This window comes from Ammospiza caudacuta, chromosome 4 (assembly GCF_027887145.1).
Source record: "Ammospiza caudacuta isolate bAmmCau1 chromosome 4, bAmmCau1.pri, whole genome shotgun sequence".
In the NCBI taxonomy this organism is placed as follows: Eukaryota; Metazoa; Chordata; class Aves; order Passeriformes; family Passerellidae; genus Ammospiza; species Ammospiza caudacuta.
The window spans coordinates 61,930,972-61,991,919 of record NC_080596.1 but is presented as its reverse complement, the minus strand read 5'-3'; the positions used below and the strand labels follow the sequence as shown (position 1 = coordinate 61,991,919).

General features: G+C 40.9%; 1 protein-coding gene across 1 annotated transcript; it reads left to right on the top strand.

The window, feature by feature from the left end:
* The first annotated feature begins 20,684 nt into the window (after window positions 1-20,684).
* WDR1 (WD repeat domain 1) lies at window positions 20,685-39,562 on the top strand. The gene is made up of 15 exons (XM_058803122.1): window positions 20,685-20,871; window positions 21,124-21,245; window positions 25,091-25,181; window positions 27,985-28,132; window positions 29,525-29,705; window positions 31,543-31,620; window positions 32,323-32,403; window positions 32,522-32,755; window positions 33,576-33,665; window positions 34,539-34,693; window positions 35,312-35,399; window positions 36,395-36,505; window positions 36,999-37,172; window positions 38,267-38,411; window positions 38,697-39,562. The coding sequence occupies exons 1-15, from the start codon at window positions 20,856-20,858 to the stop codon at window positions 38,804-38,806; spliced, it is 1,824 nt and encodes a 607-aa protein (XP_058659105.1). The 5' UTR covers window positions 20,685-20,855; the 3' UTR covers window positions 38,807-39,562.
* The last annotated feature ends 21,386 nt before the right edge of the window (window positions 39,563-60,948 follow it).

Below are 60,948 nucleotides of genomic sequence, written 5' to 3'. Positions count from 1 at the left end.
TGGCCCATATCCTCCCATTTCCCACTCCAGGCAAGATTTTTCCTGCTTTGTTTTACTCCTGAGTCAGGAGTGTCTCTAACCCCTCTCGAAATTTCAGCTTTCATTTTATACACACTCCAGACAGTATAGAAAAGGCTTAATAAATTAAATGCCAGAAAGGTGGTTTCTTTCAAACTCAGGGGAAATTCAGTATTTTCTAATAGAGATGTCAACAGTTTGGAGGAGAAGAAGGAAGACACAGGCTGAAAAACCCCTTCCCCTTCTTCTCCCCAAACAAACTGAGTACACAGCCATAACAACAGTCCATACATTCCTGACCGACACATCATCACACATAAGACCAGTACAATGACTATTCTGGTTAGTGCCCCCCGCTTACAAAAGCTACTTATTAGGGACAACACCAGAGCTATTTTTGAGTAAGGGAAAAACCCCAGGGACCATAAGGGTAGCAAAACTTCAAAAACCCCTAGAGACCAGAAATAACGGCAAACTTCCACTCCAAATGACATTATGAATCACCAATATGCCCACAAAATAACCAAAACCAAAATATTATTGTTATAGGGTTTTTTTTCCACTGTTTTTTTTTTTTTTTTGCCTCGTTTCCCGGCCAATGCACCAAAAATATATTGTCCTGGTTTAGGACAAATTAGGGGAAATCTCCAAAAGGGAGCCCCCCAAAACAAAACAAACCTCCAACCACCCCTCCCCCAATACCAGGTTCGGGAAGGAATTTCTCGGAGGAGCAAAGTGGAAAACAAAACCTATTTATTTACAAGTAACAAAAGAACACTCCCCAACACAAGAAAAGAAAAGAAAACAAAAAACAGACTGTGTTGTGAGGGCGTCAAGCTTCTGTTGCAAGCTCCAGGTGTCCTGGACGTCTCAGGTCTGGTCCGGAGCCGGTCCAGTATCTTCAGGGAAGGGTAAGAAAGAGGGAGCAAAAGAAAAGGAAAAAAACAGCGCAAAAAGCAGAAAGCAAGCAAGCAAAGCGGCTAGCCAAGCCAAGCAGCCAAAAAGCCCAAAAGCAAAAAGACCTGGTCAAACACTCCCCCCTCTCTTCACCACCCCGCCGCAGCAAGACGGCCGGGGAGGGGGGAAGAGAGAAAAGGCACAGCTGCCAGACACAACACATGATATTGGGATAAAGGCTGTCAACCCACGACAATGTGGTCAACCTTGACACTCTAAATGATGGGAAACATGAGTCTTATCTCCCTAGCTTGTGACAGATTAAATAGATAAAAACAACAATAAAATAGGTGGCAGAGAACAGCAAGATTGTCAGCAGGTCATAATTTCTATAACCAAGTAAAAGAGAGAATATGTCATCAACAAGATGATTACTGAACAAGCATGACTCTTCTTTGTAATTTCAGCTGGGGATGTGCTGCATGTCCCACCTCTGTCCCAGGCACTCCCAGGCAGGTGATTAATGAACAGAGCTGAAGGATAAGTTAAGAGCTTTGCCATGGACTATGGAGGCTGCAACCGCAAATCCAACATCCAATAGAAAATGATAGAAAAAATATCCCATAGAAAAATCTTTCAAAAGGATTATGACAAGGAGTAGAGGGAGGGTGATACCATTTAGAGAACAAGACTAAATACAATAAACGGTCTTCGTGCAGAAAGCCGAGTGGAGCAGCTCCTGCTCTGGAGGCTCTATCCGGGCTCCTGACACTAGGTGTCATTGGCACTGCACCTCCTGGGCACTGGGGCCAGCTCCGCGGCACGGCTGCCCTGCTGCCTTGCTGGCAGCGGCCTCTCACCCGCGATGCTTGGGAACAGAAACCTTCCATTCTTGTTGCTGGAAATAGGTTTGCTCTTTTCTTCAGCCTGTTTTTAGTATTATTGTTCCAGACGCAGACTGATGCATAAAGAGAGAGGGTCATGGAGGGAGGCTCAGTTCCTTGAGCCAGAAGGGATAACATGCTGCAATGCTGCCCTTACATTATTTTGAGATATATATATACATATACATATACATATACATATACATATACAGCTATAGCTATACATATACATATACATGCCCTTGCATTATGTTGAGATATATATGTGATGGTTTTCACAGGGGTCCCAGGACAAGGGAAGAGATGAGAATCCTGACTCCATGTTTCAGAAGGCTGATTTATTATTTTTTTATTTATATTATATTAAAACTATACTAAAAGAATAGAAGAAAGGATTTCATCAGAAGGCTAGCAAGGAATAGAAAGGAATGGAATGATGATAAAATCTTATGACTGACCAGAGAGTCCTAGACAGCAGGACTGTGACTGGCCATTAATTGAAAACAACCACATGAGACCAATCAAAGATGCACCTGTTGCATTCCACAACAGCAGATAATTATCGTTTACATTTTGTTTCTGAGGCCTCTCAGCTTCTCAGGAGAAAAATTCTAGCAAAAGGATTTTTTGTAAAATAAAATATGAAATATGTCTGTGACATATATACATTCATATACATATGCATATGCACCTTGTATACATATATGTATATGTATATATATATATATATATGTATGTATGTATGTATATATGTACACACATACACAAGGTGCATGTGGGCAGGTATCTCTGCCTGTTCACATCACAGGCAGGAAGGCTGGAAGGGCCTCCCGTTGCTCCAGTTCCACTTGTGCTGCTGTTGGTGCTGCTGGAGAAGCACAGGGCAGCATCCCCTCACACTCAGCATGCTTTGCATTTTTCTCTGAGAGTGATGAAAGACTTCCTTCAGTCACAGCAGCATTTTGGTCATAGGCAGGGTTACACCTTTATCTTCCTCCAGCAAGGTGCAAAGGAAATTCTCCTGTCTTCTCTCATACTGTCCCAGATGTAGCCAGAGGGGTTGGAAATAGTGTATTAAGGTTACATCATCAAAAGCACTGGTGAATTAAAAATAAAAAACAGTCCTACACAGCTGGAAGGTGGATGAATTTTAAAGAGAGGAAAAAAATTAAATTAATGAGTATCCAATTTACCTGGTATCTTCTCAATAATGTGTTTTCCAAGAAGGTAGAAAAAAGTGATGTGTAGATGAATAGAGGACTACTATCTCCAGGAAATATTTGCATTGAATCCTCAAGGACAAGAGGTTGTCATCTACTCCAATATGGAGAATTTATATATTTAGAAAATCTGGTGTTACAAACCATAGAAGGGGAGGGGGATGTTGAGAGCAGCTTTCAATTCACAAGCTGCTCTGAGATCCAGCTCCATGCTCGTGTTTTTGCCTTAGTTTTGAATAGCCTGGCACACACTTCTGCCAGCACAAGAATAGAGTGCCACAAGTCCTTAGTTCCCCTGTGCCTTTATCCCTCTGTGTGAATCAGGTAGAACACAGCTCCCTTTTCACCTTTGTCTCTGTCTCCATCTGTCTGAGCCGCTCACTGTCGGTGTGTGGTGTCCAGAGCTGCTGATCAGGGTTTCTCCTCACAGCGATGACACACATAGATAGTCAAAATCATTAGAGTGCTCAGTTAAATCTCCATGAGTGGTTTCAGAGGTTCAGGACTGCCACCTGCAGTTTTTAGCTGCAGTTTTGGCTATTTTCAAGGATTAGGTTTTTCATAAATCAGATGTCACCAGAAGCTATTGTTCTCAGGGACCACTGAACCACTTGTAAGAAAAATTCCAAGTTGTCTATCATCTGTATAATGGGCATAACCTGCCACATATCTCCATTTTCAAATAAGTTGTATTGAGACATAAAGAAGACATTCTTCAGCTGTAACAGTGGATTTTTCCATTTTGCCTCTGGATAGTTTTCCCTAAAATTGTGACAATCTCATTCTGCTCTTGCTGATTTTTCAGAAGGACTCATTCTTTTACTAATTTATTAATGTTCCTTGATCTACAAGCAGAACGGCAGAACAGTATTTTGGCAGCATCTCAAACTATATCTTTAGTTTCATCATGTTTATTTTTATTCTCAAAATAATCCTTATGCCATAGTGTACCTTTTTGTGTAACATTAAATATTTCCTAAAAAGGATTTTTTTTCCTTTTGGTTCAATGATGCAAACCCATGATGCTGACCCATATAAGGATGGACTATATTAACTGTGCCAGATCTGAAGTGCTGGCAGTCTTCTTCACTCATTTATGTAGCTAAGTGAAGGGATCTAGTAAACTTCTCCTCTCCAGCCTCACTACCTATTCCCAGAAAGGTACAAGAGCACTCATCTTGGGGACTTCTTTCTTCACAGGAATGAATCAGCTTAACCAACAGGGTTTGTTTTCATGTACTCTATCTGATTTGCTGTAGAGGCTCTGGTTTGCTAGAACAAAATGTCATGGTAACACAGTTGAACAAACACTCATATTTCCCCCAGCCCTAAATAAGAACCTTTGTGAGATTTCTTCTACTTCCTTCAGAGAGGCCAAATAATTCACCTTCCATGCAAGGCAACAGGCTGCATTTCCTGCATTTCCTGCATTTCCTGCACTTCAGGTGTGGTTCCTGAGAGTGGAACACTCAGCCCCTGCAGTGCTGCAGGGAACGTGACTGACCTGACCTGAACACCAGGAAGAAATCTCGTGTTTCCGTCCTGCTGTGCTTTGCTGCCAGGAGTACAAGATAGCTACATGCCTACTCAGGAGTGCCTACAGAAGCTATGGCTCCTGCAGAAAATCCCTAGCCCAGAACACTGAGGGAAAACCTGTTCCCTCAAATTTACACTGACCTCGTGGCAGAATTGCTGCTTCCCAAACTGCTCACTCAGTTCTGTGCTCTGGGCACTTGCCTGCTTCAGACACACTTCATGTTCTTGAATCATCTGCATCTCTCAGCACCCTTGCTCACAGGCAGACAGTTCTGCTGGGCTGAAGTTAATATTGCATGACTCCTTTCTGAAGGGAAAAAAAAAAAGAGAGAGAGAGAAAAAACCCTCCTTTCTCCATTTATTTTTAGACTATTGGCACAGTTTCAGATGATCCTGGACTCATTTCTCCATCAACTGACACTTGCCATTAATCTCACAGATCTGTGAGGGAAACAGTTCTTAAAAATTAAAAGAATTTTGTATCTCTGGTAGAAATGCCCTGGAAGTAAGATGAAACCAAACTCAGAAGCAAGAGCTGCTTCTCCCTGGTGCCTGCTTGCCTGTCAGCATCGCCTCTGCCCACTCCTGCAGAAAAGTCAGGATTTCTGATATGTGGGAGGTTTCTCAGATGGTGTCTGTCTAAATGAAAGACCAAATAATGCTGTTACAGAGCATGTGAGGTATTTTGTTTTGATCCTTTTCCAATAATTCTGCCTTCACAGTCAGAATATACCTTAAATAAATGCTCCTTTAACAATGACTCATCTTTATTTGAAAATATAAAACCTGCTGTTTGCCTTCACTTAGGAAACTAAACATGCATGCCATCAAGTACAGGGAGAGTCACCAAAGGTTGCTTTATTAGTCCCCATTGAAATCAAAAGATCCCTTTCAGAAAAGGGAAACGGAATCTTGCGAACCCAAAGAGAAAACCTTACAAACACATTGGAAAGAAGATAGGGTCAAATGAAATGATATTGAAAATAACTCAGAAACTCGGGAGATTTACTGCCTTCAGAAAAAGGTCTGTGAGGAAATGAACTGCAATGCAAAGGACCAAAACAGGCCAAAACTAAGCTGAGAGATGTTGCAAAAGCTGGGGAAGAAGTCAAGGAGGAAGACACAACTTGGAGGGGAAGATATGAGGGACATGGCATGGATACTTAAAAAAAAAAGAAAAAAATTTTCCCCAAAGTCAAAGTCAAAAGGCATGGCATGCCATCAAGGGCAGGGACATGCACCAAAGATTCCCCTATTGGTCCCCATTGAAACCGCAGGATTCCGTTTCCCTTCTCGAAAGGAAACGAAAATGACATTGAAATTTCAATTGATATTGAAAATTAAATTTCCTTTCAGGAAGGCAAACGGAATCTTGTGAACCCGAAAAGAAAGGCTTACAAACACATTGGAAAGGAGATAGGATCAAATGAAATGCAATTGAAAAAAACCCAAAAAACCCCAGAAAATTGGGAGAATTACTGCCTTCAAAAAGAGGTCTGTGAGGAAATGAGCTGCAGTGCAAAGGACCAAAACATGCCAAACATGCAGGGGAAAATGTCAAGGAGGAAGACACAACTTGGAGGGGAAGATATGAGGGACATGGCATGGATACTTCAAAAAAAATGAAAAAAATTTTCCTCAAAGTCAAAGCCATCAAAAGGCAGGCCATATGCCATGAAGTGTGGGCACACACACCAAAGCTGGCTGAAATTGGTCCCCTTGAAGGCCAAAACACAAAAGAAGGACTTACAAACATTCTGGAAGGGAGATACCATCAAAGGAATTGCAACTGTCGGAGAAAAAAAATATTTGGGAAATTTAGTGACTGCAAGAAAATGGACCAGAATTATATCAGGTGCAGTGCAAAGGAACAAACCATGCCAAAACTAAGCTGACAGATGCTGCAAAAGCAGGGGGAAACTCAAGGAAGACGCAACTTGGAGGGGAAGATATGAGGGACATGGCATGGATACTTAAAAAAAAAATTCCCAAAGTCAAAGCCATCAAATAAAGTCCTTTATGCTTAGAATGTTTTCAAGGTGCTGATGCAATGCTCCAACATACCCAGTTTTCAGTGTATTTCACCAGGTTCAGCTCTCTCGTTTGGAAGCACTACCATCAGTAGTGTAAGGATCACTGTTAGAGGGCAGTATTCCATGATGGATCTAACAGCCCAGGAGGGGAGGCTGCACATCTGTGTCTCCTGCCCAACCAGGAGTGAGGCTGAGATGTGTTCCCAGTATGTGCAGGGCACACATCTATGATATATTTCCTTATATTCATGCCCAGATGCACAGATGGCAAATACACAGAGCACTCACATGAGCACTGAGAGCCCACAGGAAATCTGTTTCTTCCCCCTTTCTTTTCAAGACTCTCTCTTCTTCTCTCAAGGCTTTCTCCTCTGGCAAACCGCAGCACTGGCAACTGTCACAACTACACAGTGTCCATGCACAATTTGAAAAGCAACCAAAATGAGTGTCCCTCAAGGAAAGCTCCCAGGATAAACTCAACAGCCTTCTGTTGGCCTTCCAAAACCAAACAGCATCAACACAGCTCCATACTGCAGGCTGCTTTCTTAGGCACTGTGAAGGAGAATTGGTGCGAAAGTGATGGTTAGCTATTAAGTGAGGGTTACTGGAGGAATTACAGGTGCAAAGAGTGTTACAGAGGGCAGGAATGCTGACAAAATGTAGTGAGAAGAGTATAGAAAGAGTACACCAGGCTTTAGCACTCAGGTGTTATTAGTTCCATCATTAGAGTAATAAACTTTTTCTGCCGACTTTAGTGTAGAAAGTATGTCTTCTTTTCCCTAAAGAGACTAGGACCTCAATCTTGCCATTTAAGGAAACTTCTAGTGTCAGAATTTCCACTTCAGTATTAAAAAGGGATCTGTACTTGTGTTGTCTGAGCTGAAATGCCTCAGGTAAAAAGCAGATAAAAAGAGCATGATGGATGGACAAGCTTGTCTAAAGTGAGCCTTGCTTTGTTGCTTGTAATATTCAAATACTGAACTCTGTACTGAAGTTACTAATGGGCACAGGAGTGTTGCTGTAGAACTTCTGGCAAACAATTGCAAATCCAAATTTCAAAGGTCCTTTGGTACATATAAAGAAAAAGGATACTTTAATATGCGTTTATCTAAAGTATTTCTTATGTGTGCACATAAAGCATTCTGTACTAAGATCAAAGTTTTGTGCTGTGTCATGATTACAAGTTCTTGTTTCTGCACTGCTGCGAAAGAGCAGCAGCAATCCTGTACACAGAGTTTTGCTGGGAACAGTTAGGATGTTTTTTGAAATTGCTAAGATGCCAGTTATGAAACTACATTTATGGAAAAAAAAAAAAATAAACAAATAGAAGGCTTGCAAATCTCAGGAAGATGTGCTTATTAGTCAGTGCTTATTCATGCACTGACTAATGTGAAATGTCACTTGTACAGAAATCAGTGTGTCTCCACAGCCTGCAGCAGAGGCCCACAGGTGGTCTCCAGACAGTTACAGACTTCCCTGAGATCAGAAACATTCTGTTTATCTATCTTGATATTTTTTACAAAGCACAGTTCAAAATTATAGCTCAGCCTTCCCTAGGGTGTTGTGTCACTTTCCTGAACTCTTTGGGAATTTGCTGTCTGTGCTCCTTGCTTTCTTCCTTGTCCCATTTCTTGCCAGCATGAGGGAGCAGAGGAGACAACAGGTACAAACCAGACAATTGTGTCCTTGGGCTCCTATAGCACTGACTGGTGTTTAAGCTGGAATCTCATGGTTTGGAGGCAAGAGGACCCAGATGTGCAAAATAACAAGATACCTCAGACTGGTAATGAAACTTTGAAAAAGGCAAAGATGATTCTTGGAAGTTTTAACTGCAGTATTACAAGCAGAAACAGGAAAATATCAATGTTCTGTTGTGAAGCATTTCTTCTCTGGGGTAACGCATCTCATTCCAATCACTCACACTTGAGACATAAACTGAAAAATGGCCAGGATGACCCTGAATTGGGAGACTCCATCGTACATGGGTGGCTTGACTTATTTAATCCATCCAAGCAGAACTGAGAAATTTATATGATCATTGATTACAAATACATAATTGCATTGTTATGAAAAGAAAATTCTGCCAAAGTGAGAGAATAATTTGTCACTGATTATAGGCACATAATAAACAGCTTTAGGGTAGAAAATTAGAGGGAATTAAAAGCTCTTAATAAGAGTACACTGAGCTTGTGAAACAGTCTTCCAGATGCAATAGAGGATACAAAAATGATGTGAGGGCACAGTGAGGCCAGGTGAGAGATCCCCAGGGGGTTCATCAGGGCTCCCTGAGCAGCTGGGGACACCAGGCCAGCCTCAGCCCTGGGCATCTGTCGCCTCCCTGGGGATGGGAACAGCCCAAGACCAGGCCAAGCCTTCAGCCCATGGTGGGGCCTCACTCAGGGGTCCTGTGCCTGGGCAAAGAACACTGGACCCAGCATCACTGGGGCTGGGATGGGCATTCCTAAATAAGGGCTGAAAGGGCACCCTGGGCAGTGTGGGACGGTCCCCAAGGGGCTGAGAAGGGACTGTCAGGCCTCTTGTTTTCCCCCTCTCAGGGCTCCTGTGAAAAGAAAAGCCACAATGTAGCTGTTATTAAAGTGGAGTACTCATTGTACCATGTCTGTAACAGTAAAGGACCATAACTGATACAGGATCACTTCCAGTCCTATAGTCCCATATTGTAGGGCAGAAAAAAGGACTCCCATAATCAATTCTTCCCAAAATCAATAGAATGAACTCACTGGATCAGACACCTAAAAAAAGGCAGTCTAAAAGATGGTGCCCAAATGGCATCATTCTGTTTTCTGCTTTCAGAATGAGTCACTCAGATGAAAAAGGCAGACTGTAAGCCTTTGTTGGTGCTGGGTACGGTTCTAGACTACACCTCCAAGACACAGAGCACAGTCAGAGATGAGGTGTAACATCTGCAGCCTCTCCCTAGAGCTTTCAAATTCTGCTGATCTCCTTGATGCAGCAGAGCAGTCATCTTCTCTTGACTCAACTCTAAACCTGCCTCTGGACATTAAGGTATTAGCGCTCAGTCAATAAATTTCTCAAGAGCACAAATGATGCTTCATCAGTTTTAGCACAGCCCCTGTCTGGAAGATATCCAGACATCCATTATCACCAGAAAGCCTTCCTTGGCAGAGTTCACTCACCCACTGGAACAGGAGGGCCCTTGCTACTCCTGATGTGCTTGTTTTTGACCATATTCTTCAGGTAAATAATAGGTATCAGAAAGGGGGCAGGAAATCTACAGGCTAGTGAAATCCTGTGAAAATATTAATGAAAAATTAATGAGCTGAGCATCCTGAAGAGGCCACATGGTGGCTCAAAGAACTGTTTGCTCAATATTACATATATTCTACAGCTCTACTCTTTGCAAATTTTAACAAGAGACTCAAAAATATTGGTCATTGTGACTCTAAAGGTTCACAAAACATGTGAAAGCTGTGGCTAGCAAACCCCCCTCTGTTAAGCACGCTTTTACTCTCTTGTGACAGTATCTGGTTCTTTAAAGACACAGTACAGCAGCACATTTGGCTGTGGCAGGGTTGTCACTGTCTCCCTGATCTGAGGGCTGCAAAGCTTGATGTGCTAAATAATGGCTTTTATGCACTGGAGGTCATGGCTGTTCTTATATTAAGAGAATCAGAATCTGAATGATTTAACAATTTCATCTGCCAGAAATGTTTTTAGACCATAAAACCTCAACATTCCTGAAATAGCAACAGAAAAACAGACAAACAAACAAACACCACAAACCCAAAGCTTTTAGCACATAACTTGCTGTGGTATCTTGGGGCTCATAAAGTGAGTGATTTTAAAAGCTTTTTAAATGAGGACTGGTTGCCCTAGATTAAGAGTGTTACATTAAATTTGGATGTGCTGCCAGAGTAATTTGGATTGAAGAAGAGGGGGAATAATGCACTTTTAACTTTATATGTCTATAATGCACTTTCCTTTATGTGTGTAAAAGCTGAGTAGCACATAAGGATGCAAGAACACAGGTTTCCAGAAAAAAACCACAGTGATGCAAAACAAGGTGAAAATTCATCCTCTGAACAATTTAGTCTTGCTATTAAAGCAACAAGAGTGAATTTACTCTAAATTCCTGAAATGTTTTTTGTGTGATCCTGTATCACAAGTCTCTGAGTTAAGTGCCCTCTGGACATCCTCCATTAAAAGCAAGTTCACTGAAACTAGGCTTTGACAGTTCAAAACTGGGTGCAATATTACATAGGTATTAATAAACATTTATTTATAACTCAGATGTGGTGATCAGCCTTTCAAGAACATCTGGTGTTATTTACAATACCTTTTTGAATAAAATAGCCTGAATGAATAAGGTATGTACCTCTGCATGTTTTTGTCTCTGCATGCAATTAATGCATGGTTTGCTGAAGAGTAAATAGTGTTCTGGTAGAATCTGGGATCTGTTTGGATTAACTAGAGTTCTACTCTCTGGGCCTGTACTGCCCAGGGAGGATGGGACCAGACCATCTCCAAAGGTCACTCAATCATGTTTTTATCCAACATGCAAACCTTTTTATTATCAAATAGCTATTGTAAGTCAGAGAAGGATACAGATCAGGCCCTCAGTCAGCACCATGGAAGTTTTTGATGCAGTTGTGTATTTGGGGCAATGGCAGCCCACTGCTGACACTCTCTGCCAGCCCAGCAATGGTCACTCCATGTTCACAAAGGCCTCTGAATGACATGTGACATGAAGCCTTCTTTCACGGGTCGCTTGTGATCTCTACAGCATGACAATATTTCTTGACAGCTTACTTTATAATATAATTCTCTGCGCTTAGGAAAAGCCTTTCATCAGTGGATCTCACAGAGCTGTACAAGCAATAGAATTTTTTTATAGTCTGCTTATATAAAAACAGGTTTCATGTTCTGACTCCCCTATTTTACTTGGTAGTCAAAGCTATTCCTTTTTTAATAAGTGTGTCTCATTTAACTGCCTCTCATCAGCAGGATTTTAAATGGAGTGAATGTGTGAATTTCTGTCTGCTTTTTCTCTAGAGGAAGTTGTCAGGAGCAGAGTAAATGATGTTCATATGGGCCAAGAAACAACACAGGATCACTCACCACCCAGATTTTCTAAGCAGGGATCAGGCAAGAACCAAAGGGTAAAACCCAAAACTTTTTTTCTCTGAAGAACAATTAATTAAATCTGTTGGGATAAAAAGAAACCAACTCCCTACAAAGGAACTACAGTTCAATCTACTGTAGGTTTTAGAGGATACTGAAGCATAAACATGTGAGAAGGCATTATTGGCAGTTCTATGTCCTTTGTTAATATATTTAATTCCATTGAGCTAACTCTTGAAATCAGCAGACCAATTATTTATTAATTCTGGCTTAAAACAATTGTTATCATTATTATAGAGCATTTCTCTCAGCAACAAGTGATTCTGCATGGTTCTTTTATGACAGAAGTGAAGAATTGACTGAGAACAGGAAGAGCTCTATGTCACAAATTCAAGTATTTTTAGAATTTTGCCTTTTTAATAAGGACTGTCACTTAATTGTTATCTATCAAACATGCCCCCAGGACAATCTAATGTCCCCACCAGTAAATGCTGTTAAGGCTCCTTTCTAAGGACAGGCCTGACAACCTGTTAACATTAACAATCATGCCAAAATCATCAGCAAAATCAGGAAGTTCTCTTACTAAAAACTAAAAATTATTTTTTGTATGCCAACATGAGTAATACAAAAAATGTGTACACCTACAGTAATTCAAAGATATGTTACCTCACAAGTAAACAGTTTCAAAAGTTATTTTCCTCCACTTAAAATTATTATGTAGCCCAAAGAAGTCCACAGATTGTACAACAGTCAATAGATGACTTGATAAAACAGTCCAATATCTCCTTATGGTGTTTCCATTATATAGACAGATATTGCAGATGATGACATTGGTGCAACACCACAGAGATTTAGGTTTTAAGTTCTATTTAAAGGCCTGATTCTCTGTTATTTCAGTGGAAAGAAGGCAATTTAAAGAGGATTTAGACATTTAATTCCCTTAAGGATGGAAGCCTTTGTTTTCTATAGTAAGATAGATCACCATTGTTTTCCTGACTGTTCAGTGCTGATGATTTTAGCTTTTGGTTCTTTAGGCTCTGTAAAAGCTAGTCATTATATATGATGCAGAAATTGTAGGATAAATTTGGATCATTATCAGCTATATTTAGCAATCCACTTCCAAAGCATAAATAACTTCACAATTGGAAAAACAATTCCATCATAATGTCTGCAGACAGACAAAATAGAGCTAAGAAGGCCATATGAAATTTCCTGTCAGGATTTTATTTTTCTTCTGCCACTTTGTATTGCATTTTTTACATGGGCATTAAAGCATTCTGAAATAGGGAAAAAAGAAGTGTTCTTTTTGTCCTGCCTGGAAACTATTAAATTGGTAGATCTTTGAACTTCATGGACCTAAAGTTGTGGAAAATGGGCTTTAGAACCATTGAAATTAGAAGGATATCCTATTCAATGGGAAGAATTTCTTGACACTTAACACATTGAATAGCCCGACTGTAGTAATTTAATAAATTGGTTACAAATGGAGTTAATCTAATCTCACTTAAGGAGCTTCTCTGCTCCTTAAGAAGCTCTGATTCCCCTTTCAGTGGGGTCATTTTGGCAGACTCTACTTAAAATCAAGCTCAGAGAAGCATGGAGAACAAAGGTCTCTGAAGGCTACTTAAATAGTTTGGAATCAGATTTTCACTATGTGGAAAATGATACTAACCTGTCTACAGCTCAATTCAAGTCTGTCCTCATAAATGTTGCACAACTGAGAGCTCCCTTTGCTAGACTGAGCAATCTCCCATGTAAATGAACATTGTGGTGGTTTACACAGTGGAGATGAGACAGTGCCTCTTCCAGAGTAAAGCTTTGGGATTACAACTTTTTGTGGACACGGTCGCATCTTCTGATGCAATCCTTCTTCACCATTTCAGAAGTTCCCTGGAGTTTGATGAATTATTCTCTGACACTACTGCTTTTTTGAAGTCTTTTGCCTCTTTTTTGTTCCTCTTGCCTACCAGGCTTCTTTTTAATTTGCATATGTTAGTCTTTGTCTGCCTCATTTGCTTAATTAAGAGTATGGTTCTGCTCTACCAATGAGAACAAAATCTAACTTCTAAAGAGCTTGTTAATGTAGAATGGAGAAACTGTGTTATGATTTTATTCTTGAAAAGTAATATATTCTCCAGCACAGGATTAATATTAATGTTAGAAGGAAGAAACTTCTCACGCCCCAAGACATAAGAAATATTCCCTGTGCTCTTAACTATGTTATAGGAACCTTAACTGTACATAAGCTGCCATTAGAAGGCAGAAGATCAACACTTTCACATATGGATGCCTCGAGGTAATTACTCTAAGCTGTTTCTTTTGTAGGTCTGATTTTTATGGTGGAGCCACATGCACATCATACCCTCCCTTAATGGGGGTGAGGAAATGTGAGTGTGTTCACAGCAGCTGAAAATGAGGCAGCCTTGTTTTGAGGCCTAAATGGCATTCCTTAACATGCTCAGCTTTGACAAGTTTAGTTTGGATTCAAGCTGTTAGAAACCAGAGCACAGCGAATCCAAGCAAGTCCGGGAATGGCATGGGAAAGCCACTGCATCCCGAGAGCTGTGTCCTCCCGTGGGCAGTCACATGCAGACAGAATTATTCTGCCTCTTGCCAGTGGCATCAGTGGTATGCTACAGGGGGCAGAGGCTGGGGCACCAGCAAAACGTGACAGCTATAAATGGAGTGGCTGAATATCAGCTGCACAAACAGCATGTAGGAAAGAGCACCAGGACCCAAAATAAAATGCTGATGTGAAAAATCAGCATCTCCCATATAAGGCATCAAGAGCTTCATTAAATGAAGGATAATGTCTAACCCTTAGGGTATCCCAGGTACATAAGTGAGAGCTGGAAGTCACTGAAGTTTTTAAAAGTTTGTTTGCTCATAATGCTGTTAATTTTATTTTTTTTAGTAGCTAAAATCTTTGTATGATGAAACTTCGTTTTTATCTGTCTCCAGTATACTCTCACATTTCTCTTCGTGTTGATAACAGCACTGTAACCAAATAGTACAGCCTTTTTTGACAGATCAAATCAACGATAAGTATTTAGAAAAGAATAGGTTTTGTTTGTAGCTGTGTCTCACTAAAAGGCAGTCTATAATCTGCCTCTGGGAAGAACAAAAGCTTTCCTGGTTTAGAAGCTTTGTGTTCCTTTTGTTGTTTGGAGCGACACAGGTGTGGATTCTGTGCACGGCAGCAGACGTGGGAACACTGCTGACAGCAGAGTCTCTACAGCACAGCAGTCCTTGTGACAAATGTGGGTGTTCCTTACCTGACAACGGTTGTTTTGTAATCCCAAATAGGGAAAAGATCCTTTTAGAAGCCCCCTAAGCTTTAACTGGTCGACACTTTTGGCAATTGCAAATTGCCTCGTTTAATTTGGTTTAGGCTGTTGTGAAATAGGGAGGTATAAGTATATATGGCTTCCCAAGGCTCCATTACACCTGTTTCAGGCAGGATCATTTTCAATAGAGTAAAACAGAGTAATCCACAACCCAGATAACGCTGCAGACAGCAGTGAAAGCTTTGTGCTCAAAGACACACCACGTTCAGGTAATGTTTCTCATGGGGAAGTTTGCATGTCCTCCCAGGTGGTGAGTACCTTATGTCTTTAACCAGGAAAACAATTGCTTTTCTTCTTACTTAAGGCAATTATACAGAGTATTCTAATGTAATAACATCTTAAGTGTTATCATTGTAAGTGACTGAATTCAGCAAAGGAATTCGACTGGAAGTTAGCCTGAGGCAAAGAATTCCATGGGTTAATTATGCAACATTCCTTCTATCTCTTCTGAATCAATTGCCTCTTGATTTCAATGTCTGCCCCCTTAAGAGGGTGAGAAGGATCTAATTACCTTCCTCTGGACCACTTGTTACTGCCTATCCCTGTGAAATTCACTTTTATGAGGCTGTGCTGTATTTGCAATTTAACTGGATCAAAACTGCATCCTTCCCCCACTTGTTAATTATTTTGTCATCGCCTCAGATTATTTCTTATACGTTTCCTGACAAGATGTCCTAAACAGAATGCTGTATTACTGGCAAAAGTGCAGAATGGGCTGATATAACAGGGCTTTGTGTTTGTGGGTTCCCCCCACCCCCACAAATTTACATATAATTTTCCTTTCGTCCTTGATGTTACTAGAAAAACGATTTTTTTCAATGGTACTGACAAGAACTACCTTTGCCAAAGCAGGATTTATTTTAAGAACATCATATCCTTGTATTACTAGTTCCAGCTAAAGATGAATTGATTCAAACATAAAAAAGGATGTAGTTTCTGGAGAAGAGGGACTAACAACAGCATTTTGACATCTGTTAAACGCAGTGTTTCAGCCCATCTGAGAATAACATTATACATCTTGGAGAGGAGCACAGAAATTAAAGGTCCGTAGATGCTCCTCAGCCTAAAGTGCCAACAGCCTTTACTTGGTATTGGCTTTTGAGGGCTCCCACAGCTCTTTCCAAAACACAGAGGTCACAGAGAGGGTGTTTCTTCTGCAACCATTCCTTATTGCTGGGGCATGTGAAGTGCACGTGTGGTTACTATTCCAATTGTCTTATATCCAAGCTTTGCCTCAGATTTTCCCTTGTCTCTGACAAAGCTAAGAACCTGTAAAAATGAGAATTAACCAAGGTTTACCTCTGTAACAGCTGAAGCTGATCTAAAACTGTATTGCTGATTTTGCAATATTCTTGCACTCATTTAACAGTCCTGTGAAGCAGGCCAATACTCATTTAATTGAAAACCACCCTGGCAACTCTTCCATTTGGTTTGGCCCAGTTCGGGTCTCAGATCTAGGAACGGGAACACAGGAATGCCAGTATCTGGGCAAGGGACCGTGGAATAAGGGGTAGCCTGGGGAAATGAGTGCAGGATTGCAGCAGCCCAGAATTACATTATTTTAAATGAGAGGGAATTTGATCTTCACCATCTGGAACAAATTCTGATCCTACAAATGTCAGTGGAAACAGAATATTGTACCAAATCTTAGTATGTTTGCATTTTTGTGTATTGAATTATCATGTTGTCATAATATTTTTATAAAGAGAGTAACTCAAGCTATTGTATTTTTTAGCTTTCAGTGTATTTCAGTACACCAGGTTCAGAAAATATTTATCACAGTTTGTCTTTTTCATTGAATTGATGATCAGCATCCTGACTGCACACAAAACTGGTTAGAATTAAAAATAAGCATTAGGTTTTAAAAAAAGAGTATTTATATTCTTGATATTTGCAATAAATAGTAATAAATATTCATTAAATATATTTAATTCCTAAATAACCTTCATATTCACAATTGGTGCATTATCAAATGCCATAATAGCAGCATCTATGGATGTGGAAGATTAATTCTCATTTCAAACTCTTTACCATTTCTGTTTGATATCTGGGGGCAGATTTCACCATTTAGACTTTAAAAAAGGGAGAAACAAAAGCTGCAGCCTTGGAGAAAAAAAAATTTAAAAAACCAAAAAAAACAAACAAAAAACAAGAAACCACAGCATAAAAGAGTATTTTACCTAAATTCCTTTTAGAAAAGCTGATGGCTACTCGGCATCAGACAAAACTTGTATATAAATGCAATGCTATGCTAAGTGATGTGGAAATATCAAAAGACTGTGAAATACTTTCTAAGGAGCTGTTAACACGTGCCTCAGGCTATACTGCTGAGTTGCAAATTTAAGGGGCGTGTTTTCATCAGTATTCAAGTCACCTCTTAGTCAGCAAAGAAGAATGGTAAAAGCTAAAAAAAATATGAAAAGTTGCTAAGAATTTTAGAAATTCGACGTGCGGAGCAGTGCAACAGCATAAACTTTGATTTTTCATCACTTTCTTAGCTACTGCTCTGAAATACAGCTGTAAATACATACACATCCATCGCAGACATTTCCATTTTTTCTGGCCCAGAGTCTTAGGAATAGCATTGGTATTCAGCTCTCAATATGTGAACATCTTTGATATCACTGCCTAATGGTCAATACCTACAGGCCTGGAGAACGGAGCCTTCAGGAATAGAAATCAATCATTACACGCTTCAAAAGCCATGCATGTATCTGCTATCCACTAGGTAAATAATAAATAAACAATAACATTTGAGCATTCTCTGAAGCAACCTCTGTATGATGTCCAGGACATCACTATGTAATTACAGCTATGAAGATGAAGCACTCTTGAAAAAGATGCAGAGAAACCAGGTTTTCCAAATAACAGATAAATGCCTTCATTCATGCCCAGTGCCAGGCCAAGAATTGCAGGTTTTTTACATCTCCTCAGGTACACCAATGCCAAGTGGCACAGCAGAGATATCCCAACTCAGTCCCTCAAGAGAAGAGCTGTAGGACATCTGGGACCAGAAAATTCTTCGAGTATTACTAATAATTATGCATCCAAGTACGAGCTGGCTGTGGTTCCCCAGGAGGGTGAGCACTTGAACTTGAGCTTGCTGAAGATCTCTGTTCCAAAAACCTCAAGACCTAAAGTACAAGGACAACTGTGGAAACAAGAAAAAACTGCTAAGACTTGCTAAGCAAGTAATTAAAAACTAAATCAAATATTTACAAAGGGCAAAGTAACAATTCATTGATTCAATTCCCTTCTATGGTCTGAAGAGTGGACACTTCAAGAGTACCACCAGTTTTGTTGGGAAGATCCAGATTTGGATTTCTCATCTCTTAAATACTTGAGGCACCTATAAAAAAGGAAAAAAAAAATCCTCTGAAACTGACTTTGGATTTTTTACAGGAGTTTCTACAGGCACACTTGCTACTTCCAAGCCACAGCCATTATTTGGCTATTTATGAGAACCTAGTGAATATGATATTTATAATGCATCAGCTACATAATTTCAAGTAAATATCAAATCTATATTGAAAATCTTAAGATGTGAGCAGAGGTCAGTGCTTTAAAAAACTACAAAGGCAACCCTTACAAGGAGGGAAAGTATCTTCAATGAACTAATGTAGTTGCAAAAATGCAAACATGATTCTGGGTATGTAAGAAGATGTAATACAGCTTTGGGGCACAAAAAACCCCAAACTTATGGGCAGTGTCGACTGCTTTGTCTTTAGCATGAAATATTGACATAATAAATACATAAAGATTCATGTGTTTCTAAAAAGATCCTAGGAGGTGAAGAAAAAAAAAACAAGCCTGGTTTCATATGGATGACTTGATTTTTATTTGGCATATGGTAATTATTCAAGGAAAATACTCTTGAACACCAAATAAGGGAAAATCTAAATACATTTAGCACAGAAATGAAAAATACAGAAATCTCTTGCAACAATCCCACTGTAGTTAAGTGCAGCCTTCACTGCCCGTTGAGTAGAATGGCTGCATAAACCAACTCAGGACAGGCTCTTGAGAAATTTCAGCATCCTTACACCTTGAAATGCTTACCCCTCTCTGCATGAAAGGCTTTACACCCCTGCACTGCAATACTGATTCTTCCTGCATTTGAGAACCCAAAGCTTTTCCACCCCAACCTGCTCTCCCAGCCCCCAAAGGAGAATCCCACAGGGCTGACCTGTTTTACAGGTCAGTGGGCCAAGAGCACACCAAAAACTTTGCTCTTTTTATATTCTGTATTCACATGCTGGGCAAGGCAGTCCTGTCATACCAGCTATCCTGATGCTTTTGTCCTGTCCTATAGGAAAGATTCGCTCACTTACAAATGAGTTGATTGTACACGTGATTAATATTAATAGATATATTGGAGGGATAGAAGAATTCAATTTATCCAAAGTTATATAGGAAATATGAATGGCTGTACGTGGTTCAGCTTAATTTAAACAGTCATCCAACCTGGCCTCAGGGGACGACTCAGGTGACAAATTAGCAGTTTGTGAAGCACCTCAGCAGCATCTGGACTAGAATGGCATAAAACTATAGGATATTATAATCGTAAATATAAAAGCGATGAAGATAAGACTGATCTTAAAGGAAATACTGACTGTGGACAAGAATTGCCTTCCCAAGAGCTCTGTAAGAGGAGGAACTCGGGGACCCACATAGCCTCTCCCGCAGGAGGTGAGTTTGGCGAGCCAGTCTGCTGACAAGGACGATGGTTCCCCTCCAAAAACAAAGCCCTGCTGTCGCGATAGCTCAAGGCACACTCCCGGTATCCCGACAGCGACGGCTGCGCCAGAGCCCGCACTGAGGCACCCCAAGGGACGCCGCGGGGCTGCCACGGTTCGGGGCGAAGAGCGGCGCCGGGAGAGTGCCGGCAGCGGGGGCGGAGGGCTCGCCCCGGGCTGTTCCTCCGGAGACCGCGGAGCCCCCGAGCCTGCCCCTGCCGCCGGGCTCCCGCGGATATGCCCCGTGCGCGCCGGTGGTTTCCCTGATCCCGGCGGATGTGCCCCTTGCCCGCCGCTGGTTCTCGTGATCCTCGCGGATATTCCCCCGTGCCCGGCGGTGTCCCCCCGATCCCCGCGGACGTTCCCCCGTTCCCGCCGGTGTCCCCCCGTTCCCGCCAGTGTCCCCCCGTGATCCCCGCGGACGTTCCCCCGTTCCCGCCAGTGTCCCCCCGATCCCCGCGGACGTTCCCCCGTTCCCGCCGGTGTCCCCCCGTTCCCGCCAGTGTCCCCCCGATCCCCGCGGACGTTCCCCCGTTCCCGCCGGGCGTTCCCGGGACAGGGCGGTGCCGGCGCGCGCAACCCCGCCCTCAGCGGCCCCGCCGCCGCGCACGCGCGTGCACCGCCCGGGAGCTCCGCGGCGGGGAGCGGCCCCCGCGCACGCGCGGCGCGGCCGAGGCCGAGGCCGGTCAGAGCCACCGAGTGGCGCCCGCCCGGCCCCGGCCTTGGCCCCGGCCCGGCCCGGCCCGGCCCGGCCCGCCCTGCGCGCAGCTCCCCGCGGGGCGGGGCCGCCTCCGAGGCCGCCCCAGCGCGGCCCCGCCGGGCCCGGCCGAGCCCACGGCATTTCCGGGGGAGGGCGCGCGGCGCGGGCTGGCGGGGAGCGGCGCGGCGCGAGCAGAGTTGACTATATATGGTCAAAGGCAGCGGAGAGCGGCGCGCGGCGCGGGCGCTTCCTGGTTCGCGCCGCGGGGCCGAGCGGGGCTGAGCGGCGGCAGCGGAGCCTCAGAGCCCGGCCCGGCCGCGCCCGCCGCCCTTCCCTGCCCGAGCCTGCCGCCGCTGCCGCCGCCACCACCCGTGGGCGAAGATGCCGTACGAGATCAGTAAGCTGCGGGGGCGCCGGGCGGGCGCGGTGACGGGCACGGGGAGCCCCGCGGGCTGCGCAGCCTGGCGCGGCCCCGCGGGATGGCGCGGAGCCGGCGGTGCCTCGCTGCCCGCTGGCAGCAACAAGTGACGGCGGCCGCCGGCACGGCAGGGCGTGTGCCGGTGGCGGGGAGGCATGAAGCGCCTTCCTTTTATTTTGATTTTTTAAAAATTAATTTTTTTATCTCCTTTTTCCTTTTATTTTCCTGTAGAAAAAGTGTTCGCCAGCCTTCCACAGGTTGAACGAGGCGTTTCCAAAATTATTGGAGGTGATCCTAAGGGCAACAATTTTCTTTACACCAATGGAAAATGTGTCGTCATCAGGAACATTGATGTAATGTATCTTGATTTATTTTGTTTTCTAGTGTGGAGCTTTCGCTAAGTTTCATTTTGTCTCCCTGCGCCTCCTTTAACAGCCTGTGCTTCATTCAGTCTTGGCGATTTCAATCGAGGTCACAGATCCGTGATCAGCAGCGGGGGAATGAGTGCATGACTCAGGCATAAAACCATAGGCAGCGACTGTAAAAACATGTAGAAAATCTCTGCAAAATGTGCAGTTCTTTCCCTCTTCCCATAGGACTTAAGAGATGAGAGACTGGTATGTTCTGGTTGGCCCTGTTTATCTTCTTAGGTATCGTTATTATGAAGTTGAGTGTTGTGTTTGCCTAATAAATTAACTCTTCCCTCTTTGCTGTTCGGGGCCCTTATGCCGTCAGAGAAGCGTGTAAATACTTGCAAACCTGTATCTTTAAACGTGTTATTCTTCAGCTTCTTCCCTCCGCCCAGCCCCAACTCCAGGAATCCAAACAGTTATGACTTGCTGGACTCCATGACAAGCTGGGTGCAAGTTCTCAGCACTGCTCACAGGGGATTTTGCTCATCGATTATATGTTAGAATGCCCCAGTTAATGTTTTCAGTAGTGTGGAGGTTTGGGTTTGGTTTTTTTCTGTGATGCTAACTAGAGAAATGTTTAGAGAGTTATTTGAATGATTTCTTTTCAAAGATGACATCCCTTTGAAAAGCATGGAGGAATTGTTGCTTGTTTAGGCCATTGTCTTGCTACTGGTTTTTAAACATAAATATTTCAAAGAGATTGCTTGTTCTTTAGAAATCAAATTCTCCCCTAGTTTTGCTTTCCTATTGCAGATTTGGCCTGCAGCAGGAAGGGCTGCAGGGGGAGGGGCAGGACATACCTCTGGAATTTCTAGGTCTCCACAACAATGGATTTGTTTATGGCTGCTCCTGTAAATCACCTTTGTAAATTGAGCCGTTTCCCTGTTTTGTCTCATCATCCCCACTAAATTCAGACATTTCTTCATTGTCATGCCATAATAGATAAGTGCTGCTAATAGCTTAATTCCTTACAGATTTCTTGATTGCTATCAGTTTTAAATTCATCCACTTAAAACCAAAAGTAAGCTTGCACTCTGGTTTCAGTGTGTCGCAGTAATGTCTTTGTAATCGTGTTTTGCTCTCGGTATCAAGAAAAGTTCGAGTTTCTGAAACCAGAAGCCCCAGTTAAACCCTGTAATGGCACACAGTGTGATGAGAGAAGAGGGAAGAGCCACTCTGCTTACGTTACAGTTTCTGACCAAGTCGTGAATGCTGACCTTCTCCCTTGTACTGTCATTAATGCTCTCCTGACCCTGCTTTGGAGGTTAAATCGGAAGAAAGCAATTTGCTTTACCTGAATCAGCTCACTGAGGATTAGCCCAGTCCAAATGTGAGCTGGGGGGTGTAGGGGACACGGTGACCTGAGAACAGGCAAGGTGGGATTGTGGGAATTCAAATTCAAGCTGTTGAAACCCTCAAGGGAAGGTGAGAATGGAAGTCACGAATCCTTGGTTTTATGGTGCAGTTCATGCTGATAGGCACATTTACCCAAGTGACAAGAGGAGTTTGCTACTGTTAATAATTGACAGGTGACTACAGAATATATTGTACCAGTAACAAAAACTGACCAACCCTTGTTATACCGCTTTTGTGCTGGAGAATGTTGCAGTTTGGACTTGCAAGTGTGTCCACTCTCAGTTGAGAGCTGCACCTTCTTTGCACCATATAGAAGCCTCTAATAGTTTGCAGCTACGAAATTATGTGCTGGGGGAAGTCTGTGTGTAGTCCCTCCATGAGCAGTTCTCCAGTAGGATGGTTGTGCTCTAATTAAAAAAAAAAAAAACAAACGGGTCATCAAAATGCAGTGATCACCTTTCTCCTTAAGTCTAAAGCTATCTAGCATTAGCTAATCAGATGAATATAGCATTCAGGGTTAATGCTTGATCTCTGAGCATGATCTAGAGACTTCCTTTAACAAGTAGTTCTGGAGCAGTGCTGGAAAAGCTCTGTGAGAAAGAGTAGTGATATTTTTTAAGGTTTCATACTTCATTAATATTTTATCTTAATGAGTCTAACACTACTTTGAAGCTTGGAACTGAAACTGCTCACTTTCATATGTGGCTCTGGTTTCAGTGTTTGACATAAGCCACATAAGCTTGCTGCTGGTTTAATCTAGGTACTACATTTGTCTCAGCTCACACTATAATTTTCTCCTTAAATATCTTTTTAGAAGTGTTTTTTTGAGGGTTGGGCCTGATACAAAAAACATGAAAGTTAGAAAACTGACTTTACAAGCAGAAATAATACTATTGAATAAATAATGTTCAATTTGACAGCCCTGACTTACTGCCTGGTTTCTGGAATCTTATCTACCATATCTTAAATTTGGGTCTTTATCTTTCATGTAACCCTTTAAGTTAGTCTCTCAGCTTAGTTTCCTGGGCTCTTGGAGAATCTTGCTGTAAAATAGCACCTACCATGCCATTAATAACAACATGCAGTGGGATTTGAGCTCCCTGACCATGTAGTGATGCAGATATAGAATAGGGAAAACATTATCTTGTCTGGCTCAGATGAAATCCAGTTGGACACAGAATGAAGAGGGATGTGCATGCTGTAAGCGCAGATGGTCGTGACTTAAGTAGAGCTGTAATGCACTCAAGCAATGCATAAAAGCAGGAATGAAAAAGGGTTCCTTTTTGCATGAGCAAGCTAAATTCTGTCTCCTGAGATGTAACAGTACTGCAGCAGCAAGAACTCTTGTGAGCAGGAGGCTGCTTTCTAACACAGAGCGGGTGTTTTAGTTTTTCCTCATTGGATGGCTGAGTCATACCATAACATCAGGTGGTTTTCTGGTTCAATTGAATAGATCTGTATTAATTATAGCAGTTAAAGTGGAATTTTGTTTTGATCATATGAGTCAAGTTTCTGGAGCTGGAGCAAGCCTGTTAAATGGTAGAAAAATATTTCTAAAGAGTAGTGTATTACTATTGTAGCGTGTATACACTGTAATTGAGAGGAGTGCAGGATGACTTTTTTATACAACTAATATGAAAGCAGTTTTTTGTCTTGATGTCATTCTTTTTTTTGGTTTGTTTGGTGCCTCTGTATAACACTATTGATTTGCTGAGACACAGAGTTCATTTTGTTGTCCATCCTGAAATACCTGAAATATTATGTCTGAAAACATAATTTAGACTGGAAAGATAAAATTATGATGGAGTCACAGTGAATTTCTTTCAAGATTCCTGTACAACTCTTGATACCAGGTCTTCTGGCTTTTAAGCAGGTTATAGTTATCAAGCAAGAGCAAGCCTAGCACATCTCATTGGTTAGTGAGTGATTTTGGGTACATGGTGATGATTAACAGCCATGTGTTGTGGTTGACTGCAGGCTTAAGTTTCATGCTTGACTACAGTAGAATTTTAGATGTATCTTGCAAAGCACAGCTCGTATTTAGTATTCTACTTGACTAACTGCTTTATCCCTGGGCTAGCTCTAAAAAAAGAGCTGATGCTTGGCCTGTTATTTTGGAGAGTGTTTTTCTACTGTTTGGCAGGTATTGGAGAAGAAAGGGTCCCAGCACTTCAAACTTCCCTAAGAGGAAATCCTTTTTTGTGTCAGTTGCTAGAAAGTAGTGTGTTGCTTCAGTGGTACCAGCAGTGTTCTGCAATGTGTACTGCACTTCTCACTTTTAAACAGTTACTCAATTTAAGCTGGAAGGCAGAGTTTGAGAGAAAGGAGTTCAGGGAGGAATTTTGAGTTTATTGTTGAATTTCTGACTTTTTTCCTTTGAAAATGAGGAAGTACAACTTTGTAACTCTTGTTTTTTTCCTTTAAAATAGAATCCTGCAATTGCTGATATCTACACTGAGCATGCCCACCAGGTTGTAGTTGCCAAGTATGCTCCTAGTGGATTCTACATAGCATCTGGAGGTAAAGTATCCATGTGCATGAGACGTGTGTGGACAGAGCTGTTAAAGTCACTGGCAAAACCACAGTAGCACTTCATGTGTGTTTGTGGAAAATACAGTCAAGGGGATGTGCTTTGGTGGACTTAGGTGCATGTCTTTGGAGGAGGAATGATTTCTGTCCTTGTTCCTCTAACCTCTTTCTCAGTGAGCTTAATGACATTCTTGGTCTTTTTAAAATGTGGTATTTCAATAAAGAACCTGGAAATGAACCCTAAATACCTAGTGTGATGAAGACTTGGGTAAATGCAACAGAGTGAAAAGTTATTTCTGAAATACAGGATTATTGTTTGTGATGTTAATAAACTTTGATACTTTCTAGGCAGGAGAGGGATTCTAAAACAGTGTGTACTCAGTTTTTTTCCCTTCTCCCTGACCAAACTTGGCAACATTTATGACTTTTACTTTTTAGCATGATCTAAAAAAGCTTTCCTTGGCAAGTTAGCAGTGAAAGAGGCAGAGTGTCAGTTTTTATGTAATGTATATGAATCAATAGTCTGAGGATGTGTAACATGAATTTTTCCAGTGTGAATTTCCTGTATTATAGGAGTTTTTGACTACCTAAGAACTGAACAAACCTTTAATAGAAGCTTGCATCAAATAATTGATATCTTTTTCAGGAGTGGTATACAGTGAAGAATATTGATAAAGACAATACTGTAACTTGTATTTCTTTCAAAGACTTGCAGCTAAAATATAGATTTTTAGTGCTTACCATAGTCAATTAAAAGTGCTTCGGAAGCAAGTAATGTGCCCAAATAGATATATTTTTAAAGTAATATATCTGAAAAGAAAAGATTCAGAATATGAGCCTCTTGGAAATGAAGCACAGATTCCTGCTAAGATCTTAGAATGCAAGTTTCACTTTCAGCAATTTCAAGGGAACTGTATTTTTTGAAGTGTAAAATGTCCTGTCCTTCTTGGTTTCAGAAATTCTAATATAGCTTTCTGATATTTTCTAAGTATGTTTGGAATACTGGGGAACCTTTAAGAACACTGATAGAAGAGTTGGGTTTTTTTCCCTTTTTCTCACATTCTTGTCTGAAAGGGACCACAGCCAGGATTTTCTTGGCTCAGTCATGTGTGTGGACCATGTGTCAAATTGAATACCCTCTTAAAATCCAGTTTGCATTCTGTATTCTACAAACTTGGTGCTCTAGGTTTGTGCAGCACTTAATACTCAGAATAACTATCTAATTTTTTCTTGTAGTCTTTTAGATTTCCAGTCCTTTGTAAAAGAACAGTAATAGATACTGTGCCAGGGAAGTATTTGGTTAATTTTTGTCCTACCCAAGTGAAAGAGTTTAGGTTGCAGTATTTCCCTTAAAAAGCATCTTCTGTGTGTCATTTATAAATAGTTTTGTGATACTGCTGAGCATGGGGTCTGAAGATAGATGACCAGGCTGTTTAAGCTGTTTCTAAGTATAACATGTAAGATTCATTTCTCTGTCTATAAATCTGCATTAGCCATGCAGCCTGCATTAATGCTTCATGAGACAGACCTTTGGCATTATGCTTTTGGCTTTTATGGTAATTTCTCTTATTGCAGTCATAGCAGATGTAATAATGGGATATACTGCAAAGTTAAAGCTCTGTGTCTTATCTGTTTATCGATGGAGAAAATAATTAGATTGTAAAGTCCACATTAAAGTTCTGCTTCAATAACAAATTCTCTTTATAAAGTTCTGAATCTGTCCTTTTAGCAGAAGTGAAGATAAGTCTATGACCAGGTCTGAAAGATATGCAGGGTGATTGTATGTTTAAATTGAATTGTAAGGATGCACCACTAAATGGTGAACAGAGTTGAAGCATTCTGCTGAGGTGAAAGATGCATATTTTAGCACGTGGTTTATTCTGAAACAGTGGCTTTTTCGAAGGGTACAATACACACAGACTTTGCTGTGTGGGTTTCATTAGAGATGTGTGAATTTGTCTGTGTATAGAACAATTCCTCCGGTTACAATCCTGGCAATCCTGCACCACAGTAATTGCTCTGAATAGCTCTTGGGTTTTACAATACTCAGTGGAAACAGTGACCCAGGGAGCTTTCATTATCTCAAGTCTTAAATTGTTAACTGCTTGTGCCACGTCTGCTGCTTTTGACATTACTGTTCCTGAATATTCTGTTGCATTCCTGTCTAGTATTCCAGATAGTGCAGGCATCCACACCATTAAGTGTGTACATGCTTCTGTACAGGAAAAGTACACTGATGTGCATGAATTGAGTTCTGTGGGCAGAAATCTCTTTGTACATTACATATGCCTGGTATTTGTATGCAAAGCAGGTCTCCTTTGAAGCTACAAATTGTAGTGCATCAACCACTGTCCACTGTACTTATCCCTTGTAGGTGTAGGGTGGCTTACTTCCCAGTGAAGGGTCACTGAGCTGTGTTGTGGCTGCTGGGCAGGGGGCTGGGCTGGCTTCTTCTTTGTGTAACAGATACTTAGCACATACCAGCTGATAATATTAAAGTTCCTGCTCTCTTACTGTGCAGTTTTTTCATTTGTTTGCAAATGCTTTCTGAGTCTGTTGTATTTGGTGCTGTGTGGCTTGAATCGTAATACCTGCTTAAAAACCTAATTTATTGAAATGGATATAGTCTTCAGCATTCCTAAATAAAGAGATTTGTAGTAGTTGTAATGGGGTAAGGTAGTAGGTCTCTAGTACAAGTCTTCAGTGTAGCTGAAAATCTCTACTCTGGCAGATTGATGAGTCATGTGACTGAGTCATGCTGGAACAATAGTTATATTCTGTTTTATTATGGCAGATGTCTCTGGAAAGCTGAGAATCTGGGATACTACACAGAAGGAACACCTACTGAAGTATGAGTATCAGCCATTTGCAGGAAAAATAAAGGACCTTGCATGGACTGAAGACAGCAAGAGAATTGCTGTGGTTGGAGAAGGAAGGGAAAAGTGAGTAGTTCTTTTGTGTTAGTGTGTTTTTGTACATATATACATGAATTTACTGTAAACCTCTGCATCCTAACAGAAAACTTTTAATTCTTCAATGGAATGAAGTCAATGCTTTTTCCCTGTCTTGACTTCAAGTTGTGCTGTTCTGCAGTGATATTTTCTTTCCCTAGTTTTTGACAGCTTTAAATTAGTTGAAAAATACAATTCTGTTACAATAGATTAGTTTAAAAATTGTATGGGACTTGTTTCTTAGAGGTGGGTGGGTATTACTTTCAAGGATAGCTATTTGGTGGATTTTTTTTGTCAAATTCTGATAGAGCGGGAATGGGAAAACGATATTATTCCCTCTTCCTTCGCTTATTGGACTCATAGTCTTATTCAATTGATTGAATAAGAGTTAAAAAAGTATCTGAATTTTCTACTTTGGTAACATGTCTATATTTTTAGGTTTTATTGTGGTAGTTTAATGAAAGGACAACAAGCAGTTGTCCTTTACCTGACTAAATGAGATGCTGATTTAGGTTTGAGTCCTCCATTTAATGTTCAAAGACTGTCAGAACTTTTAAAGCAGAATCCAGACCAGGTAGTCTTATGCCTAAAGGGCTGAAAAATATCATGTGGTGCTGTTCCCTAGTCTCCTGCACCATTCTTTAATCCCTGTCATGTACTGTGTCCTTCAAAGAGACTCTTTGTCCTCCATTGCTCCCTCTGCCTCATTGCCCTGTGGGTAGATACAATGTGAGTTTGCTCTCCTTCTTCAAAAACATGGCCAGCTTCCTATTAGGTGAATGCACTTTCAATCTAGAATATTGTTGACAGGATTCTAAAGAAGGCCTTTCAAATAGCAATGCTCTGGTGCTTTAGTGCCTCAGTATTGATTATACTGGGTTTTTTTTTTTAAGTGATTTAAGGCAAGAACTGTCAAGAAGGCTTTTACGTATTATATTATAGCTTAAAGGTTTAAGGAAGAAGAGTTTTAAAAGTGATGGTACCCAATCTAGGCTAAATAGTCAGATAACTGTGATCCAATGTCATTGTTATCCCAGCTTTCTGCAGTCTGTGTTGTGGCTAGGCAGATGGAATAATTTACTGCTTTCTTTTATAAACCAACAGTCTTAGTGAGGAATATGCATTGGATCTCCCAATTTTAGAAGCTTTATATGCAAAACCTGATTGTCCCCTTCAACAAATGTCTCCTATTGAAGATTAGAATTTCTTACCAGCAAGATCTCAAATAGCCTTCAGGGAACTATGATGCGCTTGCATGAGATTAATGAGATGACCTAATTTCTTTTCTTTGAGTGCACTCAAATCTGCAGCTTGCAGATGTTCAAGGAGTTAATCTACGTGTAACTTTTATGAATTGTATTTATTGTGTGCTTTTCTCACTAGATTTGGAGCAGTGTTCCTGTGGGATAGTGGCTCTTCTGTTGGTGAGATTACTGGGCATAATAAAGTGATCAACAGTGTGGACATGAAGCAAACGAGACCATATCGGCTGGCAACGGGCAGCGATGACAACTGCGCTGCCTTCTTCGAGGGACCGCCTTTCAAGTTCAAGTTTACACTGAGTGTGAGTTGAAGTTTAGATGTGTCTCCCTTAAACTGTGCAGTTTCCACCAAGTTTGCAGTTAGTATCACAGCTAGCTGTTATAAGAGAAGTTCTCAGTTCCCCACTTTGAAGCATAGCTGATGTCAAGTGGCTTTTTAAAGCCACATATAACTAAATATTACATGCTTCGTAAAATAGTTCGTCTCAGGCCAAGAAAACCAAAATAAATGGTTGGTTGAAAAGAGAACCTGAAACAGTTTTTCCAATATTCTTTTTTCATTGTCACTAAACTATGGAAGAGGTGAAGTAGGCTGTTTCGTTGGCTCTGTTGATGCTTTCAGAGCTCTGTTTCCCAGTGCAGATGTGTAGAATTTCTTGAAGCTTTCCAAGGTGCAGGATTCAAGAAATGTGGTGATTTGAATGTAATTTTCCAATCTGATAGAGTGCTCAAATCTGAAATCCCAGGGCCACTTAGAAAGGGTGAATGTAGATGTTTGAAAGCATAACTGGATTTCTAATTCATGGAATGGATATGTAACTTCTGTGGTCAGTTTTGTGTTTCCATGTTCCTTTTAACTTTGTTTCTTACTCTATTTGTTACAATCTCTTACATGAAACAAAGGCTGGAACTATTGCAGTGAAGGTATTCATTGTTGCTTAAGGCCAAGGAAAATAAAAAGCCGCAAGCTTCTGCAGCTGTTTGGATGTCAGGAGACCTCTTGCTGCAAAAAAAAATGTTGTAAAGATGTTGGATGTTATTGCAGTAGTCGATTGAAAATGTTGAGTTTGTATTTTAGTTTTAAAAACGGTGTAGTAGGCCTTTTATTTTCTTACACATGAGCCTTGAGTAGTCTTCATATGCTGACTTTAGTAAGGATTCCATTCCAGTTCTAGAAAAGGAATTGTTTTGAGCTCTACGATCCAATGAAATGATGTAGTTGCCTAATATATTTCTGAACTTAAGCTGATACTTGCATTTTGCTAAGCTGGTTCTTTTAGAACTCTGAAGTCCAAATTGCTTACCAGTGCTGCTTAGACTGGTATGTGATGCAGTCTTCCTTTTAAAGTGATATTTGGTTTGATATATGGGATTCTGGTATGGGCTCTTACATGGTTTAAATTAGCCTGCAGTATCATCAGGGGAAAAAAGGTGTAGTTGGTGAAAGTAGGTTAGAACCTGCCTTCCATATTACTAAAAATAGTCTCCCAAATCTCTCTGCATGGGAGCTTTGGCCTCATTGTGGTGCTTCCCTATTTAACGTGTGTTTTTTAGTTTGCGTGGTTTGAATAGTCTCCTACTTGTAAATAGTCTATTTGGGGAGCGTACATCAGTCTTGCCTTATTACTTCACAGAACTACCACTAATGCAATCTTCCAGGAATGGAATTTTAGTAAAATAGTAACTTATTCCTCATGCCTGTGCTTTTTTTTCTTTTGCAATAAGAAGGATATAATACTTTTGTGTGTATAAAATCACTGTGCAATGAAGCGAGAGTTGAAATCTGAGGAATGTTGCAGAAGAAATCAGTTACCACTGGGGAAGAATCTCATGTTTGTAGGCTGCATCTGACTTTTTTCACTGCTTATCCCTGAAACTGGGTAATCATTCTTCTGGTATGCACTGAGTTGTGTTAACTACAGCAGTAATCATGTCACAGTCTTTCCTGGACTGTTCTTGGCCCCATGATTCTCTTCAGATAGAGCCTAAACTTGCCTCGTGGCAATTCTCTACAGCAAACATTTCCTACACAGCTAATTTATGGTTCACATGTAAGAGAACTTCATTGTTGTAGATTGTCTTCTATTTAAAAATGGTCTCTTCTCTTTTTGTTTGCTGATTCTTACTTTTTTTCTACAGGACCATACACGGTTTGTGAACTGTGTGAGATTTTCTCCTGATGGGAACAGATTTGCTACAGCTAGTGCAGATGGGCAGGTAAAACACAAGGAACTCCATTAGAACTGATTTTAGCATGAGAAGATTTTCTTGTGCATTTTGGGAATAAGATTAGTATTGTAAAACCCATGTTGCTTCTTTTTTATGTCACAAGTTGAAACTTTTAACTATCCTCCTTGAAACTTTTAACTATCCTCCTGTAAATCTGTAATAACTGATAAATGGTAATACCAGACTATTTTTACTTGGGTTTTTTTCCCAGTCCATCTCCCTAGCATCCTCTTGCAAGTTATTTTGGCAGGAATATGTTGGACTTTTGGAATAGGTATGTTATGATCCCGAGAGGTCTAGCTGAAATGGTGAATTCATAGATAGCAGCCCAGCTCCATGTGTACTCCCTACTGATAAGGGCCGGTTGACAATGACTCTTTTACCATAGGTAGCTTGTCCTTCTCAGAGGATGGACTCCCATGACAGAAGTGCTAAGCAGCTGCCATCACAGTAGGAGTCAAAACTGTAACATTTTCCAGAATTTCAAATGTCTGGATCCAAAGTATAGGGGACTTGCTGTGATTATTTACAATTTTCATCTCAATTATTTAGTCTTAATTATTCAGTGCACACATGGCTTTTGCCTCTCCTTAAGAAGGACTCTAGTGTATCAAAATATCAGATACTGTCTTGGGGTTTTATCTATTACTGCTTTTCCCTTTAAGTTGTATGTCTTTGTGCTCTTTTAAGATTTTCGTCTATGATGGGAAGACTGGAGAGAAAGTGTGTGCTCTTGGTGGAGGCAAAGCACATGATGGAGGTATTTATGCTGTAAGTATCACTTCATTTGTGCAGATGATGTATAGTGTTTCATTACCCAGTTAATGAACTGCAAAGTCTTGGATTAAGAAATGCATTTACTGTCTTGTGGTGACATTTGTTCTTACAGATTAGTTGGAGCCCTGACAGCAGTCAGTTGCTTTCTGCTTCTGGAGATAAAACTGCTAAAATCTGGGATGTTGGTGCTAATTCTATTGTAAATACTTTTAACATGGGATCAAACGTGTTGGATCAGCAGCTGGGTTGCTTGTGGCAGAAAGACCATTTACTGACTATCTCCCTGTCTGGCTATATCAATTATTTGGACAAGAACAATCCAAATAAGCCTTTACGTGTCATAAAGGTAGGTTAAAGTTCTCTTACTGCATGAGTTTCTGCAATAAATGACTCAGTGATTGAAGCTGTAAAGATGGAATTGTAAGCTATGTAAAGTAGCTATTGAAAAGTAGCTTTGTTTAATTAGCATTGCCAAATGAGCTGTATGTGACTGTTTCTTGAATCAAGAAGTTACTCTTTACATGGGTGGCTCTGTGCTTTATGCACATACCCAGACTGATTATTTCATTTTAATTAATGTTATCGACTTACCTTTTGTTGCAGCTTTTAAGCATTCTTGAGATGAGAAAAGAAATGCAGCATAGATAGAAAACTACCAGAGATGTCTTATTATCCCAGAACTAGTGTATTGTGGACAAGGTGATTAGGGTTACCATGCAATTGAACTTTAATTTTAGGATTTAAAGAGTTCACTGACACTAGACTCTCTCTCATGGGAACTTACATTTTTACATGAACTAGAAACAATGTCCCAGATTTTTGCCATCACTACTATAATTCTGGAAGTTGGTGTGGGTACATGACCATATTTAGTCCTCTTCCCTGAATCATAAAGTGCCTGAAAAGCAGTGATGAAAAGGCTATGAAAGTATTTTGGCTCATCAGGCTAATAAGGACATCCATGGTGCTTATTGTTTCTCATCAAGGACGTAGCAATAGCAGTGCTAGAACAGTTAAATGACTGTGGAATAGTGGTTTTTATACTGGGTGACTTTTTATGCTTGTCAATAGCATGTTGTTTTCTGAATAACCTGTCATTCTTCTCGAATAGGTGTATGTATGTGTTAAAAATTGCTCATCAGTAATAATTTATGTTCCATTCACAGGGTCATAGTAAATCAATTCAGTGTCTTACGGTGCACAAAAATGGTGGAAAATCCTATATTTACTCTGGAAGTAATGATGGTCATATTAATATCCTTTGAATGATACTGGTACTTTTTTCTAGTATCAGTCAGAGAGAGCTCATTAGGAGAGGTGAAAAAAAAAAAAAGCTTTGCCAAAGACAAAGTTTATTGGACACAAGTGAATACTTTGTCTAAAGTTTATTTTGCTTTCCCCTAATACCCATTTTAATACCTGCCTTCATGCTTTCCTGCTAAATATAAGCCAGCTCTTAATTTTCAGTTGTTGCTTCTTCATGATAGGTAGCTTGATAGTATGGAGAAGCAAGTAAATATATAAATTAGCCTCTTGAACATCAAGAAACAGCAATACATATTTTCCACTTATGATAAATATGCAGAAAGTTATATTTCCAGCATTCTGAAGCTTATAGTTAAAGCTACAGTCCTTTTTCCTGCCTTTAAAATGGTGTCATGTTGGGACAAGCTCCTATAAATATACGTCCTGTTTCTTTTCAGACTTGTAATACAGTGTGACTAGTTCACATGATGTTACCGTATAACATGAGGGAAAGCCAGTGTTGCAAGGGCTTCTATCTAAAATTCTTTAAAAAGTATTTTCTAGTCTGAGAACTAATGCTAATTACTCCAGTATTTGCTGCCATCTGTGGCAGGTCATTTAGCTTGCTACAGAACATCAGAGTTTCACTTAATAAATATTATAAGGTTGCCCATGGAGCTTATAGAGTCTCCATCCTTAGAGATCCCAAAACCTTACAGAGTCCTGCAGCCTATTGTAGCTGACACCAATTAGAGCAGCAGGTTGGACTAAATCTCAAAAGGTCCCTTCTAACCTTAGCTGTTCTCTCAATTATGTAACTTTTTATGGTGTGGAATCTGACTGCACCAGTATCTTCAAATGTTCCTTAATTCCATTATGCACATTATTGGGATTCTGAAACTGGAGAGAATGATGGCTTTTCTGGGAAAGGCCACACAAATCAGGTTTCTAGAATGGCAGTGGATGAAATGGACCAGCTGGTCACCTGCAGTATGGATGACACTGTGCGCTACACCAACCTTAGCAACAGAGATTACAGGTTAGTTAAAGTGTGGCCTTTTATTGCACTAGAATTGTTTTACAGCAAGAGTGCTGTTGATTTTATGTGGTAAATAGAAATGCTGGAGTTTATTTAGGTTTTATGTTACCATGGAAACTTGTAGAAATGATTACTGTACCAACCTTGTGCTTTTTCTGACAATGAGAAATGCATCCTAGGCTTTTCAATTTGTTTTATCCCTTCCATGGGTTAAATGGAGACTTGTCTTGTATTGGGTGACGTAAGGGCTTTGGAAGGGTATTTGCTTTGGGGTAGTGGAGATAAATGTGTTTAGGAGGAGTGGGACACTGTTTCTTCATGGAAACCAGAATATAAAGAATCCTGTTAAGATAATTTAGTTAGTTTAAAAATTAAACTGTAGTATAGTAACATTGACTTTCGTTTCAAAGGTGTACTACCTGATCAAGATAGTAAAGTTTCAAACACAAAGCAATAGGAAACTTTTGCTGATTAGTAGATAAGAAAATTAAGTTATGCATGTTCTTGATGATTAGTGGATGATTATTTGAATGGGCAATTTAAAATAATGGTAGACATGGAATAATTTCTTCCTGCTCTGTCTTTTCTGCTTCTTCACCTTGGCACATCCTTATCCAGTGGCCAGGATGCTGTGAAAATGGATGTTCAACCAAAATGTTTAGCTGTGGGTCCTGGTGGCTATACTGTAGTTTTATGCATTGGACAAGTGAGTATTACCATTTGGATTATGAGCTATTGCTGTGTTAATAATGCCATGTATGCTTACACTTAACTATTTCATGTGGGATTACCTTGCACATCTGCAGAATTTCCTAATAGGACCTATAGGGAACATAATTCAGCAGGATACTTGATAACCCTTGTCCCTGCATCCTGACCTATTTCATATTTAAATTTCAGAAAGTGTGGATGCATCTGTGGATGCATTGTTATCAATACAGCTTTGTCCTGGAAGGTTAAACCTCAGAATCACACTCATGCCAGATCTGTTCAGTGACACAGTTTTGGCAAAAGGATGTTTTTATCCTGCATTTTATTTTTTTGCAATTAATCCAATTAACTACTGTTGTTGTATAGCATAAGCAGCTTTAGCTCCTGTGCCACTAGTATGCAGATCACAGTAAACTGAGACATTGCACTGAGGCTCTCTTATATCAAAACATTATTAACTTCTAATAATTTATGCTTTCTGCATGGGTCCTGATTTTGTGTTTGTAACATTTGATGGTGTTGTCCAAACCTGTTTTCATGTGAGTTAATACCATAGCATAGAACTGGATAGGAAATAGCCTTTAAGGTTTAAGACTGCAGCATTAACTTGCTACTAATTTGGTCCTGCCTCCCTCCCTTTAACAATGAACAAGGAAGGGAGTAAGCATTGCTAAAAATACTGGTTTGTCCATGCTTATTTCACATTCAAACTAAGTGAAGCAAAGCTGAAGGCAGTGGAGAATGCCCTACACTAAATTACAGTTGTGTGTAGTTTAGAACACACAAGTACTGCAGTACAGCAGATTAGTTAGGCACCACATGTAGGCATTTCTCCAATTTCTTTTAAGAACGAAACTGTTCCCTTAAGATGAGACTACAATAAACATCTGAGTAACTAGAGGAAATTTGTGTCACTTACTATTAGTAAAGTAATAGTTTTATATTAGGTACTTTGAAAAGGAGTCTTAGTTTCTGGTTTTCTGCTTGCAGATTGTCTTGATGAAAGATAAGAAAAAATGCTTTGCAATTGATGACCTGGGCTATGAGCCAGAAGCTGTAGCCATCCACCCCACAGGAAGTACAGCAGCAGTGGGAGGAGCGGTAAGGTTGCATTTCCTAAATCTGTACTACTTTGAACACTGGAGCCAGTAACAGAAGCATTTAATAATAGTAGGTGTGTTGTGTTGAGAAATGGTAGGTGACAATTTGTAACAACATCAGTATTGTTTATATGTGTGTATTTGGTGTTCCTGGGCTTTCATACCCTAGGTTCTGCCACAATTGTGACTTAATCTGCCTAATTGTCACCTAAAGTCTATTTCACTTTTTCATTAATTAAGTCTTCTTTCCTTTATTTGCTGTTTTGAAATTGCCAAATTATTTTTATCCAGTGTGTTCTTGAAGTTGGCAAATTATAGAAAATGGGTTAATTTCCGCACTTTGGATTGTAACCAGTGTAAATGACAGGTTATCTAAACCTTTTCTTAAAATAAGCACTTCCAGACAGAATTAATGCAAAAAATTTTCAGGAACTCCTCTTTCTATTGTAAAATGATTCTTCTACCTTTTCTCCTTCTTTGCTGTTGATTTGCAGGATGGGAATGTCCATTTGTATTCAATCCAAGGAACCTCTTTAAAAAGCGATGATAAGACTTTGGAAGCGAAAGGTCCTGTTACTGACCTGGCATATTCTCACGATGGTGCCTTTCTTGCAGTCTGTGATGCAAACAAAGTTGTCACTGTCTTTAGTGTTGCTGATGGCTACGCGGTAAGAACTGTTGTGGAGAGTTGTCTTTGTTTAAAAACAAATAGACTGACAGCCCATGTCTAAGTCTGTTGTAGCTGCTTAATTGTAAATCATTGATGGAAATTTGATGTTTCTGTGACTGTCTGTTTACCTGCTATTTTGGGATAGTACTGGTATTTAGAGCAGCCTATGTGAACCCTCCAGATGTAAGAATAGTTGAGGAAATGTGCAGCATGGGTTGGCTGCTGGGAAAGCACTGAAATCCATCTAATAACAAATGCATAGTTAAGATAGGGAAGGAGCTGGATTTCCATAGGCTAGCCATAGTTAAATACAAAAAGTACCTTTGGATCTGCCGAACCATAGTTGGTTAGTTTGGGATTTTTGAAGGAAATAACAAAATATATCTGTTAGAGAATTTGTGTGCATTTTTGTAAAATGGACAAGAATGTAGGTTCAGTTTGATAAGAATCATGCAATACAATCAAATTCAATTACATAAATAAAGCAGAATTGGCAATGAAATTCTGCTAGCTCAGGCACACAGTTCCATGGTAAGGACTAAGATATGAAAGGGACATGCTAGGACAGGGACTCTTGCTTTATCTGCCAATCTACTGTCTTTTAACTAAAAACCAAAAAATGGGCAATTTTCACTTTTCAGCCCAAACAGTCAATGCATATCAGCCTGTAAACTCCTTAAACTTTGACTAAAACAACACTGAAGTAAAAACCCAGGATGGCATTCTACAAAAACCATTTCATTTTCCAAGTAAAAATTGAAATAATTTTTCCTTGTGAAACATCTATGGGATTACTTTAGAAGTCTCTAAATTACATTTGCCCTTAACATATCATGCTTTCATAGAAAAATGTCTTAGTGGTTTGTTTTTTTAACAAAGGGGGTTGGTATTTTATTTGCCTACTAAGTATTTAAATAAATCACATAAAATGAAGTCACCACTTGGTTTACTTAGTACATCCATCTGCATCTGAGATGTACATTGTCTGGAGTCTTGCAGTAGCTTGTTCTGATGCTGCACATTGAAAGCTAGTGATTTCCTGAAGCAGATTTAACTATTGGAATAACCCTTGTCTCTCTGATTTTCAAATAGGAGCATAATGTCTTTTATGGACACCATGCAAAAGTTGTTTGCATTGCGTGGTCACCAGACAATGAACACTTTGCTTCTGGAGGCATGGACATGATGGTGTATGTTTGGACTGTGAGTGATCCAGAGACCAGAGTCAAGATACCAGGTATGTTTACTTCAACATGCTACTTTGGACAGTTGTTAGTAGTTCTTGAGATCCAGCACCGTTTTGTAGACTAACGGTAAGCAGGCTTTGAATGTTCCAAATGTAATTTAGCCTTTGTTAATCTCTATCTAGCCACACTAGCTGGAGTTCTTCTTTTATTTTTGTAGTTACTTTTAAAATCCAGCAGTAGTATTTGATCCAGCTAAAAATATTTGCAATGTGCTGAAGTTACCTTATCAAGCCAGCCTTCCTAACTCTTTTCTGTTACTTTGCACTGTGATACAGATGCTCACAGACTACATCATGTCAGCGGCTTGGCGTGGCTGGATGAACATACTCTGGTAACAACATCCCACGATGCTTCTGTTAAAGAGTGGTCTATCTCCTACAATTGAAATAAGCCCCCTCTTTGGAAGGACCTAATCAGGGACTAGAACTACTGCAGTGGAACATAGCATTTCTTTTAAAAAATCTGTATTGGCCTCTGGGTCTGCTGTCATATCCTCATATCTTTACAGGGTGTTCATATCTGTAATTAAATGTACTTTGAAAGCTTTAGCGAATAACAGTTTGCACATGAAAAGCACTTAAATTATGTCTGGAGCTTAACCTTTGTGCTGAACATTCCAGAGGCAACAGCCAAACGAGTTGGTGTGCAAGGTTCAGGCGCGAAAGATTCAAACTCAATCAGTTGTTCTTTTCTAACCAAGAAACGTAAGACTGTACAGCATGAGAGTAATACTTCTCATTTTTTCTAATTACAGAACATTTCTGTACTAACAGTCATAGTAAGAGTATTTAGTTGTGGTCTGAAACCAATCAAGCTGTGTGCAGCTACTGTATATTGCTTTGCTTCTCTATACTGCACCAAACTGTTGCCTCAGATTTTCTCCTCCAGATAAGAAGATGGGGTACATACATAATAAACTTTTTATGTATTTCATGTCAAATCTTTGTGGTTTATTTTAAGGTGGAAGTGTGGGATTTTAATGTACTTACTGTTGTGGGTATAATGTTTACAAATAATCATTGTGGCAACTTGTTGCTTCAGAAACACAATTGTTACTTCCATGAATTAAGACTGTCGTCATTTCAGTGTCAGAGAAAAGAAATCATTCTGTTTTAAAGATTAAAGATATTTTCTGTTTGAAGGAGAAGCATGTTATTGTTTAAAAAATGCAGTACTTCTACCACCTTTTGGGAAATACAGGAATTAAACAAAGTGAAGTGTTGTTATGACTTGAAGTGATTTTTGAGAAGATGGTGTTTGCTCGGTGAGTTTTATGCCTTTGCATGTGCAGAACAGTTGCATGAAAGCATTACCTCATGCGAAGAGATCCTGATGTTGTGTTTAGTTCCCTTCTCACACTCCACAATAGGTTTAAGTGATTTGAAGCTAGCAGTCCAACAAGGGTGGAGGAGGACACTCTGATGCAAAGTAGTAGGAAGATTTGTTACCATCTCTGATGGCCAAAAAGAGTTGTTGCTGTCTAGAACCTTGGAAGACTTAAAAAATTTTCTCTGCTAAGTCTCTACCACCACCACCACCTTTCCAGTTGTCTTTGGATTTTATTAAGCTTTCCTTTCTGTGTGGACTCGCGTGTTTTTTTTACCAATCATATTTCTAATGACACTAATTATACAGCAAATAAAATGCTTTTGCTGCTTCTCATACTGTGGCCTATTGCTCAATTGCTGAAAAAAAAAAATTGCCTTACAAAAATGAAATGTTGGTGAAACATCTTCTGAAAAGGAAAAAAAAAGTTGATTTCTTTTTAGGAGTGGTGATCAGAATGTCTCCTAGCCTGCAAACCAACATCTACAGTTGAACAGTTGACATAGATTTTTTTTTTTTTCTTCCAAGAAGTGGGATATTCTGCACCATAGTTTCTTTGTGGTTACTGTGTCTCTCTATTAGCAGTTTGGCACGTTATTCTTACTAACAATGCAAGGACAAGAGAAGTTTTGGAAAAGGATGTGTTTGATATTTGGGTTAAGATCCAAATGAGCAAGATTTTCTCAGTGTTTAGCCCCTAAAACTTGTTCTGCTGTTGTATAGGGACTGGCGCAGGAGGCAATTCTTCCATTGTTCCCGAGTCTGATCTGGAAGAGTTGCTATTGAACTGCTCAGTGGGTTCCTGTGTAGTTGAATCCCTGTCATTTGAGTAATTATAAGGGGGAAGGGAGGAGGAGTTAAGCAGTTACCAGAGCTTGCATGCTATGCCTGAAAAGTGCTGTGTAGGATGAGCTGTTTTTTTGATTCCTCGAAGACCTTGTAGTACTGCTCCAGAAACTCTGCCTTGGATGGCAGTGAGGTGGCTGCTCGTGCTTCAGCTTCCACTGGATTTGTTTATTGGCATATGGCCTGAGCTTCTAATTCCATAAGAGCTAATATGGTCTTTGTAGTTGGCTAGCAAATCCTTGCTAGAAAACTGAAAGTATATTCTGCTGTTGGACCAAATGCCTTAGCACAGGTTCATTGTTGCTCCAGTGTACACACACCACAAACTGATTTAAGGAGTCTGGCTGTACTGCTCTGAATCAGGCCCCTACATTACCTGTGTTTGCCCTGGACTGCAAATGTCTTGTGCTAAACTCAGACCCCTTTGCCTGCCCTCAAACAGAGAAGCAGGAAAAAAAGCCAGGATGGTCTGTACAGATTGTAGTGACTTCAAAAGGAAATGGTCGTACTTGACATCAATATAAAATCAGGCTCAACAACCAACCCCACACCTTACAAAAACCTCAAAGCACCTTAAATGTTGCTGTCTTAAGAGTTGTATTTTAATGTTAGCTCAAGCCCTGTTCAAACATAGCTCCTCAATCCCTCTTATTCTTGAAGGTTTCTGTTTTAAACATGAACATGCTTTTGAGCTCCTCCTGGCAGTTGCTGGAAAGCTGGATTCACTTCACCATGGCTGGCAGTTTGCCTGCTTTACAGTGAAAATGCAGCTTAATTAGGGCAGGGGTAGATTTGGAGAACTAATGTGACCAGTAATTCCTCACAAGGCTGTAATGCAGGCATTCCTCTCCCCTCCCCCTTTATTGTGATTTAATCCTGGCTGCCTGTTCCATTTCTGCCATGCTTGTACAGCACATTGGCCTTCCAAGAAGCTGCTCTGTACAGTCAGCCAGAAATTTACCAGCAGCTGTTGTGTGGAGTATCAGCAAATCCTAAATGCAATTCTTTAATTGGAAATTGGTAGAGGGGAAAGATAAAGGGCATCACTGATCTATTTGGAGATGGAGGTTGGTTGTTTTGTTGCACACAATAGAATTATGAATAGATGCTCTGACACCTCTGTTCCTCTGCCAAATGCTTTTGCTCTTAACAATTAGAATTCCTCAGACCGAGGGTAGCAGCCTTAAAATCTTAATTACATTAATATTTTTCTGAAGCAAAATACCAAAAATGTAGAATCCTTTTACCTGGAACTGATGGGTTTTTTTTTTGGAGGTACATTTTTAAGCAGAGAACCCAGTATGTCACTGCAGATACTATTTTATAGTTGTGTCACAAGAAAGGATTTGCTGATAAAAACTGTTCCCTACAGTAAATTTACCCATGCCTATCTCTGTGATGAAAGCATACAAAGGACAAATAGGTGCCTTTCAGTGGGCCTGGGAGCAGAATTATGCAGTTAACTGGCTGGGCTGAGAACAAGTCACAAGTTCATATACATACAGCAGATGTTTGTTCTGGAGGTACAAAGCTTCCCAGAGAGACTTGGGAATGAAGCTAATCAGGGAAAGAATCACAGAATATCTCAGTTTGGAAGGGACATAACAATCATCAGACTGCAATGAATAAATGTGTGTGTTTTGCATACTAAAGGCAGTTTGTTTGAAGTACCAATATTTTCACTGACAGGAATGAAGTCTGTTACACCAATTAATAGAGAGGGTGGAAGGACCCTAAAGACCTCATCTCAAGTATGTTGTAAGGCTATACTAGACAGCAATGGGCAATACTAGACAGCTTTGTTCTGTTTTCTAATCAAGTCTCAAGAAACTGAAAAGGATGGAGATCATGCAGCCTCTGAGTAATCTGTTCCATTTAAATTTCTCCTAATATCCAGCCTGAGACTCCAAGCTATATTGCATGACCACACATTTATATTATCAGTTACTAGCAGGAGAAGGTTGAACACTATGCCCTTGTAATATTTTCTGTGTTACCTGCTGGCTCCTAGCTGGATTGTAAATTGTTGGCTTCTTCCAGCCCACACACCTCAGCTCCTAAGGAAAGCTGTTGTGGGAGGCATTGTCTGAGGCCCACATGTGCTGCATCACATCCCTCACCTCCTCAGCATTGCTGTCAGCAGTGAGATGCAGAATTATCAAGTGGTCAAGTCTCATTTGCCTCTGACAAGTCCATGTTGGTTATTCCTGTGTCCTGCAAATATTTAGGATTAAATTCCAAGGGGAGTGTACATTCATTGTTCTGGAGACTGCAGTGGAAGCAAACAAGCCCCTGTTCCTTGGGTCTTCTTTTTATTCAGAATTGAGGTCTTTTTCCAGTGATCAGAGCCCTCTCATGATAAACTTGGTTTGTTTCATGTATGATATTTTAAGTATCTCATAATCATGTGGGCCAACCACTTCTACAGCTCTAGTCCCATCACCACCCTATGGACTTGAATGCATCCAGTTTTTTAGGTAAACCCACCCTAACATTGTTTTCTCCTGATGGTTGTGCCTCTCCAGAGCACACTGGCACATGCAGAGGTGTGGGAGCAGGCCTGTCTCTGAAAACCAAAGTCAGAAAGTGTTGAGTACTTAAACTTTTTCTATCACCTTGTGCCAGTTTATTTCTTTTATTTAAGAACAGACCTCCATTTTTCCTTGAAAAATTCAAGCAAAAAAAGCTTGTATGTTTAAATATCTACAGTATCTAAATCTGTAAATATCTGTAATTCTAAATATCTACAGCATTGCTCTGTTTCTCTGTTAAAACAGAGACAGCAGAAGAAACCTTATGTTTTGTTGCCTTGTGGCTTGAGACCTGCAGAAAACACATCATGTCTGAGGAATATGCTTCACTTTAAAATCATTCTGTAATGATTACAATTATTTCTGTGATGTTCAGTCCTGGAGCTGTAATAACAGTTACATCCTGATGAGAAGAGCTTCATAGATGGATGTGTCTTTATGAAGTTCTACAGATCATGGTTCATTAGCTCTCTGAGCCAATCTGAGAGGAAATCAATCCAGAAGCCAGGCTTAGCTGTTCCCTGTTCCCACTCTGGAGGTGAGCTGGCAGCTGCTGTGCTGCCCATGGAGCTGGGAGCAGTGGGGCTGCTGGCCCAGACCAGCCAGCCTGTTCTGTGAGCAGTCAGCCTGTGCCCACCTCTGAGTTAGATCAGTCAGTTCTGACTTCCTGCAGAGAAACAGAGAAGTTTGAAGTCCAATTTACCCCTGACGCCAAAAGAGGATTCTTCTATGATAGCCAGAATTGCTTGACATTCCCAATTGCCTAATGTGTGACTGCCAGCAAATCTGTCCCACATGAGCAAGGGAGTCACCTGTGTTTAGCAGCCCCTGAAAACATGGCTTATCAACATCATTCAGGCTGCATTGTCAGATGATGTGACTACCTGAGAGTTGTTTAACATGTCAGTCAGGCCTCAGTGTTTGCCTGTTAATTTGCTTTACTCTATAAAGCTTGCAGGCATTAAAATGGGAAGGAGGAATCTTCTCAGGGTAGCCAGATGTGAATATTACAATCAAATAAGTATTGATATATGTCTATGCCAGGATTCTCATGCTCTGCAGGCAGGCCAGATTTCTGGGTGGGCATATTTAGCCTTTGTTTTCTGGACCTCATTGCCTGTATGCAGCTGCAGCCTGTGCATGACTTGTGCGCAGGGCTTGCCCCGTGTGTTGCCTTTGAAGGCCCTTCAAATGCCCACTGACCTGCAGGGAAGCAGCATTGGCTTGCTGCTGATCTCCTCAAGGTTCTCAGAATCATTCTAGAGACTCTAGAAGTGCCCATTGCACCCAGGTGCAACCCACAAGGCAGGAACAGTGGTTCCAGGAATAGGAAACTGTGGGGAAGAAGCTGCAACCAAGTTAAAGCATAAGGTATTTAGACACAGTGGGAGCAACAGCATTTGTTTGGAGGTGGAAAAAAGTCCTTTCTGCTGAGTATTTTTAATAATCTTCATGGGCAATCCATTTCCAAGCAGTTGAAACCCAAATCTTTAATGCATGCTGCAGACTAAGCCGTGCCTCAGTTTACAACTACAGAAACACCTGCACTATATTAAAATGTTAAAGGGAAATGTTGGGTAAGGAAGGGGTTAAGAACACACCTAATCAGATAATAAATGTAAATATTTTGTACTTCTTAGAGTTGGACATTAAAAATGAAGATAGAATCAGGGAATATAGTTGGAATTTCTGAGTTCAAAGGCACCCACAAGTATCATCAAAGTCCAGCTCCCGGCCCTGCACAGGACAACAGGACAAGTATCACACCACACGCCTGTAATTGATGGGTAAGTACCAGGTACATCTTTGCAACCAGTAGTTATCACATTCTGGAACACAATTTAGTCACCAGGACAGCCCTGTGCAAAGGGGAATGATATTTATTAATCACCCAGGGCTAAAGAACGATGTCATAGTTCCGTGGTACAGGCATGTCCCGCATCGGTGGCGGGGGAGGCTCGGGCCGGGCGCTGCCCGGGGCTGGTGCCCGGCGGGACCGGCCGGGGCCGTGCTCCAGCGCCAGGTGGCAGAGCAGCACTGCCGACAGCATCTCCACTCCGCTTCCCGCTGCTGTCCTGCCCAGACCGACTCTTCCAAGCTATTTCTGTTTCGGGAATGATTTAGCTGTCCTTGCGTGGGACGGCAGCGTGCAGCTCGCCCGGGAAGGAGAGCAGCCCACGGCCCCGGCCAGCCCTGCTTGTGTATCGGTGCTCATATATCGGTGTATCCCCGCATGGCAGCCCACAGCCCCAGCCAGCCCCGCTCACACACCGGTGTGTCCCCGCATGGCAGCCCACAGCCCCAGCCCCGCTCATATACCGGTGTATCCCCACACGGCAGCCCACAGCCCCAGCCCCGCTCATATACCGGTGCGTCCCCACACGGCCCCGGCCCCGCTCATATACCGGTGTGTCCCCACACGGCCCCGGCCCCGCTCATATACCGGTGTGTCCCCACACGGCAGCCCACAGCCCCAGCCCCGCTCACACCCCGGTGTGTCCCCGCACGGCAGCCCACAGCCCCAGCCCCGCTCACATACCGGTGTATCCCCGCACGGCAGCCCACAGCCCCAGCCCCGCTCACATACCGGTGTATCCCCACACGACCCCGGCCCCGCTCATATTCCGGTGTGTCCCCGCACGGCGCCCAGCCAGAGCTGCCAGGGACGGAGGTGCCGCAGCAGAAGGCCGTGTTTCAAGGGAACAGGGCTGTTTGGCAAAGGCTTTACATAGTCCCAGATCAGCGTAGCACCATCATGATGAACACCGTTCTTTATTATTTACCATATAGAAAAGGGCCACTGAGAGGGATAGAACTTAAGCAGGCAAAAAGGATCATAAAATCCTAGAATGGTTTGGGTTGGGAGGGACTTAAAAAATCACTCTCGTTGTGGACAGGGACACCTTCTGTTAGACCACATTGAAATAAATAGATGAAAAGGCAAGCAGTGTCAAATATGCATTAATAAATGGTTATTATATTTATATGCCTATGTTTAAGGGCAATTTTGTGACAGTATTTCCTTACAAGAGTAGAGAAAGTGATGTCTGGTCTGATTTGAATCAAAGACAAGGTGATGAGTCCTCAATCTGCAAGGCAGGACAGAGAACCTGGTGGAAAAAGATGTGTGCACTGGAAGTTTGGCACTCGTAAAAGTGGTCACTGCAGGAGTTGAACAGTGCTAAGAGAATCATTTTGGTGCTTGATCAGTTAGGAAAACCTCACAGCTGAAAACAGTAGAGGTTTGTATAATGGTTTTGATACTGTAACAAAGTATGAACAAATGAGCCTTTGTCAGGTGACCAGATCATCTATGACTTACCAACAAAACAAGTTAAATCAACTCCCCTTTATGGTGGTCAGCACAACTTGATTTATTAATGTCTAGGTTAACAAAGTGATTGACAGCAGTTTATAACAAGGCAGCAAAATCTGCTGTATGAAGATCTGGAGCTGGAGCTTTGCTGCCTCTATTCTGATAACATTGAATGCACAGAAAATGTCACAGCTGGACAGTGCAAGGGTCAGTGACCGGCTGAGCCAACCAAGAACTAATATGAGGGGAAGGTCTTTCAAGGAGGGTACATTACACTGCTTGGCAGGGGAGTGCTGCTGGGTTTTGGGGCAGCCTAGTGCAGCTGACAGGTTTGAGCAAGCTGCAGAGCCAGCCCTGCACTGGCAATGTGGGCAGGGTCTCAAGGGCTGTGAGGGATGTGCCTTCAGTAGATACCCAAAAGACAGTGCCTGCCCTAACTTACATCTCCCAGCAGCATAGTTCTTGGTGATGCAGCTGTGCCTGAGGGTACATACACAGCAGTCTTCCTTGATAATAACATCATTTAATCCTCTCAGACGACCTTTTCTGGCAGGGCAGTGGAGAGAGGCTCACCACCCTTGATGATTCCAGTCACCATCTCTCCAGTCATTGTTTGCAGAGGAATCTGGATAGGCTGCATCAATGGGCCAAGACCAATGGTAAGAAATTCAACAAGACTAAATGCTGAGCCCTGCCCTTGGCTCTCAACACCCCCAGGAAGTGCTACAGGCTGAGGGTGGGGTGTCTGGAAACCTGCCCAGTGGAAAAGGACCTGGGAGTGTTGTTTGACAGCAGCTGAACATGAGCCAGAGTGTGCCCAGGTGTCCAAGAAGGCCAATGGCATACGGCATGGATCAGGAATATCGTGGCCAGCAAGAGCAGGAGAGTGACTCTGTCCCTGTACTCAGCACTGGTGAGGCCACTCCTTGAGTTGTGTGACCTCTTCTGGACCCTGCAGTTCGGGAAGGGCATTGAGGTGCTGAGTGAGTCCAGAGGACAACAAAACTGGTGCAGGGTCTGGAGCACAAGTCTGGTGAGGAGAAGCTGAGGCAGCTAGGGGTGTTTAGCCTGGAAAAGAAGAACTCAGGGGTGACCTTATTGCTCTGGACCTGGTTATGGAATATCAAAAAAGAAATTAAACCAAGGCTCACACTGGGTGCAAAGTAATTCAGCTGAGTTGGATTGTCTTGCTAGGCCCAAGGGAGCACAGCACAGCTGGACATGACATTGTGCTGGACCATGTGGCTGCTTGAGTTGTGTGCCTGGTGTGAGCCAGGCTCAGTGTCCCAGCAGCTGGACAGACAGCAAGGACAAAGCTGCCAACTGGCCCTACTCGGGCCCTGACAGCCTGGTCCCTGCTGAGAGAGCGCTGTGGGATGGGAAGCTGTGCCTGCCCTCACCAGAGCTGGGCAGAATCAGCGGAGGCACTGGGAGAGCTGGAGGTGGGCACATGGCCTGGGAGCCACACAGGGGGAGCAGCAGGGTCTGCAGGGAGGTTTTATGGGGACAGAGGCAGGCAGTTTTCCCATGCACACTGAGGAGACTGCGTAGAGATGGCTGGATTTTTTCAGAGACTTTTTCATTCCACCTTTTCCGGAAGATGAGCATTTTGTTATTTGAAAGTTCATAGTTCAAATTTGTGTTATAACCTAGAGTCAAAGCTCTTTCCATGAGTCAGAAATATGCATTTTAAGGAAGAAATACAGGCAGTTGCATTTCTCAATTAGGTTTCTGTCGCAGTAATTGGGATTGGGTACAGGTTTTGTATGATCTGTTCTGTGTACATAACCTGGCACTTCTGTTTGTCCAGAAAATTTACTGGGAGCTTGGGGGACACCTACCATCAGCTGCTATCAGCTTCTACTATTTCAGCTGTTAAGAAGTTAAAGAAGTTAACCTCATCTCAACTGTGGCTCACCTGCAGAGAACAGATGTTGTGGCACATCCATATGGACAAGTGACTAAAAGAGAGTTTTTTAACGGCATGTAGGAGAACACATCTAGCTCAGCCAGCCAGATAGTTCTGTCCTCTCTGAGAAGTTATTGAATTTCATTTAATAAGGCTTCCAATGCATGCAAGTATAAAAAGTTGCTACTTTTTGCCAGCCTCCAGCCCTATCACTAGCTCCAATGTGATGGTACTGGTTCCCAGAGGGTCTCAGAGTGTCATCACCAAGTCCTGCTAGACCTTTGGTAATGCTGCTCTGAGACAGAAGCTACTTAATTTAAATGCTTTAGGTAGTTCCATCTCTTCCTGTTCCCTCGGAGTAGGTTCTGAAAGACCTGATCAATGCACTCTCTTCCATAAGGCAACAGATGGTCAGCAGAGACCACTCAATTTCTCCTCTGAAGTTGCCTGGCTTATGAAAGGAAAACTTGAGATAAAATACATCCTGTGCTCTTGCTGGTAGTTTTTCCCAGATCCATAGAGAGTGTACTGGAATGCAGCATCCAGCCAGCACTGTGAGCTGGATATCCCATTTATGGGCTTTTATCCCTTTTTTCGATGTCTCCTCTTGTACCTGGTGATACGTGGAAATGTAAGACTGGCTTTGAGTGATTATTTACAGAAAGGTGAGTCACTTTCCCAGGTGTTATTGCTTTCAAGCCACTCTATCACCTTGACATGAAGCTATTATAAGTATTAACCTCTGGAGCACCTTCATTGCAATTGAAGAAGCAATGGTGCAACACTGGCTTTTAGGAAGGAAGAGTGCCAATCACTTACTAAAATTGATTCAAGTTCTGCCAAGAATTTTAAACTTTCTGAATATTTTTAAGGAAGAGGAAAGCAGTTTGGATAATGTAAACTGAGTGTCAAAGATAACATCTTTTATGAGGGGTTTTCTAAATGGTGCCAGGTTCTGATAAATGTAATAGATACTATTTTTGAATATTGATATATCTGTCTGTTTTGGCATTGTGTTGTGAAGTTCACTTTAAATTATTAAGCTTTACATTATTAAATTATGATGGCTCCATAAAAATGCTCCATTTTGAAGAGGGATTAATATATAAATCATAATGGTCCTGATTCAATTCACAGTGGTTTGAGTTCTCCATGGAACCTACAATCTTAAAGAGAAAGGCTGTTAAAGAGATCAACTAATTTATATTTTGGCTGCTCTTTTATGTCCAAGTCAATTAGCTTAAAATTCTTCAACCATAAAATCCTTGTTCTTTACCATCTAGGCAAGCCCTGTAATAACCACACTGCACTTACTGGTATGTAGATTGGAACTGAATTCTTTTAAAACTGGAATTCTATATCTTAAAATCTTCCTCCTGTATTTTTAGATGAGTTTGTCCATTATTGGCTGATATGTGATGTATCAAATACTTCCATGATGCGTTTTCATGGCCAGGAGTATGCTAGTGCAGTGCAGTGTGTGCTATTGAAGGTATGTATGGTTTGCATTTTTAATTTGTCCATTTAGCTCCTCCTTTTGCTCAATTATTTGTCTTGTTTATAATTAGCACTTGCCCTTTCAAAGGAGAAAGAGAGCTCAGATGACCACTAGCAACAACATCATGAGTATTTTGGGAAGATTGCCCTTTAGAGATGTGCAGACAGTGTGCCCACCTCCCATTCACAGCACAAAAGGTCTCACTTCAAATGGTTTTGGTAGAAGAGGAGCCTCCAGCCACTCAGCACGGATGTCTCTGCTGAGTCACACGTGCCTGCCTCAGGAGCACAGCGGGATTGGTGCTCTGCCAGGACGATACTGTGCCAAAATTGTGTCCTGTGTGCTCTAAGTGGCCATTCATCAAGTGCAGCTGATGACATCCTGACAACTGAGTCAGGTTTATTTGATTTTAGAAGAGACTTTTTCATTCGCAAGCTGTAAGTGGAACAATCTCCTGCTTGCTATGATCACAGTTTTCCGGTTTCTTTTGCAACACATACCAGTATAATACACCTAAGGTAACACCTACACTACAATCATTGCTGCATGCCAGTAAATTTTACAGGAATATTTGACATGATCATATGTTCCTGTTACCTTATTTAACACAGTGCTCTCTTAGTACTTTTTTTTCTCGTAAATTGTGTCATTTCTTTTCTTAGGCAAGAAAAGGCTTTCCCTGTCACTTATTACCTGAGAAGATGGTAATGCATCATGCAAAAAAAATTGCTAAAGGAAACAATTCAGGCCACTTTTCTGTGGGCTGTAATTGGCTACCCAGTGCCCCCTGGTGAGACACCTCCCCACGCAGCATATCTCACCCAAGTTAAGGTCACACGGAACTATTAGATCATCAAATTTGGCCTGATACATATCAAAGGCATTCAAGTTTCACCCAGGAATGTCTTGTTTGTTACATATTAAGTTTTCAGGTGATAAATCTACACCATTGTCTGGTGCTTAGGAGTGGCTGAGGTCGCTTGGTTTGTTCAGCCTGGAGAAGAGGGAACTGAGGGGAAACTTCATTGCAGTTACAACTTCCTTGTGAGGGGAAGAGGGGGGGCAGACTCTGACAGGACCCTCCAGTGACAGGATCCAAAGGATCGGTTTGACATTGTGTCAGGGGAGGTTTAGGTTGGATATCAGGAAAAGGTTCTTCACCCAGAGGGTGGCTGGGCACTGGAAAAGGCTCCCCAGGGAAGAGGTCACAGCAGCAAGCCTGGCAGAGTTCAAGGACAGTGCTCTCAGACACGTGGTGTGACTTTTAGGGTGATTCTGTGCAGGACCAGGAGTTGGACTTGATGATCCTTTCAGAACCCTTCCAATTCAGAATATTCTATAACTCTGTGGTTTAACAAGATTGATCCCTTCCTGTGCCCCAGCAGAAATATTTCTTGTTCCCACCAGGACCAAGAAGCCAGTAGGCCAAAGACCCCAGGCTGCATACAGACTGCAATCAAGCAGAGCCAGCTACACACAGCAAGATAAAGCCAGGTGAATGTGAACAGCTTGCTCATGTCCACACCACACTGTGCTTGGATTTGTACCTCTCCCAAGCGCTACACTTTCTGATGAGTTCAACAAGTCTGAAGTTATACAAGTGCTGTGTTGCAACCCATCAGGGGCATAGTTTGATAACATGACATGACCTGGGTGTGTTGCATGCCTTGAGAAATTGCCTGAGGGTACAAAGTCTGCTGGGATAACATTGGAGGATTGTGAGGGGTGGAGGAGGCAAACGTGACACAGTTTTGTCCATAATGCCTATTGTGAATGCTCCTTGCTGTCTGCTGTCTTCTGGACTGGGCCACTGTCTTCTCACAGTGGGCTAACTGGGACAGGTGAACAACATGTCACATACTGACAGCTGCTGCAGTGTTGTTTCACGTAAGGGTTGGTTTTACCTAAGACCGGAAGGTAACCTTTCAGAATTCTGCAGGTTAGCAGAATTCCCATATCTTGTAACTGTGTCATGCAGCCTTTTTGACTGATATAGGGAGAAGGTGATTCCAGCTTAGAATATGTACCAGTACAGAAATGGGACCTAGAGTTAGAGGATCTGGCCTGTTTTTTTCACCCAGAACTCACAAACACATGTAGAAGTCACAGACACATATGCAAGTTTTTTGTTGACTAAAGATGTATTTTCTTTGAACGTCCATAATGAAAATGGTTGATGACAGAATAATTCTGTCTTTTCCTCTTGAAAACATCAACACTGCATGAAGGATGAACCTACTTTTACAACACAGGAGATTCCTTGATTTTGTAACAAACTGCCAGACAAGGAAATGGCTGGATGTAGAATTCCCCAGGGTGTCAGGAAAACCTGATTTCAGTAGGGTAATGCTGACATAAATACTGAAACAGCATAGTCATTGATCAAGTAAAAATAGAAAGGCAATATTTTACTTGTTTTGATTACTGTTCTTTTCACTGTAACTTCAGCACAGCCATTAAAACTACTTGATTTTTAAAATTTATAATTCTCCTTTAATATGTATGATAATTTTAGAGAATCATAGAGTGGTTGATGTTGGAAGGGACCTCTGGAGATCATCTTGTATACACTCCAGACTCAAGCATGGCCTCCTACAACCAATTGCCCAGGACTGTGAATAGATCATGTCTAGACATAATGACAGTAACAGAGATATTTCCTTCTGATGCTTATGCATGAATTTTTATTATAATTTCATCGTTGGCTCTTTGAAAAGCAAACCTATGCTTTTCATCATCCCCAGACAACTCTTTGAGTGTCTATGAGGAAGTCTAATAATTTCAGCAGCACTGACCTTGGGAATCTGTGCACTCCAAGATTACACGTTAGAGATACCAAAGAGATTATTTAGCCATTTGTGGACTATTATTTCCTTTTTAAAGTTATGTTCATGAAAAGATTTTCAATTCTTTTATTTGGGAAAACAATTTTGGAAATATGGACTAAGAGTCTCATGGTCTAGATTGGTCCTCCTGAATCTACCAATTTCTTTAAAGAGCTCTTCACTGACTGTGAACTGCCTTTTGGGATCCTTAGCAGTACAGCCTACCATACTGCTTGTTCTTTCTTTTCTGATAATTTTTAAAGATTATTATTTTTCTAATGAGTCCAAAATTCCCCAATTTTTACTTAGTTCCAGTTTGATTCATGACAGCACTCAACATAAAACATCTGTGACCAAATCAAAACCATGAACAAGCAGCAACTCAATTGAACTTAATCTTGAAGTAAGTAATTGGAGTTCTGCCTGAGAACATGTTACTCATTTAAAAGGGGAGAATTTTTCCTTCTAAAAGCCTTGCTGTTGCATACAACAGCCTTCCCTGGCCTCACTGTGCTCTATGGTTCTGCTGCAGATTTCAATCCAGTTTGCCATGTCTTAGATTCTCAAATGTTTCTCACAGTTCACCTTAAATATCGAACTTGAGAAAGGACTTGAATATTAGAATCTTTTCCCAACAGAATCAGAGCATTTTCTTCCTTCTGCAGCCTGGTAACCCAGCTGGACAGGACAGCTCACTGGTTCCTGATGCTCCACTCAGTGTACAAGGGATCAGTCTATCTTCCTTACAAGTCCAGGCACTTTGTAGTTTAGCACCATTTTAAAAAGCTAATTGGAGTCCTGTTGTCACTGCTATGAACACAGCTTAATAAAAACAATAATCTAGATATGACAAGAAATAACACCAAAAAATGTGTCTCAGGAGCAAACCAAGTTCCTTGTCCAAGTGCACAATTTGTTTTTCAGCTGCTTCAAAAACTTAACAGCTGAGCACAACTTTGAGGTCTTACCTGTGAACAAGCAGCAACAGAAATCTGATGTGAGGGAAAGCTGCAGCATGTTTGTGCAACCATGGCAGAGCAAGGTTAAGACAAGTATTGAGGTGAAATATGTGTTGGCAATGCCAAGCCAGGTTATGGGTTAAAAAGGGTCATTGATTTTGCAACAAAAGTACTCTTTGGGTGTAGGTCACATGTTAGCCTTAACCCATCAGCCACTTGATTCAGTATTGTGGCTTTCCTCATAACAGTAGTGAACCTTTAAACTGAAAATATGAATAAGAATTACAGTGATAAATAATTGGACTTTCTATCAGTAAGCTAGAATTAGGATTCTTGTGCATTTTTTAGTAAATTAATATGTTATAACATTTTTCCTTATTGCCAAGTTCCACCCAGCATTGTCCCTAGTAGGCTACATGACAAGATGTAAAGGTTTGGAACAGGCCACTTCACTGTGCACATGAATCACAGACACTGCAGAGTTTTTGCTTCAAAAACTTAACTGTTGCTAGATCCTTCTGAGGCTGACTAAAGGATACCTGCTCCATTTTCTGTTTTCCTTTTTAAACAAAAATCAGCACAAGTCATCACAAATGCTAAGCCTTTTGAGACAAGAGGGCAAACACCAAGTATTTTGAACTTTTTGTTCCTAATCCTAATTAGAAAAACTCACTGGTAATGTTTTCATCATTGTTTATACCATCCTGAATTTAATAGGTTCCACTTAACTGGCTTTAACAAAGAACCAGATAAAGAAATCTCCAAATTGGCAACTTATTGAGTTCTTTTCCCACCGCTTCTTAAACTGAGCTGAAAGATTGCATTTTGTTTGAAATGTGAGAAAAGATGCAGAAGACATTATGTAACTGATGCCAGTACCAAAATGTCCATTGGTTTCAATAGGCCCAGGATTCATATGTGGTCTGATTTTTGTTCGTAGGTATTTCATTATTAATCATAAATCACAGACTCGCAAACCCAAGGCCCTGCTGTTTTCAATGTTGTACAAATGCAAAAGATCTGTTCACTTTCTGTCTCTCTCCAGAGCTGCACTTCGTAATTATATGTAAGATACAAATCTACTTAAAAGAGAACTCATTTCCTGCGACTCAGTTGTAAGAGACAGATGGGGCCATGTTTATAGCCAGGTAAATTCTTTGTTGTTAGGAAATTTACAGGGTAGCTAACAACGCTCACAAATTCATTCAAGGTAAAAAATGGGCTCCACCCCCAGTTGCTCTGCAGTGTGTGTGTAACAAAAAAAATGCTGTTCTTCTTGTGCCTTGATGCAGATCTGCCCAGAGCATTGCAGTGCCAAACATGGACAGCTGAGCTGCCTGAGGTGCCAAAAGGAAAAAGGCCACGATGGCTCAGTGCTGCCCTAAGGTGGAGAAGCAGGCTGAAAGTTAATCATTTGTGTGCTTTGTGTGGCAGGAGTACCCAGGGAGGCGTCAGTGCCACACAGCACATGCAACCATTTTGTCCATATTCTCTCTTGTAAAAAAGAAAGTTACATCAAGCTTCAAGGTTTTCCTGTGCAGGGCGAGGAGCTGGATTTGATGATATTTGTGTGTCACTTCCAAATCAGGATATTCTATGAGTCTGTGATGCTCCACAGAAAGCTTGTTCTAAGGGGTAAATTTGAAATGTAAAACATATCAAAAGCCCTCATTTTCTAGAAAATTGTTCCAATTAATTAACAAGAGACATAAAACCAGACTCAGCCTTTGAGCTGCCAGACGCTGTGACATGGATATTTCCTTGCAGATCTGAGTCTTAGGGCACTTGGAGAAAAGTCAGGAAAACCCATCAGAGAGAATTTGATTTAATCCTTACTAATGAATCGACAGGGGCTTCACTAGAAGGCTGTATGTGGAATTATTTTATTCCCAGCTTCACTAATCCACACTTTCTATCCAGCAACACTCACTTTTTGAGGTCTTGTGATTGAATCTGACCTGCCAATTCTGTGGAAATTTCCTACTCCTGTAGCTGCTCAGCCTCTTTGATGCTGTGTCTGTCACAGCAGCCACTTCGTGCACCTGGAGAGAGAATATTCCTCATCTTGACAGAGTATATGGACAGCCCTACACCAACATGTTATTATGTTGAAACTTGTCCTCTTTTAACCTTACTGTTGCTATTTCAAGAGCAATTTTCATTTATACAAATTAGACCTAGTGAAGCACGCAAATATCAAACAAATGTGAACTCATGGAAATTTCTCCTTGTTGAACAGCAGCATTTGAGCAATTCAGAAGATTTGTATTTCCTGTTCATAAATAAAAAATATCTAATTTTATATTTTTGCCTGGTCTCTTTATTGTAATTCTGTGTTCTTCACTTTCATTCAAAATGTTTATCCTTATAAGACAGCTTGAAGTAGACTTTAACTATAATATATACTAAATACTTAGTAGGAAAAGACTGTCTCAGACCTGATTAAGACAATTTCACTAACTTTATTTGTTTCCAGTGTTTTCTGGCATTTTTGAAATATTCTAATGGTCAAAAAGGGTAATAATTTAGACAGGAACCTGCTGCCTCTGCCCCTTGGCTGTCACAGACATTTTGGCATCAGCAGATTTCTCTTTAACAAGAGAAGAGAATGAAATGAGATCTGTTTACTGGTAGGATTAGAATTCATAGATCAAAGCCACTCAGAGGATTTTGATGTCATGCTATAAAGCCACAAGAGTTTCAGAGCTGTATAGGGTAAAAGAAAGGTCTTCTCCAGGCAGTTGCTTCCTGAAACTAATATGTAGTCTTTGTATTACTCCTTGGAAAAAGGAGAGGGTATTTCTGTTTCCTTGATGTTTGTATTTGCTATTTTGTGCCATTTACTCTGTGTAAGAAGGAAATTCAAGACATGTAATGTGATGGAAATGCCCCAAGGAAAGTAGCAGACATGGACGTAGATCTGAGTCACAGGATAGGTAAGGTTGGAAGGGCCCACTTGTCCAACCTCCCTGCTCAAGAAGGGGGAATTTTGCCCAGAATTGTGTCGAAACAGTTTTTTAACATCTCCAGGGAAGGAGACTCCACAATCACTCTGGGCAGCCTGTTCCCACGAGGGCTCAGCTGCCCTCACAGTAAAGTTCTTCCTCATTTTCTGATATTCAGATTCATTCTACCTGCTCACCACAGGTATATGTTACCCCTCTATTAACTACCAAAAATATTGCTTATTTTAATTTTCTGGATTACTTCATTTGTTTGGTAGTATTTGGCAGGAACACTCTGATAGATTTTCTTTAAATTGAAAATTTCTGAAAATATGTTCATTTGGACTAAACTTTCATTGAGAATCAGGAGAAAATTAGGAAGGTAACTCTCCCTGCCTTGCTTGCAGAGGACAGACCACAACACAGTCACTGAAGTGTTCTTTAGGATATCAGAAACCACTGAAGTGGTTTCTTGTTAGTATAAGAAGGGCAGGAGATAAGAAGATATATTAATGGGGAGAATTTCATTTCAGGAAGAAATTGAGTGGCCAAGGCTTGTACAAAGCTCTAATCTCTTAACCTGGGCTTTCTTCCAAAAACATTGCAGTAAAACATTCTTGACATTATCATTCTTACTAATAGACTCAGCAGCTGAAACAGAGGATGAAGAATTTTTTTATTAAGGCAGATAAACTTTTACACATGATCCTATTTGTTCAGTGTCAGGCGTGCACCTATGAGCCCTTTGCTGACTGCAGCATCTCTGAAAGTGTATTTTTAATGCAGATAGAGTAAAGGGCTGTGTTCCCTTTTTTTTCTTAAATAATTTATTTGGTAGTTTATTGCCACAAATCTTCAGGAATACGCTTGAACATTGAAACCTATTAAAAGCTGAACAAGTAGCAATGTGAGTGGTTTCTCTCCTATTCACAGTATAGTTTCTTTCCTAGAAAATCTATAAGGAGTTACTCTACAACTAAGAAGCACTTAATTTTACATATATATTATTTTAAGGTGGGCTATGAGAATTCACACCACATTATTTTCTTCCCACAGTGTTAAATGATCACATTTCTGAACCTGCTTTTAAAAGATTGTGATCTGAGTCGATGACAGCTCCTCAACAAAAGTCCATGGGTCTGCATGCAGTAAAAAATGATAGAAATGGCAACTCCATTCTCCAGTGATAGCTCTTGTGCTGTGGCCTGTTCCATTAACTGGGAGCTGAATATGCTAGGAAAACTTTTGCATTCCTTTGCCTAGAAGTTGGATTTGGGGAAAAAAAAGAGCAGCTCTTAGGAAGGATATTCCTACCTGAGCTTTAATACAGAGCCAGGCAAAGCACCTCACAGATTACTGCTGTCTTGGTCCCCAGAGCAGACTGGTGTTGCCACCTGGTTTGCAGTGATATCTGTTTACATTTGTACTTTCCCCTGCTCCCCGAGTTCTCCTTCAGACCCAAGCCCCATAAAAGCCCCATTCAGTGATACTGCCTCAGTCACAGTGAAACAGTACTCCTGCTACAGGAAAAAAATTACTAACAATTGCATCACGACAAACAAAGTACCTGAATTGTCACGAGTTGGCATAAATCAGAAACAAAATTATTTTTCCCCTTGGAAGAGGCCTTAGTGCAATAGAACAAGATATGGACAAAGAAAGTAGATGTTAACAAAGAAAGGAGTATATCTTGCAGAGGAAGAATTTGCTGAGAGAATAAAAATAATAAAGAGGGATGGGTTCTCAGCCAGACAAAAGTTCAGCAGAGAATTAAGCTGTGCTTACAGCAACCTGATAAAGGAGTGGGGTCTGGCTTTTCTGGGCTTCTAAAAAGGAATCAGATGTGAAAGGTGAACAGAAAGATCATTGCATTTTTGAAAGGGGACCATTTCTAAATGATCTTTACTTTCTTGTTCCTATCCTAGAATAAAAATAATAGAATCTTAAAAACTCCATCCAAAGACTGTCTGTTCATCTGCTTGTTTACGTCAGTCATCTCTGAACCCAAGACCATCAGTAAATGAGAAAATTAAAATTTTAAAGAGGACTGTGTTGGTTTGAGGGGTTATTACTAGACCTTGGGATGGGTAATTGGCTCAAGGACTCCTGTGTCTCAGGTAGAAACCGGAGACAGGATTATTATTTGGTAAAACAAGTGCTTGCAGCCTGGGAGCTGCGATATAAAAATGTATAAAATACATATATTTACATGTATATAATGTGCATGTATATTTACATGTATACATGTATATATATTTACATTTATATATAATACATGCACATATCTACAATACAATGCATATATAAAATATACCTATATAATGTCATATATAAGTGAATTATATATTTTAATATTGTTTGGCCTTGCAACACATGATTACAGTTATATATTAAAATATGTCAATTTTTGCCATACACAAAATATAGGAATGTATTAAGCCATAGAAAATTATAAGTCTAGAGAATCTGACATGCTAAAATGCTCTACCCAACTTTCACAACTTGCAGGCTATTCCACAAATGACCTTTTCAGACCTTAATTGATAAAAACGCAGTGAGTATGAATTAGATACTTTATTAACCAGTAATTTGCAAAATCTAGTGAGAAAGTCTATTTTTTGTTATTTAGTATGACCTTGATGATAACTCTGGCATCCATGAAGTTTCAGTTCCAAAACACTCCCAGACAAAGTCCTGGTATCTTCCACCAAAGCTGAAGGACTGTGCTTAGTTTTAATCTGGAAATAGAAGATGAAATTGGTTTGCAATCTGCATTTATGATCTCATGGAAAAGTACAAATGAGGAATCACTTTTTATGAAGTAAAAACTCTGGTGTAATTTGAGTGTATGGTTGTTCATGTCAAAGGGAAGAATTTAATATAAAAGAAAGTTATGACATTGCAAGCAAAGTTTATGGTTTTATTATCTATAAAATGTGTCTGAAATATTTATATAAAAACAAAACAGTAACACTTTTTGTATATATTTCAATGTAGAAATGTAATTTCCTACTTTTCTCTCCTTGAGGTCTATTACATGACTGCTCTATTGGGCAATTTATAATATTAATTATGTTTTATTTTCTGGCAATATCTGTTGATCTCACAACAAGCAACAATAAGTCATACACCTTGTATCTTAACCTGTAATCTAGAATATTTCATCTACTAATAGCTGTGTTTGGAAAACTGCTACCAGAAGGACAATGGATAATTGAGAAGTCCAGCTTTATACAAAACAGATCTGTGTTACGCTTGTTACGCAACAACAGCAAGCAAGCCTTGACTCAAAATGGGTTGTGTTTCACTTGCATGGTGACTATAATTCTGAAATATATAATTCTGATACATTTGATGATCAAAGGGCTGGAAAATCTGCTCTGTGAGGAAAGACTGAAGGAGTTAGGTCTTTTCTCCCTGGAAAAGAGAAGATTCAGGGAAGAGCTTCACCACAGTATTTCAGGTTTTGAAGCATGGCTACAAAGAGGGCAGAGGCTCTCTCTCTCCTTCTGAAGGAGCCACAAAGAGAAGGGGCAAGGGATACCAGTTGTTTCAGGGGAGGTTTCCATATAAGAAAGAAATCTTTCATAGTGAGTACAATCAATTATGGGAGCAACCTCTCCATGCAGTAGAGTTCCCATCATTGGAAGTTTTCAAGGTGCAAACGAACAGGATGCTAGACAGTCTCACCTGGGCTCCCATTCTCATGAAAGGCTGAATCAGACAATTTTCTGATGTCCCTTCCAACCTGAGCTGTTCTGTGATTCTCCAAAAGTTTTGTAAAAAAAACCCTCCTGGTGCTCAACAATTGAATTTTGAATGTGTTTGAAAGTTCCTGGGCAATATGGGTAAATGATGCATATCTACAGGCATTTTTATTTCCAAAATTGTTGTTTACAAAAATGTAACAGGCTAAAAGATCAGGGATTCATAATCCAAAAGGCCCTACGAATAAGGACATATTAAGACCACCAATACAAGGTCAAGAATGGTGGGAGACTCAATATCTGTACTGTAGAATTGAAGCAGTAGATGATTTTACATTTAAAGACTAAATTATAGAACATATAGAAAAAGATCACCCAGGAGCATAAGTGGTGCATTCAACATTAACTTCTGAGTCTGAGTAATTGAGTATTTTACCATGCAATTAAAAGGTAGAGGTGAGGTGAGGGAGAGCATGGACAGTCCTTATTCTTCTACACCAATGCCTCTTCTGTATCGGCAATTTCTTCCAAATCTGTACTTTTATCTTCCAGTGAAGGGAAAAGAGAGACAATGGTTTCCTTGGGCCCTTGTCCTCCTGTGCACTTTGGACACTGAAGTGAGTGAATGCACCACTAACACTGTCAGCTCTGATTTCACCAGGTGA

Coding starts and splice junctions, on each gene's coding strand:
- WDR1 (XM_058803122.1), top strand. Junction 21,246..25,090: donor TCGTCATCAGGAACATTGAT/GTAATGTATCTT, acceptor CCTTTAAAATAG/AATCCTGCAATTGCTGATAT. Junction 38,412..38,696: donor GACCAGAGTCAAGATACCAG/GTATGTTTACTT, acceptor ACTGTGATACAG/ATGCTCACAGACTACATCAT.